Genomic DNA, 72,089 nt, shown 5'->3' with positions numbered 1-72,089 from the left:
TTTCTCTGTTTACTTCCCATTCAGCTGAATAGATTAAAATATTAATGCAGATTTATTTCTATTTTGAGGTCATTCATAGCTATAACTTTAGAAGGTAAAGTCAAAGGAATATGAAAAATTTATATAAATAATCACATCAGTATATACAATTTTTAGTGTTTAGTAAAATACACTCAAAAGAGTATTATGCTTGAATTATTTCTTTATACTTTTCTAGTTAATTAAATATCTGGAATAATTGTAGTTTTGAATCTCAGAAATGAGCCACACTTTTGCTTATATGACTTTTGTCATGTTTAACTTACAGGTATTTTTTTTTTACCACCTGTGGAAACTTTGTAATTCATTTTTCCTCACTGAAATATTAAGAATTATACCAAGTAAGTGGAAAGTACTGAAACTAATTTTATAACTGTTCATGTGGGAGCCAGGCATGGTGGTGTACACCTATAATCCCAGCACCTTGGGAGGCTGAGGCAGGAGGAAGGGGATTTCAAGGCCAGCTTGGGCAAGTTAGTGAGAACCTGTGTCAAAATAAAAAATGAAAAGGACTAGGTATTGCTCAATTGTAGAGTCCCCCTGGTTTTATCTCCAGTACCACAAAAACAGTTGATGGTAAATTAATCATACAATGGTTGCCACACCTTTTCTGACTCAGTAGAATAGCAAATGTGATTTTATCAATAAGTTAAGGATTTTTTTTTCTTAAAAATTATTTATATTCTGAGGTTCTATGTGATGCATATTTTTCTGGAAGCTGTGAGTCAATACAGAGGTGGTAACAATATATTTTTTAGTGTATCCACCTTTAGCTTGAAATCTGAATAAAAATATTCCCAATTGCAGGAAATGTGATTTGATAGCATAATGGGCTTTTTAAAATAAAAATTTTAAGCATAAGTTTTATTATAGTTATCCAATTCTTATCATTACAATATTTGAAAAAGAATTTCTCCATCTTAGTTAGAAAGAATGCAGAAATTAGTGTCCTGTCTCTAAGCTAAATAGGAAAAGTAATCCAAAATATAAACAGAGACATTGTATAGCATTTCTCGTACAAGATTTATTTTCATGTGGCACACACATTTCTTAGTTCAATTCTTTGGTTAGAAATAATTCTTATTACAACATTAACAATTATTTGTGATATTAAATGTTTTTACTTTTTAGATTGAAAAGATATGAATGAGTATCCTAAAAAAAGAAAAAGGAAGACTTTACACCCTTCTCGTTATTCAGGTTAGTGTATAAGTTAATTAATTTAAAGGTGAGTGTGTATATTTTCGAAGAAATTGTATTCTTATCCATTTTCTCAAATGATTAGATAAGACTTAAATATCTGATCAATTTTTAGGTCAGATAAATTTTAAATTCTCTGAATATATATTCCTTATTGTCTACCATGTGCTAGAGACAGACACGTTAGAACTTTAAAGACATTATTGTATTTAATTTTCATAATTCCATGGGTTATAGATATTTAAAATTTGTTAACCATCATTATGACTTATATAGCATAATTGAGCTTTGCCTGTCTGATTACCAAGCTGTGCTTAAGACACAATGATAATTTGAAAATATTTTGCATTACTGAGGGAACAAAACTTTATCCTATACATTCTTTTCAGAAATGTGAACTTTCAATTTGACTATGTGATTGAAGTTGGCTGTGTTGTATTGGCAATATGAAGAAGTTTTTATGGCCATTTCTGATATAGCTTACGCATACTTGAGACAGTCTCAGACATACCTGTTAGTTTACTCCATGCTCTTATTCTTCTTATCTGAGGAAATTAAGCCTGGTCTACTGCTTACTGGTGTTTCCCAGGCAAAACTTGGAAGTGATTATATTCAGAAGCTTTCATTGGACCCTTCAGGCCATTTCCCCTATGTATTATGCTTTCTTTGCCTGATGGCATACCTCTCACTGTTTTGTGCAGTTAACAAGGCATTCATTATATATTTGTATTTTTTCCCCCATTGTGCTGGGGATTGAACCCAGGGCCTTGCGCATGCAAGGCAAGCACTCTACCAACTGAGCTATATCCCAGCCCTATGTATTTGTATTTTGTGAGATTCTGATTGTAAGGAAAATTTTATCCTTATGTATTTCAAAGTTATTATATTTTAAAGTCTGTAATTTATGCTTTTCTTAAAGCTAAATGTCAGTATTAGATCTGAAATGTTAAAGTTTAAAACTGAGAAAAATACACTTTCATTATAGATGCTATATTTTTTTTTAATCATTAAAATTTGTGCCGAAGATATAGCTCAGTGGTAGAGTACTACTTACATTGTATTCACAAGGCCCTGGGTCTCGGGAGGGAGGGAGGGAGGGAGGGAGGGAGTTATCTTCGAAAATAATGTGAATTTGAATATGTTAAAGATATATGTATGTTTGAAACATTTTAAAAATTTTCTTTTATTGTTTTATATTCAGATTCCTCTGGAATAAGCAGAATTGCAGATGGATTCAATGGGATTTTTTCTGATCATTGTTACAGTGTCTGCTCTATGAGACAGCCAGACTTAAAATATTTTGACAACAAAGGTACATTTAATATTTTCCAAAATACTTATTTCTCTTTGAATTGATTTTACAGTGACTGAGTATATAAATAGCTCTATGGTACAGCCCATGCTTAGCATGAATGAGGCCCTGGGTTTGATCCTAACACTGCTAAAAGAAAAAATAAATGCTTTTACATTTTTTTTTTCTTATTTGAAATGGTAGGTGATCTGGGTGTTGTGACACATGCCTATAATCCCAGCAACTTGGAAGGCCAAGATAGGAGGATAGTAAATTTGAGACCAGCCTCAGCAATTTAGCAAAACCCTGTCTCAAAAAAATAAAGGACTATAGGTTTAGCTTAGTGGTAGAGTGCCCCTGGGTTCAATGCCTAGTATCTCCCTCCCACACACAAAAAAGGGGGGGGGGGATATAAAATATTGAGTTAATGATTTCAAAGCAGGCAAGAGTTTGAATTTGGTATAACTTAAGAAAATGTAGTGTTTGGTATTTTTCTTTTAAGAAAGCAAGTAAGTAATTTCATTTTTTAACTTTTTTCCAGACATATGAATAAAAAACACACCTTCCTAAATCCTTTTTAATTGTGTAGGAATTGGTGGCAAAGCAGGAGTGATGTGGAGTTGGGAGCATTTATGGTGGAAGGTTAAGAACAGTGTTTCCATAGCTCTTCCACTCAGCTATACCTCTCAGTCTGAAAGGCTAATGAACAGAGGGTGAGCAAGGTCAACCTCAACAGTTATGAATCTTGTATCTCCTATTGACTCTTATTTTCTAGGCATTGAGTAGAATGATAACAACCTTTTTTTTTTTTTAAAGAGAAAGAGAGAGAATTTTTTAATATTTATTAGTTCTCGGCGGACACAACATCTTTGTTTGTATGTGGTGCTGAGGATCTAACCCGGGCCGCACGCATGCCAGGCGAGCGCGCTACCACTTGAGCCACATCCCCAGCCCGAATGATAACAACTTATACTTACTGTCTTCTCTCTGAGAGATCACTGACACAACAAATTCCTTTGGGCTCCTATTATAATCACAGAAACATACGTTATAAAGCACACATGAACTCAGTGATCACTGACACAATGAATTCCTTGGACTCCTATTAGAATCACAGAAACATACATTATAAAGCACACATGGACTCAGGGCTATCATTGTGAACTTACGTTTAGCTTGATTTAGATTCAGATTGATATACGTTAGTGTTAATAGATGCGGTAGTATACACACACATTTTGTGCTCTGTTAAACTGAGAGGACCTATGAGCAGTGATACTTCAGGAGCAATGGTGACATTTTGTGTCCATATCATGGTTTCCAATACCATTCATAAGTAAAAGGAACTAAGTCCCCTGGAGAAATAGTTGACGTTAGGTCTGGGGCAAGAACAGAAAAGTCCTTTCAAAACAAAACAGGAGGCTGAAACAGAAAGATTATAAGTTCAAGGCCAGTCTGGGCAACTTAGCAAGACCTTATCTCAGTATTTTAAAAGAAAAATTATGTCATTTGCAGGAAAATGAATGGAACTTCAGAACCTTATGTTAAACAAAGTAAGCCAAACTCAGAAGGTTATGAGTTATATGTTATATATCTTTCATATGTAGAAGCTAGATAGGGAAAAGAAAGTGGGGTGCATCTCATGAAAATCAAAGGGAGTAAAGGGGAGGAAACCAGGGACAGTGGTGTATGTCTGTAATCCCAGTTGTCTCAGGAGGCTGAGACAAGAAAATTGCAAGTTCAAAGCACTCTTACTACCTAGAAACCACACAAATTCACACACACACTTATTAGGGGTATGCTTAAGGAGCATAAGAATCCATCTGAAAGAGCTCCCAATAACCAAAGCTGAAATAATTTGGGGGATTAAAAAAACCAAATTATAATCTAAAGAATCAATTAAATATCCAAAGTCTATACTGATGTAGATGACTGAATAAATAAATAAGGGCTATAAAACAAATCTCCTGTATAGAAGAAATTTATTTATGTAGAGGGGAGTTATGTTCTATCTCCTTTTTGTAAAGGAGATAGAACATAACTTCTCACTCTTTAATTGTGATAAAGTATGAAAGGAAAGAGTGACTTTATAATAGAGAAACCTAACTACTACTTTAGCCAGGTGATCAAGGTCAACATCAACAGTTACAAGTCATGTTGATATAGTATGCACTCTTACCAAGAGCGCATCACATTTACATCACAGTTTACTTCAGAATTGTGCTGCTCAATAACTCATGATTCCAATGTAACCATAAAAAAGAAACAGCAGATTCCATTATTGGGATATTCTACAAAATACCTGACCAGTAGTCCTCAAAATAGCCTAAAGAGACAGGATAATTAAATATAATATGGGATCCTGGAACAGAAAAAAGACATACTGGGTAAAGTAGGGATATTAATGTATCACTAGTAATATATCTGTCATTGGACTGGGATTATGGCTTGGTGGTAGAGTGCTTGCCTAGCATGCATGAGGTACTGGGTTCAATCCTCAGCACCACATAAATGTAAAATAAAGATATTGTGTCCACCTAAAACTAAAAAAAAAAAAAAGTAATAATTTTTTTTAAAAGTAATATATCCATCATTAATTATAACAAATGTACTATAAGATGTTAATAGTGGGGAAACAGCATGAGATACATAGGAACTCGATCTTCATAACTTTCTATAAATCTGAAACTTATATGAAGTCTATTTAAAAAAAAAAAAAACGTGGGCTGGGGATTTAACTCAGTGGTATAGCATCCCTATATTCAAGCCCCAGTACTGCAAAAATAAAACATGTTGAAACCCAGTTTTGTCTATTGACCTGCATTTCCATTTCCCCATGCTAACTTGGTAGAACCTGGGCTAAGGAAATAAAGGCGTATTCAAACTCAGAAGCTTAAAATTCCTAAGCAAGTTCAAAAAGTGTGTTTATTCTTGGGCTATGGTTGTAGCTCAGCGGTAGAGCACTAGCATGTGCAAGGCTCTGGGTTCGATTCTCAGCACCACATAAAAAATGTCTGTCTACAACTGAAAAAAAAATGTATTCTTGTCTAATTGGGGCATAACAGCATTTGCTTATTTGGGCAGGTTGTTTTATTTGTTTGTGGTATATAGATAACATCTCTCTTAATGGCTAAATCTAAGTCCTTAGTTCCTATTGGAATTCAAAATTATATCAAAAATAGTTATTGCTTTATTTTATAATAATGTTTAGTGCTTTGATATAAATAATAAAAATTTTTCCAAATTTTTTTTTTTTTTTTTTTTTTACAGATGATGATTCTGATACCGAGACAACAAATGACATGCCAAAATTTGCAGATGGAATCAAGGCCAGAAACAGAAATCAGAACTATCTGGTTCCCAGTCCTGTGCTTAGAATTATAGACCACACTGCCTTTTCTGCAGGTTAGGGAAACTAATCATATTGGCATATTTCTATAGACCTATGAGAAAAACTCAGTGCATACCATAAACTTCTTTTGGCACTGTGGTATCTATCTAATTGATCAATTGAATAACGGTAATATAATAATAGGATCATTTCATTTTTCAGAAAAATCTGCTGATGTAGAAATTTGTGATGAAGAGTGTGATTCACCCGAATCAATCAACCAGCAAACTCAAGAGGAGAGTCCTATAGAAGTTCACACCGCTGAAGATGTCCCCATTGCTGTAGAAGTGCATGCCATTTCTGAGGATTATGACATAGAGACAGAAAACAATTCCTCCGAGAGCCTCCAAGACCAAACTGATGAAGAACCACCAGCTAAGCTTTGTAAAATTCTTGACAAGAGCCAAGCTTTGAATGTGACTGCTCAGCAGAAATGGCCTTTACTGAGAGCTAATAGCAGTGGCCTCTATAAATGTGAACTTTGTGAATTCAATAGTAAATATTTTTCTGATTTAAAACAGCATATGATCCTAAAGCATAAACGTACCGATTCAAATGTGTGTCGAGTATGTAAGGAAAGCTTCTCTACCAATATGCTTCTGATTGAACATGCCAAACTACACGAAGAAGATCCCTACATTTGTAAATACTGCGATTACAGGACAGTAATTTTTGAGAACCTCAGCCAGCACATTGCAGACACCCACTTTAGCGATCACCTGTATTGGTGTGAGCAGTGTGACGTGCAGTTCTCCTCAAGCAGTGAACTCTACCTGCATTTCCAGGAGCACAGCTGTGATGAACAGTACTTGTGTCAGTTCTGTGAACATGAAACAAATGATCCAGAAGACTTGCATAGCCATGTTGTAAATGAGCATGCGTGTAAATTAATAGAACTAAGCGATAAGTATAACAATGGAGAACACGGACAATACAGCCTCTTAAGCAAAATTACCTTTGACAAATGTAAGAACTTCTTTGTGTGTCAAGTATGTGGTTTTCGGAGTAGACTTCATACAAATGTTAACAGGCATGTTGCTATTGAACATACTAAAATATTTCCTCATGTTTGTGATGACTGTGGGAAAGGCTTTTCAAGTATGCTAGAATATTGCAAGCATTTAAATTCACATCTATCTGAAGGGATTTATTTATGTCAATATTGCGAATATTCAACAGGACAGATCGAAGATCTTAAAATTCATCTAGATTTCAAGCATTCGGCTGACTTGCCTCATAAATGTAGTGACTGCTTGATGAGGTTTGGAAATGAAAGGGAATTAATAAGTCACCTTCCAGTCCATGAAGCAACTTGATTATTTTCTTTATTTTGATTTACATAATGTTTTTGTGAAATAATAAATTCAACCTTTTTTTTTGAGATGTTAAAATGGGTAATTTTAAAAACATGAGATTTGCCTTTTAACAAGTAACATTTTCCAGTATGTAATTATACCTTAATTGTGGTATTCAATTGCATGGTAGTATATAGTTTTAATCATTCTTGGTGACTGTAATTTGGTGTCTTGCATGTGGTTCAATTTTATGAATTGAGAAGAAACATGTACTGAAAAAACTATCTACAGTTTTCCTTCCTTAACCATGGTGCTATTAACCTTTTTAAACGCAAGATAGGCTTAGTTTTTTAGTGTATGAAGTTATTAAATTACTGCACTACCAGAACTAAAAGAACATAAAATACATTTAAGTTCATTCACACTCCATTAATAAGACCACCCCTCCTTTTTGTAATCCCCATCAGGAATTAACCCCTAAGCAATCTGTAGACTCTCTGTGATTAATAACAGTAGGAAGTCTTCGTTATAGTAGGGGAAAATGCCATTTTGGGGGGCAGTTTTTCATTTTTTAAATCCCCTATCTGTTGAATAATTTTGAGATTGGGGAGATGGTAAAGCAATAGACAAAAAAGGTAACCATTTCATAACTGATTGACATTTTATCTTCAATTATAGGACTATGAAGATATGCCCAACTTTTTTTTTTTTTTTGGTACCAGAAATTTAACCCCCAGGATACTTAACCACTGAGCCACATCTCCATAACTTTTTTATTTATCTAGAGACAGGGTCTCACTTAGTTCCTAAGGCTCACTTTGAATTTGGGCTTTTAACTTGGGATCCTTCTGCCTCAGCCTCCCAAGCCACTGGGATTGTAAGTGCCCAAACTTCTGATACCAAATTATACATTGAGAAAACTCATTTATTAAATTAGGAAGATCTGGGTGATAAGGAGTTGCTGGCATGATAATGATAAATTAGCTTTATTATTTTTATTAATTGACTATAGCTACCATAACAAATTATTACAAACTGGGTTGCCTAAATAGCAGAAATTTATTGAAATTCTGAAGGGCAGAAGTTAATAAAGGGATTGGCACAGTTTGTTCCTTCTGTAACCTGTGAGGGAAGAATCTGTTCCAGATCTCTCTCTTTGGCTTATACATGGTCATATTCATGTTCATAGGGTATTCTCTTTGTATTAAGTCTTGTTTCCACATTTCCTCTTTATAGACATACCAGTCATCCTGTATTAGGGACTATACTACTAGCTTCATTTTAATTTGATAAACATTCAAATAAGGGCTGGGTATGGTGGCGCATACCTGTAACCCCAGCAGCTCAGGAGGCAGGTGCTAGGCAACTCAGATTGTCTCTAAATAAAATACAAAATAGGGTTGGGGATGTGACTCAGTGGTCTAGTACCCCTGAGTTCAATCCCCAGGGACCAGGAAAAAAAAAAAAAAAAAGATTCAAATAAGGCCTGAAGTACTGAGGACTTCTAACATGAATTTGGGGAAACAATCACAGATCAATAAATATCTTCTAAAATAATATCAAGATAGAATTTTTTTTTTAGAGAATTTTTTTAATATTTATTTTTTAGTTTTTGGCGGACACAACATCTTTGTTTGTATGTGGTGCTCAGGATCGAACCCGGGCCGCACGCATGCCAGGCGAGCGCACTACCGCTTGAGCCACATCCCCAGCCCTTGAAGACAAAATTTTAAAAAATGTTTTTATTAGTGCATTGTAATTATACATACTAGTAGGGTTTATTGTGACATTTATACATGCACATAATTTTCTCCATTTCCTAGTACATTCCTTTATCCATACATTCTTTCCCCTCCTTCCTTCCCTAGTCCTCTTACTCTATTTTAATGATCTAAGAAGATAGAATTGTACATTTTTTTTTTCTTTTTTTAAGTACTGGGAATTGAATCCAGGGGCATTCTACATTGAGCTACATCTGCAGGCCTTTTTATTTTTTGAGACAGGGTCTGGCTAAATTGCTATAGCTGGACTCAAACTTGTGATAGTTCTGCATTAGCCTCCTGAGTCGCTGAGATTAAATAAATGTATGCCTCCATGCCTGATGTTGCTTTCAAATTTAATAAGCATTGCTGCAAACATTATTATTTCCCAAATATATTGATACAGTTGAAAAGACCAATTTACAACCCCGGAATTTGGTCTTATTTTGAGATGGGTGGCTACAACAAATATTCTCAAATTCATTCCATCATATTGCTGGTCTTAGTGTTTATTCCATAATCCCAGCCCCTCAGCAGGCTGAGGCAGGAGGATTGTAAATTCAAGGCCAGCCTGGACAATTTACCAAGATGTGGTCTCAATAATAAACCTTATTTCTGTTTTTGTCATATAAGCATACTTGCATTCCTAAAAACATTCCATCTGATTATAATATTCCTGGTAAGACTGTGCTGATACAAATGTTTCTCAGAAGACCTAATATTTTAGCACTTTAATTTTTTTTTTTTTTTGGTACTAGGGATTGAACCCAGACATGTGTTGCTACTGAGCTGCATCCCCAGCACTTTATTTATATTTTGAGATGGGTCTCACTGAATTGTTAAGGGTCTTATTAAATTACCAGGCTGGCCTCATACCTGTGATATTCCTGTCTCAACCTCCCAGATTGCTGGTATTACAGGTGAGTGCCACAACACCCACCTACAGTTTGCTACAGGTTCAGGTTGTTATGAGGCCAAGAGCACATACCCACTTAATATCTTGCAGGAGTGGAATCCTAGTCATTTGGCTTACAGCTTAGTGATGTCTCCATTACACCATGTTAGGTAAATCTAATTTTTGTCCTTGGGTTGTTTTGCATGACTACTTCACCTAGTCATTCACCTAACTTCTTGATAATTGTTTTTTATACTTTCTGATACACATCTAGCTTTGGGAATTTGAATTTTAGGAAGCAAACCTTAATGCCTTGGTGTTAAAAAAAAAAAAATAGTATGTTGGTGCAGGCATGTATTCCCCACTATGGGGGAGGCTGAGGCAGAAGGATCACATCTTACTGTCTCAAAGTAAAATTAAAAAATTTGGGATGTAGCTCAGTGCTAGAGTACTTTCCTAGCGCTTTTCCTAGCACTGAAAAGAAATCTGTACTTTATTGCTTCACTCTTGATTAGGTATTAGTAGCAAATGAAAGAGTTACAATGAAACTACTCAAGAGGCATAAATCCATATCATGCTGAGTGTGGTGGTGTGCACCTATAATCCTAGAGGCTCAGGAAACTGAGGCAGGAAGATCTTGAGTTCAAAGCCAACCTCAGCAATGATGAGGTGCTAATAAGCAACTCAGTGAGACCCTGTCTCTAAATAAAATACAAAATAGGGCTAGGGATGTGGCTCAGTGGTCCAATGCCTCTTGAGTTCAACCCCTGGTTCCAAAACCCAAAACAATATCGTTTCCTACTTTTATTTTTGGTACCAGGGACTGAAATAAGGGACATTTAATCCTGAACCATATCTCCAACCCTTTTTGTTCGTTTGTTGTTTTGGAGACATTGGTCCTAGGTAATGTAGTGAGAAGTTAAGTTCTCGCTGAGTTGCTGAGGCTGGCTTGAAACTTAAGATCCTCCTGAGTCACTGGGATTACAGGTGTACACCACTGAGCCTGGTTTATAATTTCCCACTTTTTGATAAATCTACAGCATGAGGTCATATTCCCACTGAGTTTGTCCAATAAAAACAGTTTTCAAATAAGACTATGATTGTCCATAAATTGCTAAAGTAATTGGGTTGTATTTTAGCTTAATAAGTTTGGGAAAAGAAAACCTATGTAAAAAGAAATTTTCTAACTACTTTTGGGCTTTTTCCCCTTTCAGGGACAAGACACTGCCACTGTACTCTTTTGTGACTTGATCCACAATTCAAGGCAGAATACATAATGATTTTTATGAACATTACACAACAGAATTTTTGGCAGCAGTGAACAAAGATGGGTCATTATTGTTTTTCTTGCCTTTGTTTTAATCATCACTTTGCAATGAATTATTACTTCTGAAATTTCAAAGTATTTCCCTGTACTCTAGAATTTGAAAATGGTTGTACACTATTCAAAAGCCTTTATCTGCTTATAAATTTGCTAGCTTTACCATTTTAAATCATCTTTCTTAAAGTTCCCTGAGAATGCACACATCACATATTAACCAATTTCTCAGTTTTACTGGGTCTATAACCTATTGTTAAGTGGTTTCAGAATTGTTGCAAGTAAGGCACAGAGGCTTTAAAGACTAACACCCTTCCTAATCTTTAAATCTAATTTACAAAGCATTGGATTAACTTAATTCCTAGCACTTTTCAATTAACTTTATAGCTTAAAGTAAAATATATTTTCCAAACTACTGTGTTTAATTTTTAATGTATTTTTAATGGCTAAAGAAAGCACTATGTGAGGCTGAGATTGTAGTTTATTCAATGGTAGAGCACTTGCCCAGCATGTGTGAGGCACTGGATTCAATCCTCAGCACTACATAAATATAAGAAAATAAAATAAAGATGTTATGCCATCTAGAACTAAAAAAATAAAGTACTATGTATTATATAAATTTGAAAAAGCTAATAAAAATCAAATGGCCACAGTCCTGTAAAGAAGTAGATGGCTTTACCAAAAAAAAAAAAAAAAAAAATGTTCATTAGGGATTTAAGTGAACAGAAGTAAATTAAGACCAAGTATTAATCCTAATAGAGACACAAATTTGGTTAGTCAGGTTTATCCTACAGCAACACAGTTTCATGCCTACAAATTAGGGACAAAGTTTTGAATATAAATCCCTTTGAAATGTAATTTTTCTGTGGGAGAAAGTGGGGATCAATCCCAGAACTTGCCCATGGTAGGCAAGTGCTTCACCACTGAGTTATACCTCCAGATATCCATTGTAACTTTTAACCTCAGTTCTGATGCTGATGAGAGTATTGCAAGAGAATTTTTTTTCACAACACTGAATTTATAGATTCATGTATATTCCTGATATTTAGTTTTCCATAAATTAATCTTTTAAGATAATATTTAAAGTCTAAGAAAAAAAATATTTACTTTTCTGGTATAAAATGTTAATTCACAAAGCTAAAATGTGTCACATAATTTTCCTGTTTTTATTTATTTTTTGTCCCCTTAGTGGTTCTAGGGATTGAAACAAAGCCTTGTGTATGGTAGCTGAGAGCTCTACCTCAGTCCTATAATTTTCATGTTTATATGCAATTATATGTTCAATTTGTAAGTTTAAAAACCAAGACTTTAGGGCTGGGGTGGTGGCTCAGCGCTAGAGTGCTTGCCTAGCACGAGCGAGGCCCTGGGTTCAATCCTCAGCACCACATAAAAATAAACAAAATAAAGATATTGTGTCCAACTACAACTAGAAAATAAATATATTTAAAAAACCCAAGACTTTAACAGTTGTTTGGAATTATTTCATAATTCCCCATAATAATCCCATTTCACTGGGTGTTAGGATTTCAATCTAAGAATTTTAGATGGGACACAAACATTTAGTCCACTATGATTCACTTTATTAGTTTGGAAAACTTTGATTTTTGTGAACTTTATGAAAACTCAAATTAGGTGAGGAAGAATTAAAAGATTATAAAACTCATCCATAGGATATAGTTTGAGGGCCAGGCATTGTGGACACATCTATAATCCCAGCAACTTGGGAGGCTGAGGCAAGAGGATGACAAATTTGATTTGATTTTTTTTTTTTAAATTTGGGATTAAACTCAGAGGCACTTAATTGCCACAGTCTGGCTGGGCACAAAATAACCGAGCCGCCACACCGCCTTGTAGATTCAAACAGCAACCTTTATTCCCGAACTCTACACACACGGGCACTCTACACACACACTTCCCGGGAACACACTGCCTCCACCGGGCTCCCAGCGCCAATTCTCTCAGAACCCCACGAGAATTCAACAGGAACTCCAAAGTAGCAGGCCCCCAGGCAGCAGGATCTGCCCTATTCCCAGCAGGATCCACCCTAATCCTGGAGCAGGGTCACCTTTCAACCATTCCCTCTGGCAAAAATGCCAGGCATCATTCTGACTAAACTGTGGCTCTCAACACCTTCCCCCTTCTGTTTAATTAAACAACAAGCATGTGGCTTAGGGACCGTGCCTGTCTTAGGTTGTCCAATACTACATATGGTCCTTACCCGTCATCGGATGAGCTGACCTCAAGGTGTCAGCCTCCTGTCTTAGGTTGGTACCACTGTAATCGGATCTTAACCGTCATTGACTACCAGTCCAGCATACAGCCATATTTGTGGATAGGCCTTTGCACCAGTGGGGGAGGGGGGGTGAGGTTCGTTGCCTCACCTCTGATGGCCCCCAAATTTTAGACCATCACAAGCAGAAAGGGAGGAGGATGCAAAATGCCATGGCACCAAGCCAAATGATGGCTCTCATTGGAAAAATTGTACTACTGATGACACCATCAGCAAAGATACCCCAGCAATACCACAGTTCACTGCACCAACAGATAGTTCACAATGCATGCAAGTGGTACATAGTCCATGCAAGTTCTGCAAGCAGTTCAAAGCAGAGGAATCCATTAATATGTCCATTTCCTCCCAAAGTAAATCGACTCCTTGATTGAGCATCACTTGCTGAGTTATTATTCATTGATGCATCAGTTTATACAGTTTACTGTGATAGCTATCGAAGAAGCTGTAGCTTAGTTTTATCTTTGTCTTCACCGGCACTGGGATGAAGATAGGAATTCTGGCAATGATGGCTAAAAAAAAAATTATGTAACATTCCAGCAGGCACTAAGAAAACAATTTTCTGAACAATTTACATTATCCTGAACAGAATTATTAAATATAATGAAAAGGAAAGGTAAAAGTAAACAAACAGATCTGTTAACCACCTTTTTTGTTCACATATTAAAACAATCCTCAACAGCTGTTTACCCAATTTAAATTAAACCATTTAAATCACGTGAATAAAAAAAAAATATTTGGATCCATTTTTTCATGAGCGCTCCTCATATATATGGACATACACACATACAGACATACAACACAAAACAGAAGTGTGCACACATAACATACAACACATAAGACAATAGTAAAGGCCTTGTAGCTTTACACAGGTGAAATCTCCATTGCAATGTTTAAAAACTCCACAGTCATAAAATAGAACTGATCAGAAAAACATTAACCTAGGCCTGTATGAGCTCAAAAAATAAACTAAAAGTTCATGAGGTGGGAAAAGGCAATAATAAAATAGATATTGAAAAAAAGCATTCTGGTTACCACCTGGGTTTGACTCTTCTTATGATATGCCATCCTTCTTCCTGTAACTTGCATAATGGGTCTGAAGGTATTCCCACAAGCAAGCCTCAAGGTTTCTTACATTTGAAATAGGCCTTAATGGTGTTCATTATTCATTAGCCTCCCAGGTGTGGGAGAATCACTGTCGCAGATGTAAGAATAGCCAAACTGGAGTTCTGAATATCAGCTGTTATGGATTTGAGCCAAATCATCTTCTTTTTGGTCTGTAGAAATCGCTTTAGTTAATCTCTCTGGAATCCAAATCGGCTGCTGTTCTCCCTGTGGAAACAGACAAACAGAACCCCGACTCCAGACAATCACTGGGTCAGGACCTTTCTATTGTCCTGTCAGAATATCCTTCCAAAGTACCTTAGGCTTATGTACATTTTTTGGACACATATGCCTTTCCGCAGCACTAAGCCCTGATGAAATCAAATTTAAAAAGTTTAGAGTAAAAAGGGTTATTTTAAGTTTATCTTTGGGGGATATATACCCCTTCCCAATTCTCTCTTTTTGCTTTAATAAGTACATTTTAATAGTTTGATGAACTCTTTCAACTATGCCTTGTCCCTGTGGATTGTATGGGATTCCTGTTATATGAGTAATGCCAAATGATGAGCAAAATTGTTTAAAAGAGGTAGAAGTATAACCAGGGGCATTATCTGTTTTTAACTGTTTTGAAACGCCCACAGTGGCAAAATTTTGTAAGCAATGAGCTATAATATCTTTAGTTTTTTCTCCTGCATGAAGAGAGCTCATCAAAAGTCTGGAAGAAGTATCAACTGTAACATGCAAATATTTTAATTTTCCAAATTCTGGCAAGTGTGTGACGTCCATCTGCCAAATATGATTAGGTATCAGTCCTCTAGGATTGACTCCAAGATTCACTTGTAGTAAAAAGGTCACACAATTTTGACATTGTTTTATTATTTGTCTAGCTTGTTCCTTAGTTATTTTAAAATGCTTTTGTAAAGTATTAGCATTGAAATGGAACCTTTTATGAAAATTTGTAGCTTCTTTTAGTGTAGAGAAAATATGTATGTCATGTGTAGTTTGATCTGCTAAATCATTGCCCAAACTAAGGGCTCCAGGCAATCCTGTATGTGCCCTGATATGTCCTATAAAGAATGGATCTTTTCTGTCCCAGATTAGACTTTGTATAGTGGAAAACAAAGAGAAAACAGTAGAGGAAGGGGAAATCCCACCATCATATTCAAGGGATAATATAGCATTAACTATATACTGACTATCAGAAAATAAATTAAATACAGAATCTTTAAACATCACAAAAGCTTGTAATACTGCATTAAGCTCTACCTTTTGAGCTGATTGTTTGGGTACTAAAAATATAAAAGTTTGATCAGGGGTAACTACTGCTGCTATACCATTATTTGATCCATCAGTGAATATATTTGGAGCATTCATGATAGGTGTTTTCCTTGTCATTTTTGGAAAAACTACAGGATGCGAAGACCAAAAAGACAACAAAGGATTAGATGGTAAGTGGTTATCAAATGAAACATTAGATTTACACATGATTATTGCCCAAGTATTTAACTCATTAGCTAACTCATCAATTTGATCCATAGTATATGGAGTAATAATTTTATTGGGAGAAATTCCAAACACTCCCTTTGCTGCTTTTATGTCAGGGGCTAGAAGAAAATTCTCCTTCAAAGAATAGCCTGACATTTACAAGAAACAGCCCCCTGGGAGACATACTGCCTGGGAGACATCCTGCAGCTACCTATCTTCCTGAAACATCCTGCGGTTATCAGGATCATCAGACATCCTGCAGTTGGCAGTTTTACCACCCACATCCTGCAACTGCTGATTAGAGAGCTTCCCCATCCCCAGCATTTAAGTACCCCTGTGTGAACAATAAAAATTTGCAGCTTGATCAGAACTCCTGTCTTGCTGTCATCCCTCGTGTCTCTTGTCCCTTCATTCCTCCCCACCTAGGTTTGCGGCCCTCATTGATGTGTCCTGCTGGTCGGGACACTTTTATTCCTTTGAGTATTAATTGTCCTACAGCCTCAGGATACCTAGTAAGAATAGTGTTAGGAGAATAAGATAAATGTACCCACAATAATGGACCTTCTTGCCAAAATACTCCTGTAGGAATATTTTTTGTTGGTAGTACAATAAATAATAAAGGTAAACTTATATCAATTCTATCCAAATGCATATTTTCCATATGTGTTTCAATGATTCTTAATGCCTTTCTTGCTTCAGGCGTTAACATTCGGGGTGAATCTGGATCTGATGGACCTTTTAGGATATCAAATAAAGGTCCTAACTCTCCTGTTGGTATGCCTAGATAAGGCCTTATCCAATTTATGTCTCCTAGTAACTTTTGAAAGTCATTAAGTGATTTGAGTTGATCTACTCGTATTTGAATTTTTGGTGGACGGACCATGGTTGAGGATAATAGAACTCCTAAATAATTAGTTGGAAAATTTAATTGTACTTTATCTATTGCTATCTCTAGATAATAATTTTTTAATAAGTTTTTAAGTATGGCATAACATTCTAGCAATATGTTTTTATCTTTGTGTGCTAATAATACATCATCCATATAGTGAAATATTTGTAGTTCAGAATTTTGATTTCTAAGTGGCTGGATTGCTTTGTTAACATAAATTTGACACATAGTTAGGCTGTTAGCCATCCCTTGAGGGAGTACTTTCCATTCATATCTCTGATCAGGACCTTCATGATTCAGTGCAGGGATAGTAAATGCAAAACGTGGACTATCCTCAGGATGAATTGGAATTGAGAAAAAACAATCTTTAATATTTATAGCTAAAACATACCAGGTTTTTGGCAAAGCAGACAATTGGGGAATCCCCAATTGAGCAGGTCCCATAATAACCATCTCATTATTAATGGCTCTTAAATCTTGCAATAATCTCCATTTACCAGATTTCTTTTTAATGACAAAAATGGGAGTATTATGGGGAGATACGGAAGGTTGTATATGTCCCTCCGCTAATTGTTGTTTGACCAGGTCATGGGCTACTTGTATCTTTTCTTTAGTCAGGGGCCACTGAGGAACCCATACTGGTCTTTCTGATTTCCAAGTAATTTTTGTTGTCTCATGACCCCTTCTGAAAACCCAATCCATGTCTATCTATTCCTTGATCTATTTGAATTGGTGCTGCTATACCTAGTTCTTGTTCTCCTAATCTTTTTTCTTTCCCAAAACCTTATCTAGCCCTAATAGTAGGCACATTTGGATTGATGTTATTTGTTAATTTCAAACCTAATTGATCTAGGACATCTTGTCCCCATAAATTTATAGGAAGATGATCCAATACATATGGCTGTATAGTTCCTTCACATCCTTCAGGATCCTTCCAATCTAATACCATTGCACTTCTATGGGGATTAGTTGCCACTCCTAGGCCTCGGAGCGTTTGAGTGGCTTGTTGTAACGGCCAATGTTTTGGCCATTCTTGATAAGAGATGATGCTAAGGTCTGCACCTGTATTGAGTAGCCCATTAAATTCATGTCCTTGAATATTTAGTTTTAGCATGGGGTGAGAATCTAAATTTAAAGAAAGCGTAGCCCAATCTACACCTGTGGAGCCTAATCCCCTGGAACCTCTTTCTATAGTACGGCTGGAAAATTTCTCATGCAGGCTGGGTATTATTAATAACTGTGCTATTCTATCTCCTGGTGAAATTACTGATATACCCCTTGGAGAACTGGCTATAATTTTTATTTCACCTTCATAATCGGGATCAATTACCCCAGGACTTATAATAAGTCCTTTTAGAGTGGAAGAACTCCGTCCCAATAATAAGCCTACTGCTCCTTGGGGAAGAGGTCCTTTTACCCCTGTGGGAATGATTTGAACTCCCATCTCTGGAGTTAGTACTGCTCTGGCGGAGGCGCAGATGTCCAACCCTGCGCTCCCTCTGGTTTGTCTGATGAGGGATCTAATGGATAATGTGTCCTGGGCACTCCCCTGATGGTGTTGCTGGGTTCCTCCATTGCCCCGTATATTTGTGGTCCTGGGCCCCCCTGTCCGTTTTTTGGCAATGGAGCCTGATGCTTTTCTCCACGATATTGTGGATAAACACTTGGTCCTTGTCTGTTTTTTGATAATGGAGTACCCTCTATGGTGGTTTGAGAACGGCATTCATTAGCCCAATGTCTCTCTCTACAGCATTGTGGGCAAATACCCGGTATTCTACCCCTTTGATACCTAGTTTTGTTAAACCCTCCTCCTATGGGGCAATTCCTTTTTTTTTTTTTTTTTTCCACCAGTCATTGTGTTCTTTATTTTTAAATTAATACCACATCAATTTGCAGTTTTACAGGAACCAAGATTCAAGCTCCTTGGGTGCTACTGTATTTTTATGTTGCACGCACAGACACGCACACAGTTTCATTAGTACTTTTTTGTCTATGTTTTCCTTAAAAAAAAAAAAATTCTGCATGGCACAAACATCTCTCCCATTATCATTAACACAGCAACAACAAAAGAAAAGAACCAGGTGTGGGGCTTCCAGTGCAGAAAGAGGTCCTTTGGAGGGGAAGCCTGAAAGTCCATCGGTGCAACGACTTCCTGGGAGGGTAAGGAATAGTGATGGAGAGGGAGTTTCTTAATATGACAAAAAATGTTAAAAATTGCAAAAGGAAAGGGGGCAAGAAAATAAGAAAAGGGAGTATGGGAAGAGTTCCTTTTACTCATCTAAATTCCCAATTAAAAAAAAAATCCTCCCAGTGCTTCCTGCAGAGCTGCAGTACTTTGGGACCAACAAATATTGTAGCCCTTACAGCTTGCTCCCTCTTGGAAGGGCAGGACTATGTAGGAGCTACAAGCTTAAGGAACTTAATGACTGCTTTCACACTGACTTGAGTCTCCATGTGGAAAAGGGAGGAAGAAACTTTGTCTCAAACAGGAATCAATGATTCCCAATCACCCTCCACCTGCTGTGCCTGTGCACTGCTCTGTTGTCTCCAACTGCAGAAAGCCCATCAATACACTCTGGCCCTGTCTGGTCATCTTAACTTAAAAGTTCACAGAAAGCACTCTCCAAAGGAGCATCGTGGGCCATGGTACAGGGGCTGAGCATTTTGTGTGTCTGAAAAAGGAAAGCACCCTCAAAGCAGATAGACTCCACATGAACCACAAAATGCGCGACCCCACACTGGCGTGCAGTCTCTTAGCCACAGACACACAAGATCTCCCCTCAAGCCAGCTTGGCTTTGGTCCTTACACTAAACTGATGAGCACACATTAAAGCAACAGCATGTGAGGAGAAAGCAGTGGTGGTGGTGGTGGTGGTAGATAAAGAAAAACGTTTTTCTTTTTCAGTAGTTCCATCTTTTGAGACTGTTCCCCCTCCACGGACTGAGACAGGATTACAATAACTCAATAACTAGGGAGCCCACATGCAGATTATTTTTCTCTAACAAGTTTACAGCAGTGTACAGCAGGTACAGACATTTATTTCATAATAATAAAAGTACAACCATATTTATTAAACTTGAGGTGAGGTGGGTGGGCAGGAAAGAGGGGAAAGCACATTCAGGAATGAGTTCTCAAATTAACTCCCAGAACTGGCATCCAAGAGATGATGTGGACACCATGCTCCCAGCTGGTGGAGCCCTTCCTTCCCTGTGGGTGAGTGGCAGAGGGAGGTGGCCATTGCTGTGCCCCTGCCACACCCTTTCCCACCATTTTCTGTTTCTACTCTTATTTCTCAGATGGCATTCTGGAGACAAGAATTATCACTACTACCTATAAGTTACTCAGAGCTGGAAGTTATATCATTAAGTCAAGAAGAGGAATATTAAGAGTAGCTGCTCACAGTGTGGGGCAGGAGGATGGGATTGGTGAGCTGCAAACAACCCAAGGAAGGCATCCCCCTCCTGTCCCCAAACCATTTCTTCATAAGTTAATCATTATTTCTTAACTTAAAAATAAGGGCAAAACTATAATGGGAGTTGTGTAAAAACTAGTCCTTGAAAACTGAATAGAAGGACCCAAGAAATTTTTCTACCATTCACTTTCTCTTTACCTCTAATCTTTCCCCTTTTCATGCTACAGGTAAAAAGCTCCACCACCACTAAGGTATAATTTATCCTATTAATTTGATTCTTTCTTTATTCTTTTGGGTTCTAAGATATCAGTTCTTTTTGTTCAGTCCACTGTTTCTTGTGCTTGATACTGAGGGTAAAGGGAAAGGAGGGGGAGAAAATACCAAATTAAAATAAAAATAAGCTTGGAATGCAGGCTCAAGCTGACACTGAGCATGTCCTCCATGGTACAAGTAACATCATTATAACTATTAAGTGGTGTTTTAGTAACGGTTGCATTTCTGGTTTCCATGTGTTTATTCTGCCTTTTTTTTTTTTGGCGATTCCAGGGAGTTTTGCTTGGATCTTTTCAACAATTGACTTGGTTTGATCCCGGACGATGCCAACATAGTGATCAATCTGGGTCTTGTACTTCTCATAGACAATTGGGACGCTGAAGATGAGCAGCTCCGCAAGAATCAGAAGGGTGATTCCATTAAAAACGTCACCAACATAGGTCATCAGCCACATGAAGACAGCCAGCTTCAAGGAGTCGACCAGATCTTCCACCAGAAAGAGACGAATGATGAGTTTTAGGGCCTTGTTGACATGCACCATGGCAGCATTCATGTAATTATGGAAAGCTTCTGAGGACAGTGTAATGTCCACATCCAGGTAGGCTTTGAATGGATGGCCTTCTTCTGATTTCTGTACAGCTTGGATGATGGACTTGTAGACTCTGAAGCTGATGGTGACAGAGAGAAGGGCCAGGATAAGGTAAGAAACCACACTGATGACACTGAAGGCTGCCAGGGACAGCAGCATGATCAGTGTGGTGCCAAAGACAAACCCAGTCTTCTTCACACCTCGCCAGAAAATCAGATCGTGCACCGCACAAGAGGAGCCGCAGCTTTTCGCCCCCAGGGCGGGTCTGGTTCCCGGGCTCCCGCCACCACCAGCAGCGGAGGGATCAGCCCGGAGGACGACGAGGAGATGGACGGGGACTGAGTGGCCGCTGTCGACTCCGCCATGGCTACACGAGCAAGGGCGGGAGAGGGGTGAAGAGAGACATGGGGCGGGAGAGAGGGAGGGGAAATAGAATAAGTAGGCAGCAGGCTCTCCAAAGTCCCTTCGCTCAGCCTGTTCCGAGGACAGACTCCGACAGACTGACTGACTGACTCAGTCCAGCGCAACGAGAGGGAGAGCAAGCACGCATGTGCACAAAGAACCGGGGGCAATTCCTTTTAAAAATGTCCTGTTTGTTCGCAATTGTAGCATGTTTTTGGCCTGGCATCTAAAGCCTGTTGTACTGCAGCTGCCAAGACTTGCCCTTGTTCATTAATGTCTCTACATAATTTAATATATGTGTTTAAATCTTCATGTTTCCATGGTCTAATGGCTTCCTTGCACCGACGATTTGCTTGCTCAAAGTCTAGCTGTTTAATTAATGGCATTGCTTGCTCTATATCCCCAAAACCTCTGGTAGCTGTTTGAATAAGCCTATCTACAAATTCAGCATAAGGTTCATTAGCTCCTTGTATAACCTTAGATAATTGTCCTTGTAAATCTCCATGTCCTTGTAAAGTCTTCCATGCCCTAACCGCATCTGCAGCAATTTGTGAATATATAGCAGGATCATATTCAATTTGTTGCCGCTGACCCTCATAAGGTCCCTGTCCTAACAACATATCTAGATTTCTCTGAGGATAACCAGCTGTTGCATTTCGCCTAGCCGTCTCCATGCAAAATTCCTGATTGGCAACCTTCCATAACAAATATTGCCCACCATTTAGCACAGCTTTACACATGCTAGCCCAATCTGCTGGCATCATGTCCAAGTTGGTAATGGATTCGATCATGCTTACAATGAAGAGTGCTTGGGGACCATAGGTTGTTACAGCCTCTTTTAGCTGCTTCACTGTTTTGAAATCTAAAGTATGGTGAATTCGCTGCCCTCCGTCTGCTCAAATATAGGGCATGCTAATCTTTGAGGTCCTGTCTATCAACTATGGGGGTTGGGGGCCTCACAGCATATGTTGTCTCTATAGGTGGAGCTATTGGTTGGACACTTACGCCCTCTGGTGATAGAAAGGTGTTAGTAGCAGCCTCCTGTTGTAACTTTTTTTCTGATAGCCCCTTTTCCTTTAAATTTTCTTCTTCTGTCTGACTAACTCGAGAGACCTTCTCTTTTACTTTATCTACCATAGTCTGAACCTCTAACAATTTACTTAACATTCTTTCGGTTTGTTTTTTACTAATTTCTGATCTACTATAAAGATAACGCAACCCCCCAAAAAAAAAAAAACACAAAACAAAACCAAAACAGAATGAAATAAAAATGGAACAAAAAATCGTTGTATCAGTTTTTCTATTTTCTTGACATGTGCATTTGTGGTCTATCTCTATCTGTTCCTCAGGGGCGAACAATTTCAAACTTTGAGCCAACCATTTTCCCCAGTTTGCCTAAGAAAGTTCTAGGGACAGGCAGCTTGAAATAAAAACAAAATAAATCAAAACAAGAACACATTGTTTTTTGAAATGGTCACCCATTCTTTTGCTCTACTTCAGGGGCGAGCAATTTCAATTACCTCCAAGCTTCAGGCGTTCCCCACACGGGCCACCAAATGCTGCAGTCTGGCTGGGCACAAAATAACCGAGCTGCCACACCGCCTTGTAGGTTCAAATAGCAACCTTTATTCCCGAACTCTCACGGGCACTCTACACACACTTCCTGGGAACACACTGCCTCCACCGGGCTCTGTGCGCCAATTCTCTCAGAACCCTGCGAGAACTCAATGGGAACTCCAAAGGAGCAGGCCCCCAGGCAGCAGGATCCGCCCTAATCCCAGCAGGACCTGCCCTAATCCCGGAGCAGGGTCACCTTTCAACCATTCCCTCTGACAAAAATGCCAGGCCTCATTCTGACTAAACTGTGGCTCTCAACACTTAATCACTTCTGATTTATTTGAGACAGGGTCATGCTAAATTACTAAGGCTAACCTTGAATTTGGGGATTCTCCTGCCTCAGACTTCAAAGTATTTGGGACTTCAAGTGTGTGCCACTATGCCAGACTCAGTTGCTGGGATTATCATACTAATGATTTGAAAAATAATTTTCTGAATAATGATTTTCCACATTAAAGCATTAGCCTCCATAACTTGCTGATTAAGGTCATCCTCCATAATAAACTTGGTGTTAAACTGGTAATTATCTCAATCCAAAAAAATTGTGAAAGATAATTTCTTCATTCTAAAAAGAAAGTTTTTTACACTGCTAAATAGGAATCCTATATTATCCACTAATCTTATTTACATACTTTAAGAGGGTGATTAGAGTTTTTAAAAAGGAATTTTCATTATACAACTTCTAAAAGTTGGTTGTTTGTTGTTTCATTTTTTTTTCCTGGATAATTGTTTTTCCTTGCTAATAATACTGAGGTGAATTATATCCTAAGAAATGTAATGAAAAGTAAGTTTTGAAAGAAAATTTAGTTATCTAGTTTTTAATACCTATGCAAATGTCCACTTCCAAAAAGTAGTGTAGTTGAAATAATTGCTTTTTCCTTTTTACAGTAAAGCTGAGATCAGGAATTGGAATCATACTCATCATATGTAATTTCTGGTGGGAAGTTTCTCTTTAAGCCCATTTACCATGTTGTTCTGAATTCTAGTTGGTGAAATTTGAAAATATTCAATTCTCTTTCTTCCTGTCTACCCTATTTATTTTATTTACAGGGTTACCTCTTCATGGCATTATTTGTCTGTTTCTAAAACATATTCCTCAAACTATATTCTTTCCTAACCCCCAGCATTGAGGATTGAACCCAGCAGTGCTCTACCACTGAGTCCTTTCTTTAAATTTTGAGACAGTGTCTAGCTAAATTGCTGATGCTGCCCTCAAATTTGCCATCCTCCTGCCTCAGCCTCCCAAGCTGCTGGGATTACAGATGTGTCCACAATGCTTGGCTCACAAACTATATCCTATGGCTGATTTTTATAATCTTTGTAATTCTTTCTCACCTAATTTGTGTTTTCATAAAGTTTCAAAAAATTAAAAGTTTTTCAAACTAATAAAGTGAATCACAGTGGACTAAATGTTTGTGTCCCATCTAAAATTCTGAGATTGAAATCCTAACCCCTAGTGAAATGATATTAGGATGCGGGGCCTTTGGGAAATTAATTAGGTCATGAGAGAGGAGTCCTCATCCAGGGAATTAGTGCCCTTATAAAAGGGACCCTAGAGAGCTCTCTCCTTTTTTTTTCATGAAGGTATAAAGTCAGCAGCCTGCACTGGAAGAGGGCCTCCACCAAAACCCAACCATGCTCATTCCCTAACCTCTGACTTCCAGCCTCCAGGACTGTAAGAAATAATTTCCCCTATTAATAAACTGCCAAGTCTATAGAATTTTATTATAGCAGCCCAGACTAAGACACAGTGGGTCTGTTTTTATTTATTCTTTTTTTCTCTCTAGTCTCTTTAAAAAATTAAAAAGTCACCCCATTTATGCCATATACCACACCAGTTACTTGTACACCCTATAAATATTTTATATGTAATGACCTAAGAGTAACTTGGCTATGATGAATTTGTACATTTCAAATGCATTTATTTTAGATTTTAAGCAGCAGAACATCATGGCACAGATTTTAATAAAAAAACTGTTATACTTACAAAAATTATGATTAAGTTACTTATAGTATTGATCCAATATGGGTTACTGAGCAACTAAAATGCTGAAGAAGAAACTAACCTAAAATGACAATATTACATCTGGGAGGAACTTCAGCGATCTAGTCCAGGCTCATAAAGTGCACAACATATAAAATAACTCTATATATAATAACTATGGTATTATAGTTTTGCTTTTCATGGTTGTAAATTATATGCTGTAAAATTTAGCATACCAAATCTTTGGTTCATGTATATTTTATGATAAGACTAATTTTAAAGAAAAACTTAAGGAAAAATATTGGTGCAGTGGACTACACCTGTAATCCCAATTGCTCAATAAGTCTGAGGCATGAGGATTTCAAGTTCAAAGCCATCCTTAGCAATTTAGCAAGGCTATAGACAACCTAGCAAGACCCTGTTTCAAAATAAAAAGGGCTGGGGATGTGGCTCAGTGGTTAAGTGCCCTTGGGTTCAATCTTTGGTATAAACAAAACAAAAAAAGTTTCTGGGCATGGTGGCACACAACTGTAATCCCCATGACTGGTGAGCCTGAGGCAGAAGGATTGCAAGTTCAAGGCCAGTCTCAGCAATTTAGGGAAACCCTGTCTCAAAATAAAAAATAAGCTCTCTGCTTTCCGATCATCATGTAAGCTGCTTCTCTCCACCACACTCTTCCACTGTGATGTTCTGCCCCACTTAGAGCCCAAAGGAATGGAGTTAGCCTGTAAAATCCATAAAGAACTGAGACTTCTGAAACCTGAACCACTGAACCACTGAATGTTAATGAACTACTCATTATATAATTCTTGGCTTTTTTTTCAACTGGCATTAAAATGTAACAGTCCTAATGAATAGGACATTATAGGATTTTAAGAAGCATCTGTGAAAATTGACAGAACGTGGATGGAGATAGATGGTTGGAAGGTACCAGGTCTTGAGCATCCTGCAATGATCTTTCAAACCTCTCCTGGGATCTGCACAGGCTAGACCTAGGAGGGAGCAGTGCAAAGTATGCTGTAAAGGGAATCAGAAAGCTTTCATCTCAATATTATGTCTCTAATTTATTTTTCAGCTTTATATTGTAGACAACTTATTAGCATTTCTCAAGAGTAGAAATGATATATAATATATTCTTAACTATAAGGGATGATGTTTGCTTTATGAATTTTGAATGGGGAGATGATAATAATTATGTTACTATCACCAGGTGGAGTACACATGCCTATAATCCTAGCCACTTGGGAAGCTGAGGCAAGAGGATTACAAATTCAAGGCCAGCTTCAGGAATTAAGTGAGGACCTAAGCAACTTAGCAATACTGTCTTAAAATTAAAAATAAAAAGGGCTGTGGATATCTCAGTGGTTAAGCATCCCTGGATTTAATCTCTAGTAACTGCCCCTGACCCCAAATTTTTATTACTAGTAATAGGTACCATGATTGAATCCTTATCATGCCTCTGCCATGGCAGTAAATATTTTACATAAATTATCTTATTTAAATTTCACAATGACTGTGTGTGTTTGGTGTCACTTTTACTTGCATGTTGTTGTAAGAAAACACACTCAGGAATTAATTACATCATCTTACATGACTGGTCTAGTAGGCATTAGACATAGAATTCTAACCTGCATTAACTTACTCAAAAGACCACACATGTAGTCAGTATTCACACATAATAAAAACTCACTGAAGCAATATAAAAATATGGGATCTTTATGAATATTGACCCATGATAACTATGGAGTCTGTTAGCTTGCTGTACACAAAATAAATGCACTATGCTTTTCTTGTAAAAATAATAAATAAATAAAAATAAAATTTTAAAAATGCGGGGGATGTTTCCTCTAAGTTCAATTCCCAGGAGAAAAAACTAAAACTAAAAAAAAACTTTTCTTAAATGAAGTAAATAATAGAAATATTGATACACGAGTACAGGAAGAACTGAATGGGTGATGCATAAATGATTTTTGAAATTTGAGAATATGGAATTCCATTTTTTTCCAGTACTGGGGATTGAACCCAGTGATGCTCTACCACTGAGGTACATCCCCAGCCCATTTTATTTTATTTTTTTAAAATTTTTAGACAGCATCTCACAAAGTTGCTGAGGCTAGCCTTGAACTTGTGATTCTCCCGCCTCAGCCTCCTGACCCACTGTGCCCAGCTAACATGGAATTCCAATCTAAACTTGTTTTTAGCTTAGAAAAATGATTCATTAATCATTAGTCAATGCTTTTTTAAGGTAACATAAACATAACTTCTAACCAATCTAATCATTCTAAGAATTTTCCTTAGAGAAAGTTAAAATGTGCCCTCCCCCCCCTTTTTTTTTGAACATTATATTTGACACCTGGAAAGAGAAAATAACAAAAGAATATGGACCAAAGCATGACTCTTGATTTCTAATCTGTGTTCCCTAAATATAAATTGTGATTATGACCATGAACAATGAATGCAATGTTATTAAATTTCTCTCAAATGGTCCATGGACTCTTTATAACTTCTTAAAAACTCACTTCTTTACTCTTCATTTTACAAACAGCTATGGAATATCCACCATCAAGCTACTTCACTACATCTTTTTTTGCTTTGTGTATAGTGCTACCATAACCATACTTGTGACTAAATACTCCAAAATATTTTCCAGAGTGGTGAAAGTTTACACAGTCATTGGTGGATCATGTTTCCTTACATCCTTATCAACAATATCATATGACTTTAAAATCTTTTGCATGTCTGAGGTGTATAAAGTAGTACATTGCTTAAATTTGTAAGGCTGACAATATCTTTATTTGCTTGATAGTCATTTTAAAAGTTTTTCTCATTTTGCGAACTCCTTCTCCTTATTTAATTTTCTTTTTCTATTTTTGAGACAGGGTTTTGCTATGTTGCCCAGGCTGGCCTTGAACTCAGGTGCCCAGGTGATCCTCTTGCCTCAGTCTCTGCAGTAACTTAGACTACAAACTTGTGTCACCATGACTAGTTTTGCTTCTCCATAATTTTTTGTCCACTTTTCTATTGGGTTTTTTCTGATCAATTTTCAGAAATTCTTTATACATTTTAAATACTGATTTTATTTTATTTCTTTATTTTGGGGTGGTATCAGTGCCTGAACTTAGGAGCACTTGGCCACTGAGACACATCCCTAGCCCTCTTCTGTATTTTATTTAGAGACAGGGTCTCGCTAAGTTGTTTAGTGCTCACTGTTGCTGAGGCTGGCTTTGAACTCATCATCCTCCTGCCTCAGCCTCCCAAGCTGCTGGAATTATAGGCATGCATCACTGTACTGGGCTTGATTTTATTTTTTACAGTACTGGGGATTGAACCCAGGGCCTCATTCAGGCTAGGGAAGTGCTCTACCTCTGAGACATAATTCCTGGCCCTGATTTTCTTGTTTGTTTTTGGTGCTGGAGATAACTAAGCATGCACTCCCCCACTGAACTATACCCCTAATTCTTATCATTTATTTTGCACTGGGGCTTTAACCTCAGGGATACTTTACCACTTAGCCATATCCCCAATCCTTTTTATTTTTTATTTTGAGACAGGATCTCACTAAATTGCTTACAGCCTGTTGCTAAAGCTGGCCTCAAACTTGCAATCCTCCTGCCTCAGCCTCTTGAGTACCTGGGATTGATTACAGGTATGCATCACCTTGCCCAGTAAATTTGATATTTATGGCCTATATTCCTAGAGCATATCATTTGTTACTGATGTCTTTTGTGGAAATCTTCATAGTTACTAGGGATAAATTGCATTTTCCCTTTGCAAGTTGTAAAATTCTCTCCAGCTCCTATGTTACAAAAACTACTTCACTACATCTTTTTATTGTTTTATTTTTCATGTTTAGGACTTATATACATCAGAATTTATTTCTGTATAGGTATGACTCAAGTTTAATTTGTATTCATTCAAGTTAACCTATTTCTAACCCAATACTATCAGTTTAAAATTCATCTTCTTCCATTGACTCATGCTACTAATTTTACAAAGTATCAACTTCTCATAGACATAATCAGAATTATGAGTCCATGCCTGTACTCATGATATTTCATTGTTTGTTATCCCAACAGAACCACATCCTTTAATAATAATAGCATGCTTTAAGTATTATGGCTCAGCAGTATGTGTTTATACCATGTTGTGTGAAATCATTATCTCTAGTCTGAGAACTGTTTGTTATTGGTAGAGTTTTTCTTCCTCCATGTAAATTAGAACTAGCTCCAATTCCACGACAGTCTTTTTAGTACTTTAACAATAATTGCATTAAAATTAAAGGAAATAATCCTGGGTGATCTGGGTGAGCCTGAACCAATTAGCTGAAAGGTCTTAAGAGCAGAACCAAGGCTTTCCTAGGTAGAAGAAATTCTGACTCTGGACTACAGTGTCATGGCCCGCTCAAGAGTTTCTGACCTTACTGAAGGACTGCTTGACATATTTTGCTGTTTACATCAATCTTGGTCTCTGGTGGTCTTTTGGGGGTCCCAAATTCGAGCATAACAGAATCACCTTGGTCTTGGTCTTGCAAAGCCAGTCCATGCACTCATATAAGGCACTTCATTACAATAAATCTCATCCTCCTACCATAACTGAAACACACAGTAATACAACAAAATATGAGACTGTCCTTGATCATTTGGAATAGTTTTCTTTTCTTTCTTTTTCTTTTTTTGTAACATGAATTGAACCCAGGGGCACTCAACTACTGAGACACATCCTCAGCCATTTCTAAAAAAGTATTTATTTATTTATCTTAGTTAGACACAATACCTTTATTTTATTTATTTATTCTTATGTGGTGCTGAGGATCGAACCCAGGGCCTTGCATGTGATAGGCGAGTGCTCTCTACCACTGAGCCACAGTCCCAATCCTTTTTTCTTTAGAGACAGGATATTGCTGGGTTGTTTAGGGCCTTGCTTAGTTGCTGAGGCTGGCTTTAAATTTGCAATCCTCCTGCCTCAGCCTCCAGAGTTGCTGGGATTACAGGCATATACCACTGCACCTGGCCTACTTTTAGATCTTTATTGGGTAAAAAGTATCTTTTTTCTTTGTTTCCTTTTTTTCTTTATTTAGGTGTGGTCTCACTATATTGTCTAGGCTGACTTTGAACTTCTGGGCTCAAGTACTCCTGCTGCCTCAGATTACACAGTAGCTGGCATTACAGCTGTGTGCCCATGTGTGCCATTGGGTGAGACTCTGGAAAAAATTTTTTGAACAAGACTGGGGATGCATCTCAGAAGGTAGAAAACTTGCCTAGCATGCACAGGGCCTTTGTTTGTTGCCTGCTAGAACAACAACAACAACAACAACAACAACAAAATTATTATTTTTTCTTTCTTTCTTTCTTTCTCTCCTTTTCTTTCTTTCTTTTTTTAACTCAGGGGTGCTTAACCACTGAGTCATATCACCAGCCGTTTTTCATTTTTTTTTTTTTAATTTTGAGACAGGGTCTAACTAAGTTGCTTAGGGCCTCACAAGTTGCTGAGACTGGCTTTGGATTTGAAATCCTCATGCCTCAGCCTCCTTAGCTGCTGGGATCACACACATGCATCACTGTGTCCAGCTCTTTTTCTTTTTCATTAACATTTCTAAAGATTTCTAGCAGAAATAATTAACATGTTCTGTGTGTGCATATGGTTTTGGTGTGGGGAGAGTGGACAGGGAGAGGAGAAAATGAGTAAATGTTGTAAAATACCATGAACCAAATGATTCCAGTTTATTTTAAAAATCATACCTAGGGTTTTACGATGTTACTACTAATTAAAACCACCTTTTACCATATCTCTGTAATTCTAGCCAATGGACTAGCCTGTTTAATAAACAGTATATAGGTCTGGGGATGTAACTCACTAGTATGTACAAGACCCTGGATTTGATCCTCAGCACTGCAAAAACAACCATAAGCTACAAAAGCCCTCAAATAGACTGTGTGGAATCTCTCCATGACTAGTGCCCACAGTGACTAAAATGACCTTCTAAAATGTAAATCAGACCTGGGCTCCAAATTTTCCAACAGCTTGCTGTTGCATTTACAAGAAAATGCAAAATTCTAATCTCAACCTCTATGATTCCACATCTGCCTACTTCCCTAAACTTATTTCCCTCACTTTCATTTTCCTTCCCTCTACCCCAACCATACTAGCCTCCTTTCTTTTCATCAGCCATACCACTGTCCTTCCTATGAGTCTTTGGACTTCCTGTTCCAACTATTTTGGGCATTCCTCCTTCAGATATTTCTAGGATTGGCTTCCTGGGGAAAAGTTCCTGGGAAATGTTACTTCCTTAGTAAGAATTCAGCCTCTTTCTCATTTTTCTTCAGAAAGTCAATCTCACTGCCCCTGGGGATTTTTTTTTCTTCAGAGTAGTAAGCATTATCTGAAATGATCTAATTTACTGTTATTTTGCTTATTGATAAATCTGTTCCAATAGAACAATATTTATCTAGTTCTTATTGTATGCCCATCAGTACTCTAATCTGAAAATCACAACACATGAAGTAGGTGTTATCAGTATTCTGATTTTATAGATGAAATACCTGTGATCCAGACAGATTAAGTGCCTTCACTTGCATCTCATTTGCGAACTCTGGAAAGAAATACCCACGACTCTCTGTTGAGTCACTGTATAGACCACCAGCAGCAGTCACTTTCTATGGATGTGAGAAATGCACTCTCAGGGTACACCTCTGACCCAGTGAATAAAAACCGGCAATTTAACAAGATTCCCAGGTGATTCTGTTATGCTCGAATTCGGGACCCCCAAAAGACCACCAGAGACCAAGATCGATGTAAACAGCAAAGAGGTGTTTATTGCGAGCTAGCTTTGCGAGCTAGCTCAGTCCTTCACGTGCACACAGCAACTGGTGACGTTGAGAGGCCCCGAGCCCAGGGTTTGCAGCAGTTTTATACATTCTTTGGAGAAGGCAGGGACCCCCACATACATCATAGCATCTCTTAGCAAATCATCACACACCACGTGAAAATCAAATAACAACTCTAAAATATGATTAGCACATTTACTGGTGGGAACAAGTTGGGTAGGGGTGATTGGTTACTACAAGAGGGGGATTCATTTGAACTGATTGGTTTAAGCCAAGAGGGGTGTTCGTGCTGAACTACATGGTTTCCCAACACCATAAACTACTGGGAGGGTCATCTGGCATCCAAGGTATTTCCCTGTTTCATGCTGATTGGTGGCTGCTAGGGGGTTGCTATGGGTCCCCACCTAGCCTGAGTCAAGGACACTCGATGCAACAGATCTCTCCTCTTATTTGTAGATAAATAACTTAGCAGGGTGGGAATGTGCCTAGGAGTGCTCTGTGGGTCTTTCCAAGGACAAAGGTCATGTCCCTTCCTTGGACAGGCTTGTTCTGAGGTAGAGGCTGGTTTTTCAATTCCTAATGTTTAAGAATCACTAGTCTAAAGAACGTTGAAGCCAGAATTAGACAGGTAGTCAGTGTAGATATGTAAATCGAGTCAGGTCAGGATCTAGGAGGCCAATTTTGAGTGAGTCTGGGAAGCTGGAGACTGTCCCCTGAGGGATTTCATCAAGAATCCACCCCTGCTCCAACCTGTTGCCAAGATAACCTGTCCCAGGAATTTCCCTTCCCCCACAGGGACCTATAAGCTTGTTAATGTGTCCTTGGCTACACCACCTGGCCCTTCCCCCTTCAGCCCACCTGTTTCCCACCTTTTGGCCATCCCACTGAGCATTCCTGGGCCTAGTCACATACACAGGAAGGAGAAAGATAAGGGGGGAAAGGCAGGAGAACAAAGGAATCCTAGGACATATAAAAAGGGCAGGACACCTGGCTTCTTGGGATACCAGGATACCAGCTATGCCCCCGCCTTCTTCCTCTAGGAGAAGATAAACATCTATTTCCCTTTGGAGAAGATGAAACTGTTTATTTAAAATAAACCCTTTTCAAATAAACCCTGCTTCATATGCTTGCCTCTGCATGCTTCTCTAACGTTCAAACTTCAACATATGGGGAAGCACGACTTGTCACCGATAATTGGCAGTATCAACGTCATATTCCTAAATCTCACCTTTAATATCTCTCTCTCTCTCTCTCTCTCTCTCTCTCTCACACACACACACACACACACACACACACACACACGGTCCCATTATTGGAAAAACAGGTAGCAAATCACACAAAAACAGTAGTGGAGAGGTCAAAAGGTTTTCCTTTTGTTGTTGGCCTGCCAAACATAAATCCCTCTGCTCACTCAGTTCAGACACCCACTTTTTTCAGTTATTTCTGAATAGTCACGGGAAGCTAGCCACATCTAGGCTGGGCAGAGCGTGGCAGACATTGAGGGAGGAGGAAGGAAAAGCACACTTCTGATAGAAGTCCCTGCCCACAACAACCCTTGTCTTCTGCCCTTAAGAAAAATGGCGCCCCATGTAGATACGTTTCCGGCCACGGATCCCAACATAATAGGAGAGGGCCAGAGACCGGAAGTAACCGCCCTTTTGCCACTCCTCCCGCCTCCCCTCGGCGTCCAGCCTCTGTAGGAAGGATGAGGCAGCCAGGGGTCTGTGGCAGAGCTGCGGTTGCCGGGTGACAAGTTTAAGAGCTGGAATGTGAGTGCCCGCTCTCTTGACCGCTGGTTGGTTCTCGACGCTTGGGGTGACCTTCGAGAGGCCAGGGACAAGGGGCGGAGAGTTAATTGTTGGCCGAGCTCTCTGTGACGGGGCTCGGCCGCCGCCGCCGCCGGTCCTTCGGGGAAAGAGCGAGGGAACTGGGGTCCGGCGGGGCACACGAGGCCGGAGCCCCGGGGCAGCTAGGGGTTCCGGGCCGCGTCCGGCGCGCGGGGCGTGCGGGGTCTGGCCCCGAACCTGCGAGCTGGGCACCCGCGCCCGCGGTGTCAGACATGGAAGGCCTTTCCCCAAGGTAGGTGTTCGCGCCGCGGAGCCCGTGGACGTCCCCGCCCTGGTTTCCCACTCAGCTCCGTGGTGCGCTCATTTCGTGACCCTCTGGAAGGATCCGGCTTCTTTGGGCCACCGTGGTCCATTCCACGCACACTCCACGAACAAAGTGAGCAGTGATTGGAGTTTTTTCGTAAGAAGCTTCCAGGGAGGAAATTAAAAAAAAAAAAAAGTACATTCCTTGAAGTTTTTTTGGTACTTCGGCTGGGAGCGCGAGACTCCTTTAAGACTTGTCTTCTTGTTTGTTCTGATCAAATACTTCTGAACGTCAGCACTGCATTGTGATCTTGGGATTTTATTTCCTCCCTCTCACCTAAAGCTCCTGGTTGGGAAACTTAATAACTTAGTTATTGTTGGGAACTTGGCTTCCTCTCACTATCCCAGTTCCCTGATATACTTGAGTCACATGCAGTCACGATTTAGCCACGGTTAGTTTCATCTCCAAAGGGAAATAAAGTAGAAATTGCAACCAAGACTTTGGCCAATAGAGTTCATCTGTTTTATCTATTTTAGTGAGATATGGCTCAAATGTAACCTGTAATTTCTGACTAAAACGCTTTCTGCTCAAAAAACAATTACCTAAAAGTATTTTGGCAGTTTTAATTTATTTCATCTGGGAGTTAAGGAATGATGTCAGAATGTGAATGTCATTATTATACAGTTTTGATCAGTGCTTTTTTTTTTTTGTCCCAGAGACAAGGTCTTTGTGTTGCCCAGGCTCCTGGGTGCAATTGATATATCTACCTCTGCCACCCAGGTAGCTGGGCCCATAGGCCAGTACCAGTGCTAAGTACCCGCTTTTATAACTTTATTTCTTCCTTTAGTAGCATAATGGCAGAATCGGCTTCTCCACTGAAGCACTTTGTGCTGGCTAAGAAGGCAATTACTGCAATATTTGCCCAGTTACTGGAGTTTGTTACTGAAGGATCACATTTTGTTGAAGGTTAGTTCCTCTTAAGTTCTTAAAATGATTACTGTTGAAAATATGTAAAGGTGCTTTATTATTTCAACTCTAGCTATTAAACTCATTTTGGACATTGTTCTGTATACTTTGAGAGAGTCCGTAATTAATAAAACCCATTTCTGCTCTCCAGAAAATTAAATGGTATTAACAGTTAAGGAATAAGTGCTTATATGTAAAGTACTATTTATTCTAGGCACTTTATTATATTAATAACTTCTTCAATCCTCATATCACCACTAAGGTGGTTATAGTCATACTCATTTTGAAGGTAAGGAAACCAAGGCACAGCAAAATTAAGCAGTTTGCCCAAGATTACACAGCCCTAAGTGCCTAGTGAAAAATAGGCAGTCCACAGTCATTCTTCCCCAACTTAATTAAACCAAGACCTCAGGCCCTAAATTTTCTTCTTACATAAGGCAAAGTTACAGTGCAGAAAGGGTAAAAGGAGTTTTCATAAAATTTTATTTTCTTCTCATTCCTTTCATGGTACTGGGAATTTGAACTCAGGGACAATTTACTACTGAGTTATAGTCCCAGCCCTTTTAATTTTTGAGATGGGGTCTTGCTAACTTGTTAAGGCTGGCTTCAAACTTGGAATCTTCCTGCCTCAGTCTTCCAGGTTGCTGGGATTATAAATGTAGATGTGCCCCACTGCCCTTGGCTAATTTTCATAAAATTCCGTGTAACTGTTCAGGCAAAGATGGTAAGGAATGTCTTCCCAGGATATACTAATTTAGAAATAACTATTGAAATTCTTCTAGCTTTTAAGATTGTGTGTCCATTAAGTATACAATGAAAGGGGGGAATTATTATATAAACTACTCTGGTGACATGGGGAAACATTTGTTAGGTTGATAGAATCATACTTTTCCCCCCTTGTTCTCCTAACCCTCCCTCACCAGATTTTGAGCTCAAATCTCTTCATCTTTGTCTCACTTTGTCACTAGCACCAAGTTGACACAGTTCAAGTTCTATTGTTGAATGAGGAGGAAAAAATTACTGGTATAGTATCTTTATGTTTCCAATTTGGAAGGAATTTGAGCTTTCACAGTGACTTCTTTTTTTGTTTTGCACAGTAACTTTAGGGGTTTTTTCCTAAAAATGTTGATAGAAAGTGACAATGAGGTTAAATGTAATCTGTGATGAGTCTAATAAATTGAGTTAGTGAAAAGGGCAAGTTTTGAATCTGAATTCATTTTTACTGGTTCTAGAACCTCAGAAAAAAGTGTTGCAAAAAAGATCAGGAACAACAAAAGTAAAATGAAAAAGTGTAGTAATACTTTAGCCAGTGCTATTTACCAAATTGCACATATTTTTATTAATGTATAGAAAGGTAAAATGAGATGGAAAATTTAAGTTTAATTAGACAAGCACTGGGTAAGTTTTAAGTGGCACTGTTGTCTCTAATTAGGATCATTTAGACAGGCAAATGTCTTTACTTTGGAAAAAGAGGTGATAAGATTGCAAATATCAGTTTATCTCTTACTCCTAAAATAAAACAGTAGAAAAGGTTGTTCTGCTTTTAAACCCAGGCTTTTCTAGCTCCTGGTGCTTGGAAGAGCAGAGGAAGAGGAAGGGTTGAGCTAGAGTGGGCAGGTATCATTAAAGCTATGAAGTGGGATTTAACTTGTAATTCTCTTTCCTCTGTCTTTTCATGTTGAGTGAATTGTGTTGCTCCATCCCTGTAGGAAGCAGAACAAGAAGTGATAAGGTTGCAAGGTCTTTTTTAGCCTGGAAACTGAACCATATCTTAATTTCTGAAGGGTTTTTGTTTAAACTTTATTTCTTAGCGTGTAGGCCCAGGTTCTCAGCTTTCAGTTAGTTGGAACAGTAACAGGTGGTTATTAGATTTTTGTTTTTTTCTTTGGAATTGGATTTTTATGTCAGGTAGATACTTTGTATTTTTGAAATCTAGATGAATAATAAATTCTTGCAATTTTTAATGTCTGAAATTCTTTTGGGCAGTATTCTTATGACCCATTGCAACAGAGCATGGATCTTTTACCAAATACTCATTAGACTATGAGCATTTTTATTTTTCAAATATTTTAATATAGAACAAAGCCAAAACATAGTTTTAGGTGTTCCACTGAATGGTATTTCTAATATCATTTCAATTTTGCAGCAACATACAGGAATCCAGAACTTGATCGAATAGCCACTGAAGATGATTTGGTGGAAATACAGGGGTGTAAAAATAAGCTTTCTGTCATTGGTGAGGTGCTGTCTCGGAGACACATGAAAGTGGCATTTTTTGGCAGGTAATCCTTTATTATTTCTTCTAAGGTAGGTTTCTAGAAATCAGCTCTTCTTGGTCATATCCCCAACTTTGTCTGATGTTTCAGCAAGTTATATTCACCCTCCCTCCCCACACATCCCAACAGTTTGTACCTGTGTTAGATATGAAAGCTATTAGAATGTAAAGGAATTTCTCAGTGTAATTGTCTGGAATGATAGAGTTATCTCTGCCATAGCCTACAGATTAATTTAATAATCAGTTAATGGGCTGGGTAGTAGAGCACTCACCTAGCACACTCAGGGCCCTGGGTTGATTTGTAACACCTTAAAAAGAAAATAAAATTAATTGTTAACTCCCTGTATATTATGTATTCTGTTAGGCATGAGAGGTGCAAAGACAAATGACTAACTAGCTCCATACTTTTTTTCACAAACATCATGCTTTATCCTGTCACAGGAGAAGAGATGTCTCCAGAGGAGGGTCCTGAGGAGTTTCTGGGAGAGAAGCAGGAACTCAGCTTAGAACTAGATAGGTCCAGAATGATGAAAAAGAATTTCAGCACACACCAGGCAGAGGCATACACAGATTTATTTAGGAATGCAGATACATGTTCAAGGGAGAATGTGGGCCATCTGAAGTATGAGAGATGCACTTTTGGGGTTCCTGGCTCTTTTATATGAAATTTTGTTAGTGGTGGGTATGGAAAGATATGTAGGGATGATAACAGTCTGGTGCTCGATGGCTTATGGTGTTTTGGTCATTCTTAGAATCCTTAGGCCAATGTGGTGTTCATTATCTGATCAATAGATAATGTTGGAAAGTTTCTCTAAATTATAAGTTTTTCAAAATATTGTGTCTCTTTGGCTAATCTGGTGGGCTGTTTAACAATGCACAAGGTAATTATCATAAGTGAATTTATGGTTAAGATTTACAAATTTAAGATTTATAGATTTCCCAGAAATTTGGGAATGGTAGGCCTGGGAGAGAGATTGGCTTGGTGAATGAGAGGCCTGGAAAAATATTTAGAACTTCTGAATTAAAATTTTATTTCCTTGCCCTTCCTTTCTGTTTCTCTTCTATTTCTTTTATTCTATCCTACCTCAGTACCAGTAGGAGCATTTATTTACTGAACTAACCTCATAGGTCTTCTGCTTTCCATCTTAGGGCTTTTGTACTTGCAATTTCCTCTGTCTAGATTACTCTGCAGATTTTATCCTAAATATTAATACTTCAGAAGCCTTCCCTTGTTACTCTGCCAAAGAAATTCCTACACAATTCTTCTTCTTCTTTTTTTTTTTTGTTTTGATAGTGGGGATTGAAATGAGGGATGCTTAATCACTGAGCCGCCTCTCCAGCCCTTTTTATTTATTTTTTTTATTTTGAGAGAAGGCCTTGCTAAGTTGCTGAGGCTGGTCTGGAACTTGGAATCTTCCTGTCTCAGCATTTCAAGTTGCTGAGATTACAGATGTATGCCACTATACCTGGCATTCAGTCATTCTTTCTTTTTCTTTCTTTTAAACATTTATTTTTTAGGTGTAGGTGGACGCAACACAGTGCCTTTATTTTTATGTGGTGCTGAGGATTGAACCCGGGTCCTGCCTGTGCTAGGCGAGCCCTCTATTGCTGAGCCACAATCCCAGCCCCTCAGTCATTCTTTCTTGAAGCACCCTGCTTATGTCCTTCAAAGCTTTTTACAAAGTTCCATTATTTTGTGTTTTCATTTTCTGCTTCTTACACTTGGCAACAAGAGTTTGATAGGAGATGGCTCCATAAAAGAGGTTGTACCTCAGATTAGGGTGGAGTAGGAGTGGGAAGAAGCCTCCTGAAGAGGCAGTGACTCAAGCTGTACTACTTGAGAAGGAGAAATAGGTAGGTCCAAGCAGCTGGTCCTTAATTTACCATGGTTCTATTAGTGATTTTTTTTTTTTCTGACTTCTCTGTGGTACAAAAGCAGTGTGTACTCAGCTGCAATTACCTTTTGAATTTTGATCTTTTCCTGGGCTAGTGATGTATGAAATAATACTCTCCAGACTCAGGATAGTGGCAGCAAGCCACAACTCCAAGTCAGCCCCATGATTACAAATAAAAACAACTGTAGTCTATATGATGGTAAACTGTAATGTTGAAGAGGTTACATGCATTAAGTGAATTTTCAGCAACATGGTATTTTCAATTTACTATGGGTTTATTCGTGTATAATCCCATCATAAGTTGAGGAACATCTGTATTAGCTTTCAATATGAAAAGGGTGGTGTCTTGAAAAGGAAAGACAACGAATTAGGGAGAGGATGAGAAACCTTTCAGGAACAGAGATTCTAGACAGGTAAAAGGAAAATTAGAATTGGTACACAATGTAAACAAATATATTTGCTCTATTTACCTCCTGGTACCAGGGATTGAACCCAGGGGCACTGTACTACGAAGCTATATCCCTAGACCTTTTCATTTTTAAAAATTTGAGACAGGGTTTCCCTAATTTGCTGAGGCGCGCCTCGAACTTGCAATCCTCCTGCCTCAACCTCCTGAGTAGTTGGGATGACAAGTGTGTGTTGCCTGGATATAGCCAGAAATATATTTGGTCTTTGAACCCTGGTCCTGTCACAGAGTTCCTAAAACCCTTGGAATTTGCTGAGTTATAAGAATAGCTTTTCTTATTTTGAATGAGCCTCTTATGAATAAACCTGAGTTTATGCTAATATAGTAGCTTAGGGTGGAGCCCCTGCCTACCTTAAGGATGGGATCAGTCATCAGAAAGACTAAGTAATAAGAAGTTTGGAACTTTTAGCCTCAACATACCAACTTCCAGGAAGGTGGGTGGCTGGGGGCTGGAGATTAAGCTCCCTAAAAACTCGGAATCCAGATTCATGAGGTTCCAGGTTGCTGAAAGTGTTGGCAGGGTTGAACATCCCAAGAGGGAATGGATATTTTCCCTCCTACTTTGCCCTGTCTAGTTCTTCATCTGACTATTCATCTGTCCTTTATTTTTTATTTATTTTTTTTTCAAAGACAGAGTGAGAAAGAGGAGAGAGAGGGAGAGAGAGAGAGAATTTTTAATATTTATTTTTTAGTATTTGGTGGACACAACATCTTTGTATGTGGTGCTGAGGATCGAACCCGGGCCGCACGCATACCAGGCGAGCGCGCTACCGCTTGAGCCACATCCCCAGCCCTCATCTGTCCTTTATAATATCCTTTTAATAAATGAAGTAAAGTGTTTCCTTGAGTTCCAGGAGCTGTCCTAGCAAATTATTGGACCCAGGAAGGGGGTTTAAGGGAACCCTAACTTAAACCTTTTTTGGTCAGAAGCACAGACCATAACCTAGAACTTTTCATTTGGTATCTAAATTGGGGGATGGACTTGGGAGACTAAGCTCTTGACCTGTAGGATCTGACACTATCTCTAGGCAGATAATGTCAGAAAAGAATTAAAGGACACAACATTGGTGTCTGCTATAGAATTGCATGGTGCCTTTGGGAAGGACCCCCACCCCCAACAATTGTTTTTTCTTTAATGTTTGGGAAGACAAGGTGACAGTGTCTCCAGTTTCAGTGCACATAAGAATCATTCAGGGAGCACTACCAGACTCTGATTCTGTAGGTTTACAGTGTATCTTAGGAATCTACATCATTAGTGGGCTTACCTGATGATTCTGATGGGGATGGGGGGACCCAGACTGTTCTTGAGGATCATTGCAGCAAAGCTTCATGCAGTCATTAAAAGGATTAATTTTGAGAGAGGTCATCTGTGTCATTGTAAGATGTGTGTAGTGGCAATGGGAGCACTGTTGAGATAATTAAGATGAAGTGGTTCCTTAGGGAGGAAGTGAGGAGCAATATCCATAACACAAGTAGAGTATGACTCAGACTGAGAGAAAGAGGTGAAGCATGTACCATAAAGATGCTGTTTTTGCAGTGAAGCAAAAGGCTCTGAATAATTTCTGGGTTTTGAGCTGATTGGAAAGCAAGCTCTTAAAGTGGTATGAGGTGTTCTTAGGGTTTCAGTGTCTTCAGAAGTATAAATGCATAACAGATTATCCCAAACTTAGCAAATTAAATATAACCATTTTATTATGTTCACTGATTCTGAGTCAAGAATTCAGACAGGGCACAGCAGGGATGTCTTGTCTTTCCTTGTTCCATGGTATTTGGAGCCTCATGAAGATTTGGAGGAGGTTTAACAACTGAGTTTTAGAATCATCTGAAATCTTTTTACTCACATGCCTGGTACTTGCCTGAGAAGAGTAGAAGAATAGGGCTTTCAATTAGAGCATTTAGCTGGACCTTTCTGTTTAGCTTGACTTTCTCGTAGTGCAGCAGATTCAGAGTAATTGGACTTCTTACATGGCAACGTTCCAAGTGCATGTGATCCAGTGAACAGTCCAGAAGCTTCATTGCCTTTTATGCCTTGCCTTGGAAGTCACCCAGTGTCACTTCTGACGTGTGTTATTTGTTGAAGCAGTCACAAATCAGCCCAGATTTAAGATGATGAGACATTAGACCCCATTTTTATAATGGGAGGAGCATTACAGAATTTTGACTTGTGATTTGAAATTTCCACAAGAACTGAGAAAGAAAAATTAAGGATAGATATATGAAAAAGGTGGGGTTTGTTTTCTGGTGTTCTCTGCTCCTACTTTAAATATACATTCTTAATATTTAAGTGAGGTTAACTTTTTTTTATTTTTTTAACAAAAAATACAATCTGATGAACTTCCAATGAAATTGGAATTTTGAAAAAGTTGGTTTGAAACCTAGTGAAAGAATTAACTTTTTTATTGTTAATGTTTTGTTTTTCATGATTTTGTATATTTAGAACAAGCAGTGGGAAGAGCTCTGTTATCAATGCAATGTTATGGGACAAAGTTCTCCCTAGTGGGATTGGCCATACAACCAATTGCTTCCTAAGTGTTGAAGGAACTGATGGAGATAAAGCTTATCTTATGACAGAAGGATCAGATGAAAAAAAGAGTGTGAAGGTATAGTATTTAACCTTTAGCAACATGGTATACCAGCATTAGTGTCCTTGAAGTTTTAAAATTTTATAAGATGGCTACATTGCAGAAGATGGAAGTATTGTTAATATTTTTATTTATAACTTTTAAAGGCATCATTGATATTTTAGTTCTTGTAAAAGTCTTTCACTTTCAGAGTGAAATTATTGAAAGAATAAAACCTGTCCTTAACTGTGTCTTACTTTAGGAGAAGTTATTAACCATATTTGTAAATAAATGTTATAGATTTATTAAATAAGGACTATTACAATTCCCTAGTTTCACAAATTGATTTGTTTCTCCTTCCCTCAGTCCCTTCCTTCCTTGACGTTGCACATGCTAGGCAAAGGTTCTACCATTGAGCTAATCCCTAGCCCTTTCACAAATTTCTTCCTTTTTTTTTTTTTTTTAATTTAGTTGTAGTTGGACACAATGCCTTTCACAAATTTCTAATTCAGTGTCACCATACTCCTTCAGCCAATAAAAGAATAAAATAGAAATTAGGTTGTAAGATGATAGCTCTGAGCTGAAAGGAATTGGTAAGGCAGTGTCTCATTATAGATACCCTTCCCCACCTTTGGGGATTAAACGTAGGGCCTTACACATGATATTTATGAAAGTACAAGTGCTATCCCAGTGAGCAGTACTCCCAGCCTAGTCACCTTATCTTGTGTCTATAGATCTCTCCCACAAACACAGAAGAAGTTCAATATTGAAGATTCTTGCCATTTTAGGTTTTGCTAAACTGAAGGTAAAGTCATATGTCTAGTTCTATGGGTTTGCTGTTTGACTTAGTATTAGATAATGGTCTATATTAGTTTACCTTCTTGGACTGATTGTACCCTTCACTTTTGTTATGAGAAAAAATTATGTTTATGAAAATACTTTTCAAACTTTTAACCTGTACAGGAATCACTAATATTTTGTAATTAGGATTTTTACCAAGCCATAATTCATACTTATTTGTAGCTTTAGATTCTCAAGGGCAAATATATTGTGAGATATTTTAAAGAAATTTTCTCTTTTTTCCTGATCTTCGTTTTCTACTTCCAATTTTGTTCCTTCATTGCTTTATTCCTCCTCTCCCCTACTCCCACATTTAAATTTGTTAACCTCAAGTAGAAGTTTGCTTTGCAATATAAATAAACTTTGATTCTTGTGTAGTTTAGAACTTAAGTTTAAGTTATTATAAGAGCTTATCTTAAGCACTTATAATAACTTAAACTTCATCACAATTCTGTTAGATAGGTACTTTTGCTATCATAATTTTATTAGCCTGTGCAACCTAGCTCAGTGATAATGCTCCCCTGGGTTTAATTTCCAGTACCGAGGGAAAAAAAAATATTTATTGACTTTTTATATTGCTTCCACTATTCCTATAGGAATTTTAAAACTATTTTAATAACAATATCTCTTCTCATGTTTCTCTTTTGATACTTATCAATACATATTGGTTTTAGAAGAGTCAGAGAATGCAAACAGGCCAAAAGAACAAAGATTACAAAATAATGATTTGTAAAACCAGTGTCACTTTCAGGAGTTGCATAGGATTCCATTGCTAGAGTTCAATTTGTTGGGTCACTTAGAATATTTCCAACCATGATGATTTTGTAAGATAGTATGAGTAAACTCTTTGAAGGAAACCATTTTTTCCCTACTGTATTATTTCAAAGCTGAGGTTTCTTAACATTGTTCAGATGTTTTTATTTCAAATTATTTGAAGTTCTGTCTTTTGCAAAAATGATATTGTGCCAAATCAGAATATTTAAATCTTTAAAAAGTTTTTATTACAAGTATAATTTTTTTGTTTCCTCTCCTGCTTTAGACAGTTAATCAGCTGGCCCATGCCCTCCATATGGACAAAGACTTGAAAGCTGGCTGTCTTGTGCATGTGTTTTGGCCAAAGGCAAAATGTGCCCTATTGAGAGATGACTTGGTTTTAGTAGACAGGTAAAATTACATATGAACTGTTTTTTCTCTGGGTATACGTTTATTTAATAAAATAATGCTGTTTATAGCATGTGCTACACAAAACTTCAAATGTTCAGTTGCTACTTGGTCTCATTTCAGAGTGTTGGTTTCTGTTTTCAAGTTGTATAGTCTAATTTTGTTAGAAGAAATTCTAAAAGATATTCATTTTGGAGGGTTCCTTAAGACAATTTTATAGTTTGGATAAATGGTTGGAAGTTACAAATTGTCTAACTCTCGATATCTAGAGTAATAACTAGATATATAGAGGTAATAACTTTAAATATTTTTCTTAGCCAATAGTGACTTGGTTCTTTTTGTATCATGCATGTGCCTTACTGGGGAATTGAACCCATGGCCTTGTGCATGCTAGGCAAGCATTCTACCCCTGAGCTACATCCTCAGCTCAAGACTTGGTTCTTTTTTTTTTCTTTGTACCAAGGATTGAACCCAAGGCCACTTAATCACTGAGCCACATTGCCAACCCTTTTTTCTTTTATTTTAAGATGGTCTCATTAAATTGCTAAGGCCTGCTTTGAATTTATGATTCTCCTGCCTCAGCCTCCCAAGCCACTGGGATTACAGGTGTGAGCCACCACACCCGGCCTATGACTTGGTTCTTCAGTTTCCCAAAATAACTTTATTGGAAAACTCATACAACTTTTTGTTTTTCAAGAGCTAATAGAATGCTTTTGGATTTTTTTTTCAGTGCTCTTTGATTAATTTACATTTATGACAGTTTTTTTTTTTTTTTTTAGAAAGAGAAAGAGAGAGAGAGGATTTTAATATTTATTTTTTAGTTCTTGGCAGACACAACATCTTTGTTTGTATGTGGTGCTGAGGATCGAACCCAGGCCACATGCATGCCAGACGAGCGCGCTACCGCTTGAGCCAAATCTCCAGCCCTTTAAATATTTAGTTTTTACTTATAGGTGGACACAATGTCTTTATTTTATTTTACCTGGTGCTGAGGATTGAACCCAGTGCCTCATGCATGCTAGGTGAACGCTCTACCTCTGAGCCACAACTCCAGCCCTCCAACAGTTTTTATTTTTTAAATTAATTTATTTTGTGGTATGGGATTTGAGACCAGGGCCTTATGCATGGAAGGCAAGTGGCAAGCGCTCTACCACTGAGCTATGTCTCAGTCCTTGTGATGTTTTAAAAATCATCCCACTATACTGATTCTTAATAAAATGATTATGCCTATCAGTTATCACTATCATTAGCTAAGAAAGGTATTTAATGTTTTTAAAAATTTTGGTGTGTTCTTTATTCAGTTAAAATTTTAGTGTTTTATATGAACCATTTGTTTTTGATGATGGGTTTTCCTTATTGGAAAAGTGTTTCATATTATAATCAGTGGGATAACTCAAAGGAGAGAGAAGATTCTTGTGAAATCAAAATATTTTAAATATAATATTAGTCAATTTTGCTTTATTTCATAGCTGAACTATATCCATAATCCCTCCAGTCAAGATATACAACAGGCAAATCCTTCACTGTAATTTTTATAGTATAGATGGTATATTAAATTTATATCTACCAGAGGGTATTTTATTTTTTATTATTTGTGCTTTTAAAAGCACTTAAATCTCTGAGCTGAACCAGATATACCTCGCAGAGCCTCATTTTTTAATTATCTATTAGCCTAGTTTGTTTTGTTTTTCAGTACTTATTTTATTTTTCAATCTTTTAGAACATAAAGATTAAGAAGATTTAAAAATTGATCATATTACTTGCTTTGTCAAAAATTACTATTAAAATTTCCTAGGAATCATAGTAATCATGGTCCTTTAGGCTTCAAATAATACATGAAAGTCTAAACAAAATTGTATAACCCAAATTTTCTTTTAAAAAAATTTCATATAATTCAATCTTTATTTCATTCCTATTAGTCCAGGCACAGATGTTACAACAGAACTGGATAGCTGGATTGATAAGTTTTGCCTAGATGCTGATGTCTTTGTTTTGGTTGCAAACTCGGAATCAACACTAATGAACACGGTAGGATATAATCATATTACTGTGTTTGGGGTCAGTCAACTAATTGATATTCATTTTAATTCCAAAAAGTGAGTGAAATCCAAATCATGTATTAGAAAGAAATCTAAAATTGGGTGAATGAAAGCATTTGTGTTTCCATAGGACCATAAAGCACAAACCACTCCCACTTTCTACCATTTATCAGGCAAAGCTTTTCATATTTTCAGTTTTGTTACCCTTTTTCAGCTTTACCTGTATATATTGTAGGTTCCAGTTTACCAGGATACACTTTAGACTGCTGTTAAATTTAGATTATCCAGGATATCTGTCTGGATTTTGGGGATTAAACGTAGGGCTTTACACATGATGTTTATGAAAGTACAAGTGCTATCCCAATGAGCCACACTCCCAGCCTAGTCACCTTATCTTGTGTCTATAGATCTCTTCCACAAACACAGAAGAAGTTAAATATTGAAGATTCTTGGTCCTTTGTTTATGGGTTTTTTTGTTTTGTTTTTGGTAGTACTGGGGACTGAAGGACTGAACGTAGGGTGTTGCAAATGCTAGATAAGCACTGAATTACATCTCTAGCCCTTTATTTTTTGGGTTTTTATGTTGAGACTGGTACTTATTAAGTTGCCCAAGGTAGCCTGGAACTTGTGATCCTCCTACCTCAATTCCCTGAGTAGTTGGAGTTACCGGGTACACTACTATATCTTACATTTATGCTGTCTTTTTTTGGGTTGTTTTTGTTTTTTGTTTTTGTTTTTTGGTATTAGGAATTGAACCCAGCAGTGCTTAACTACTGAGTCATCCCCAGCCTTTTTTATTTTTCATTTTGAGACAAGGTCTCTTTAAGTGACTTAGGGCCTCCCTAACTTCTTGAGGCTGGACTTGAACTTGTGATCCTTTTGCCTCAGCCTCCCAAGTTGCTGGGATTGTAGGTGTGTGCCACCATGCATGTAAGTAGTTTACATTATTATTAATAACTCGTAAAAAAGATTTTAGGGCAGCTCAGGAGGCTGAGACAGGAGGATCATGAGTTCAAAGCCAGCCTCAGCAAGGCAAGGCACTAGGCAACTCAGTGAGACCCTGTCTCTAAATAAAAAATACAAAATAGGGCTGGGGATGTGTCTCAGTGTTTGAGTGCCCTTGAGTTCAATCTCCAGTACCAAAAAAAAAAAAAAAATAGATTTTAGGTAGCTTTTGAGAGCATGGATTGTTGTATCCAACAGTTCCAATTATATCTTGCATGTAGTAGAGTCTGATAAATATTGGTTAAATTCAAAAGGACTCGTGGCAAGAGCAATAGCAGTTATCACTTTTGCCTTCTTACATGTTAATTTTCTCATCTTTGAAACATTTAATGTGCATATGGTGTTTTGGGATCCTTTATCAGTGGATGTTGATCATTATTGTATAAATGGTTCAAGTAAAAATTTCAAATATAAATAGAAAGTATCATTTAAAAGTGAATATACTGTTTTTTAAAAAATATTTTTATTTGTAGATGGACACAATACTTTTATTTTTATTTTACTTTTATATGGTGCTAAGGATCAAACCCAGTGCCTCACATGTACTACACAAGCACACTACCACTGACCTATAACTCCAGCCCTACTGTTTGTTTTTAATGTTTTACAGGAGAAACATTTTTTTCACAAAGTGAATGAACGACTTTCCAAGCCTAATATTTTCATACTGAATAATCGTTGGGATGCTTCTGCATCAGAGCCAGAATATATGGAAGATGTAAGTTATTTTTTTCCTGTAAATTTTTAAATACAGTCATGTCTGAGAATACTTTCAATACATACTTGTATGAGAAAAGTATGTCATAGAACATTATAAGAAGTATTCTCTTGTGAAAAGAATATGATTACAGAATACGTAAAGTTGATTAGTGATAGACACCAAAATATTAAACTATTTTGAAGAAAAATTGTTATAAAGTACTATCTAATCATTTCAGTACTTGAGAAACTTTTTTTCTTTTTAACTTTTTATTGAAGTATAAAGTAACAGAAAAATACATAGATAAATCATTTAAGTATCCAGCTCTTTGAATTTCATAAGTTTAAAACTCCTGTGTGAGAGTCCAAATAAAAAAACCACAAGATTCCTAATACCCAGAATCCCCCCTCATAGTCTCTCCTGTCCTCTGTCTTCTCTCCCAAGAATTAAATGCCTAAAATGACTTCTAACACATAGATTAATTTTTCTAGTTGTTCAACTTTATGTGATAGAATTGTATAGTATCTACCTTTGTGTCTGTTTTCTTTTGTTCAACATTGTGTTTGTCCTAGGCATCTGTATTATGTTTATTCTCATTGATATATGGTATTGTATCCTGTAATTATTTTGTTAATAATAAGAGAAAATAAACTGTTTATGTTCTGATTTCAAAATTAAGAGAGCCTCATTTTATACACTCTGATTGCATTTTCCATAGCTCATAAAAAGCAAAAAGCTATAACTGATTATTTTTCTTCTAATTGGGACTATAATGGGGGGGGGTGGTAACTGCGATTGAACTCAGGAGCACTTAACATCTGAGCCACATTTCCAGCCCTATTGTATTTTATTTAGAGACAGGGTCTCACTGAGTTGCTTAGCATCTTGCTTTTGCTGAGGCTGCCTTTGAACTCATCATCCTCCTGCCTCAGCCTCCCAAGTTATAATTTAATGATTTCCATTAAACCATATCAGTCTTTCTTATTTACACACACATACAAAACAGCTTAATTTTAGCCAATTTTTTGTAGCACTTATTTTCTGATTTCAAAGGTATTAATAGCTTCATTGTTGAAAATTTAGAAAATAAAAGAATAATAAGGGCTAGGTGTGGCACCATTTGAGGCAGGAGGCTCACAAGTTCAGGGCCAGCCTCAGCAATTTACCAAGACCCTCTCAGAATTAAGTTTGAAAAAATGATCAGGGGATATAGCTCAAAAGTAAAATATCCCTGGGTTCAGTGTCTAGTAGAAGAGAAGAAAAGGAAAACAAGGAATAAATTAAAATGCCACTGATTTTTATGGGCTTTGCTTCTCTGCTGCTATTATTAATTTTTTTGGAGGAGGGACTGGGAATTGAACTCAGGGGCACTCAACCAATATGCCACATTGACAGGGTCTCAATGAGTTGCTTAACACCTGGATTTTGGTGAGGCTGGCTTTGAACCCAGATCCTCCTGCCTCAGCCTCCCTAGCTGGTGGGACTGGGCATGCATCACTGGGCCCAGCTTGCCACTATTATTAATTATTATTAATTAATATACATCTATATACTCATTATTTTTTGTAATAAAATCATGTATATCCTTAATACAGATTTGACATTTCCATGCCATTAAATATTAACATTTGTCGGCAGTATGTTTTATAATGGTTGTATAATATTTGATGTTTGTATAATATTTGATGTTTTGTTAGAATTTTAAATATATGTTCAAAAGGAAGATCATTAAAAGAAAGATTTCTTGTCAAGTTTGTACTTTATTTATTAAAATATTCTGGATTTATTTAGGTATATGGGACTATTCCTATACTATCATTGTAAATGAAGTATAGTATAGATCTATGTTCATTGGTTATGTTTATTTAAATTATTAGAATTCTTTAATATTCTTTGTAGGTACGCAGACAACACATGGAAAGATGCCTGCATTTCTTGGTAGAGGAGCTCAAAGTAGTGGATCGTTTAGAAGCACAAAATCGTATCTTCTTTGTTTCAGCAAAGGAAGTTCTTAGTGCTAGAAAGCACAAAATACAGGGGATGCCAGAAGGTGGTATGTATTAATAATAGGTTTTCCTTTTAAATATATATATATATATATATATATATATATATATATAAACAATATTATGCTGGAAATCTAGCTGTATACAGTAGTCCTCCTCTTATTACTGTGGTTTCAGTATTCTATGGTCAGATATGGTCTGAAAGTTTTAAATGGAAAATTTTAGAAATAGACAGATCGTTAATTTTAAATTGTGCACTGAATAGTATTTTGAAGTCTGTCCATTCCAGACAACACGGAACATCCTTTTGTTCAAGGTTTCCATACACTACTCAGCCATCTTGGTTAACATGTTGATTGCTTAGTAATCACAGAGCTTATGTTCAAGCAACCCTTACTTAGTAATGACCTAAAGAGCAAAAATAGTTACTGATGCTCGCAATTGACATACACCAGAGAGATGCTATAAAGTGCTTATTTTAAGTGAAAAGTTGATTTAATAAAGAAAAAATATTGTATGCTGAGGTTGTTGTTGCTAAGATCTACATAAGAATTACTCTTCTAACTGAAATTGTGAAGAAGAAAAAGAAATTTGTACTTCCAGCTTCAAAAGTTTCAGCCACAGTGCATGATAAATGCTTGATTAAGGTGGAAAAGGCATCAAATTTGTATATATATGTGTAGATAAAGTTTATATGGGGTTCAGTACTACTTGCAGTTTCAGACATCCCCTAGGGGTCTTGGGACATATTTCTCATGGATAAAAGGGACTGATATATTAGATTTAAAAAAGTCTTTGCCTGTATATTACAGGTGGGGCACTTGCTGAAGGATTTCAGGCAAGATTACAGGAATTTCAGAATTTTGAACAAATTTTTGAGGTAGGAATTTTGTCAATGTATCAAATAATGCAAAACTCCTGAATTGACTGGAGAGTGATTATAACTTCATTTTCACTATCTATCTTTCAATAACCTCTGCTGTTATTTAGTGTAGTTACTGACACAGCAAGTGAAACAAGGAAAGTTGGAAGAAAGGAAGCCCAGCAAAATGGATGATCTGTAAGAATTGAGAATTAAAGATTATAATTTCTTCCTTATTCTTTTTCCTTATGTATCTATAAGTGAGAAAGTTTTTTCATTATTGCTTGTGTTGTGCAATGTATGAAATTCTTGGTGTTCAGTTATTTGAAGCAAGAGCAAACAAATGTAATTGCTGTTGGAAGGAGTAGAGAGCAAAGTGAAAATCATCCTCTCTCTCTTTTTTTTTTTTTTTGATACCATACTATTCATGGAGATATATAGGACATGTTTAATGTCATTTGATAAACTTTTACAACATTTCTAAAGTGTATTGCAACCTATTCATTCTCATTTTGTATCAAATGTTCTGAACAAGTGAGTTAATAGAAAATAATTAAGATACAGCTCCAACACTAGGAATCTGGTGGGAAACTACCAAAGTGTGTGAGTGACTGATGTGTGTATAGTATTGGGGAGAGAAGATAATTAATCTCTTATAGTGTAGGCACTTGAGTATTCAGAGACATTAAAAATCCTACATTTGACTAAAAAGTTCTTAAGATTAATCTTCTAAAAACCTTCCATAGCCCTATTTAATATAGTACTGCATAGATTCCATATCAACTTCTCACTTATGAATGAACACAAAGACTTTAGAATTAGAAATCTGGCATCTGTAATTATTCCTCTTTCTAAGTGGTAATTGCCTTAGTAGGACAGACTTGAAAATTGAATGTGCTTGGCAGAATTTTTAAAATTTTAAAAATTTGCTTATTTTTTCCTTATCTTTAAATTGATAAGAGGAGGAAAGACCTTTAGACATATGAAGACAAAGTGTTTAAGAAAGAAAACTCACTATATGCTACCTTAGTAAAAACTCTACTTTTTCAGAGGTTCCTGCAATATCAGTAGATGTCCTCTCAAGCCAAGCCGTAGGATATACATGGATTCCCAGTTACTCGTAGAATATTGTTTGTTTATTTTCTTTCTTTTTTTTTCCACAAGAGAATTGATACTTTCCTCATGCCTTCCACTTACTTCATCCATGTGGAAAATGTGTTGAGAAGCATGTATTGTTCTGTTTCCTTGTCTGTATTTATTGACAAGGGAAAAAAAAAAAAAAATATATATATATATATATATATATATATATAGTGAATGTTTATAATTCTTTTTTCTACCAAATCATACTATTTTGTCCATTTACATATCTTTCATATTGGTTCATGGTACACCTTTTGCTTTCCCAGAATATCTTGAAGGGGCAGGAAGGAGAGGAATAAAAGATGTGTGTTATAGAGCATTGGTTCCCAAACTAGCTGATTATTAAAATCACATGAGTTACTTTGGAGAACTGCAGGCACCTGAGGTTCCCAGAAATTTTGATCTAGTTGGGCTGGAATTTGCCTAGGAATCTATGTATAGTCAAAGTTCCCCAAGTGATTGCAGTAATCAGGTAGATTTGGGAACTAGTTTCTTATTCTCTCTCTCTCTCTCTCTCTTTCTCTCTGTGTGTGTGTGTATTTATATATTTTGCAGTGCTGGGGATTGAATCTGGGGCTTGAGCATGCTATGCAGGTGCTCCTGTTTTTAGAAGAAAAAAAACAGTTCATTAGAAGAAAAAAGCAGTTTATTTTTGTTGTTTTAGTTACATATTAATAACAAACTATACATATAATAGTATATGATCATCAACTTTTATGTTATTAGGACATCAGAAAATTAACTTAATTGGCATGATTACTATTTTGAATCTCAATCATTAAGTTTTTAAAGGAGCCTATAGGATATTCTGACATGAGGGAATTTAAATTGGTTTATAATAGTATTTTTAACTTTCTGGAAATTAGAGTTTCTAATAAATCTAGGAACTCTATAAGCTGTATATTTTCCCATGGAGATTCATTAGCATATTAGTCTGCCTTTTAATATCCTGCAGATAAATGGGAATAGCAGTTTAGGATACTTTTTAATTAGAAAAAGATTGTTTTTCTTTTTTATATTTATTCATTATTGTGTTTTTGAATCAAAAAATAACATATTTACCAAATAACTTTTCAAGATCTTTTCATTTCTGTCTAGTCTAGCTCTAACATTGTGCTGTTATCTACGAATTTGGATCTTCATTGCTGATATCTAGATTTACTTCATCGAGGAACATAAATTTTATTTTAACCTTTTTCTTTTAAAATTATTTTTATGTTATTATAATTTTGTGGAGCTTAGTTTGGCACATTTATGAGACAGCTATTTAAAATAAAATTCAAGTTGTGTTTTGGTTATTAAAAAATAAGTAGTTTACAATTCAGACATTTACTATTAGGTAATTATTGGTGGTTTTATAGAAGGAAACATTCTGGAATGTTTAACCTTTGTTTTAGATATATATGGGATAGGATACTTAAAATGCATACCACTAATATTTTGAAGATTAGTGAAAATGAATGATGTGTAAATGAGCTTCGCCGTGGGCAAAAGTGAAGGTAGACCAATCAAGAAATGAATGGGCTGAGTTGTCTTTATAAATGAATTTTATTCACGTGCCCTATCCCTAAAGAAGTGAATTGTTCTGTTTTTTATACCTCAAAATACTGGAGAGGGGAGAAAGATTAAAGGCTTTCTATTTGAATGAAATGCATACATAGTTTTAGAGACAGGGCTGAGTCTAAGTTATAAGTAGTACATTTATTTTTTTATTTTTTGTTTTTTTGAGGGTGGGTACTGGGGTTGAGCTCAGGGGCACTCCACTACTGAGCCACATCCCCAGCCCTATTTTGTATTTTTTATTTAGAGGCAGTGGGTTCATTAGCTCCTTGCCATTGCTGAAGCTGGCTTTGAACTTGTGTTCCTCTTGTCTCAGCCTCCCAAGCTGTTGGGATTATAGGCATGCACCACCCGGCCTGGCCAAGTAGTACATTTAATGAGCATGTAACATATTCATTTCAGAATAATAAACATAATACTTCAGTGCCAAGTGAATACCTTTTAAACCTTGAAAGCTATTTATTTTTACAAAGGAGGGACAATAATGAGCTTCAGGATGTAATTAACAATTTGTACTAGCTAAATATATAAACAACTAAATATAATACTTTTACAGAAGTATCCATCTTAGGGAATTGTGATATAACCATAATTCTAAAAAAATCATTGCTGGGTGCAGTGGCAAACACCTGTAATCCCAGCACCTCGGGGGGCTGAGGAAGGAGGATCACAAGTTCAGAACTAGCTTCAGCAATGGTGAGGCACTAAGCAACTCAGTGAGACCCTGTCTCTAAATAAAATACAAAATAGGGCTGGGGTTATGGCTCAGTGGTGGAGTGCCTCTGAGTTCAATCCCTGGCATTCTCCCCTCCAAAAAAAAAAAAATTGTCATAGAAGATAAACATGTCTCCTGTGAAGTATTGTTGTAGGTACTGATGTGGCTCAGGCTAGCATTTCTTAAATTGTTCAGACTGAATGTCTTTTCTACGTAAACCCCTATAGTTTTCAAATGTTGTCACTATAGAATTTGACTTTCTATGAAGTAAAAAAAATGAGTTCAATTGTAATATTATAGTTTGATAAACTTGATGAATCACAGTAAAAATAAATTTAGATCAGTAATATTGCATATATTGAAAATTCAAGCAAAAATTTCACAAATAATTGTGTCCATTACTAAATGTGATGCATTCTGATGTACTTTATTTTTAAAACACTAGTTAATTTGTACAGCTATTGATGGTTTATGAGCTGCAGTTAGCTTGAAGGTGAAACAAATAAGGTATAGGGCATCATTCAGACCAGTGTGCACCACACTGTCATCTAGTGATAATAGTCTTTGAAGTAGCTATAGATATTTTTCTGTAAATAACTTAAAATATTACCTAGGTTGTTAAATATTATTTTTCAAATTGTTGACATTTTACTCTGTAGAAGTCCTTTTTGGTAGCTTTTTGAATCACCATATTACTCAACTAATTTTTTTTTTTTAATGGTATTGGGGATTAAACCCAGGGCCCTGTGCATGCAAAGCAGGCACTCTTCCAACTGAGCTATATCCCCAGCCCTCATATCAACCAATTTTTTAAATTAGTATTCTAATTCAAAACTCATTTAAGAACTTTATAGGTTATATAAGTATGAGAAAAATAAGAGAGATGGATTAGAATTGTATAATATGATCCAAATAGGTAATTCTGATGGGGAAACCTTTTTTAACATTGAAAATATAGTACCATTTATTTTTAAAATGTTAGTCAAACCATGCCACATTACTGTGTAAAAATACACAAAGATAAGAACTTGCTGTTAAAATTCTTTTTACTTTTGAAGCTTTTAATTTTTTTAACCTTTGTAATTTTAAGTTGTGTTTATTGTGTGTTTGTTTTTTTTGTTTTATTTCTACCCTTGTTTCTGTTTTGGTTTAAGTTACAATCAGCAAGTTTTTGTGTTTAAATTCCTGAAAATGTTGTGATGGAATTACAGTAATGTGTTATGGCTTGGGCCCCTCGCAGGAGTGTATCTCGAAGTCAGCAGTGAAAACAAAGTTTGAACAGCACACTATCAGAGCTAAACAGATACTAGATACTGTGAAAAACATAATGGATTCAGTAAACGTGGCAGCAGCAGAGAAAAGGTATGAGTTCATTTTATTGCAACATAAAAATGTTAGTTTTTCTATATCAGACTTTTGTTAAGACTAAGTTTTTAAATTGTAAAATTGTACTATAGTTTTGTGCACTAAAATCAAGTCTTGTGAATTTTACTGATACCTACTTGTGTATATCTTTTTTTTTTTTTTTGATGCTGAGAATTGAAGCCAGGGGTCACTTGACTACTGAGCTATGTCCCTAGTCCTTTTTATTTTTTGAGACAGGGTCTCCCTGAGTTGCTTACAGCTTTCCTAAGTTGCTGAAACTGGCCTTGAACTTGTCATCCTCCTGCCTCACCTTACTGAGTTGCTGGGATTATAGGCATGCACCATCACACCTGGCTACTTGTGTGCTTTTTAAATGTTTGAAAATATGAATATTGATTAATTCTGTGACCTGTTTGAACACATTGTTTATATTTCCTGGATCACTACATTTATGTGTGTGAATTGCGATTTTAGAATGTTTAGTGGTTTTAAAATATCTTTAAAGCAGTGGAAGAACAAATTCTTCAAGCAGAATTTTCTGAAGGATTCCAAATCAGGTGATCCTCTTTTTGCATTCAACCCATGATTCATTCTTGTTTAAAGTTGAAAATGTAAACCTTTAAGTACTAACTGTATTGTTGAAAAGTATAATTCTCACTAACTTGGTATACTTGAAGCAAAGATTAGGATGTTATTAGATATGTTTTCAGAAGTAATGATGTTAAGCCTCAATTGTACTTTTAGTGGGCTTAAGCCAGCTCAAGGAAACATAACAAAGCATCAAAGATTAAAATCCAAGAGGAGGTAAAAAATTGAAATTTTATTCTTTCTGGAAACCCCCTGCCCCCATATCCTATCTAAGTCTATTGTTTGGTTTTAGTACTTTTTTCAGGAATACATGTGTCAAAAGGAGAAAGTGCCCAGTGTATAGAACACAAGGCTGTGAACCCCGAGTCTGATCTCATTCCTGGTGCTGTACCTCTATGTAGCCTTTTTATAATGAGATTGTGTTGTTATAGAAGCCCCTTCCAACTCAAATGCTTTATTATAGTACCCAAAATTTGGTTGCCAGATTGACCTTATTATTTATTTTTTAAAACTATGAGACATCGAACCAAATATAGCATAAAGATGTGATTTGAGGATACTTTGTGTAATATTAACTCTTGGCAACCCTTTAGCAAAGATCTTAAAAGGGTCTCATGCCTTTGGTCTTTGTGCCATGGAGGGATAAACAAACTTCTACGAAATTTCCTATGAAAGGCCAGATAGTAAAATATTGTAAGCTTTCTGAGCTGTACTATCTATCTTGCAGCTGCTCAGTTTTGCAGTTTTAGAGTAAAAGCTGTATATATATATATAAAATAGGCAACTGAGTGAATGTACTGGTATTCTAAGAAAACTTCAACATGAAACTGGCACATGACTGGATTTGTCTTGCCAGGGTACTGTTTGCTGACACTTGTTTATTAAAATCACAGTTGAGTTCTATTTTGACTGTTCATATCTGTGAAGTGTTTAGTGGCTTTGTAGAGTCTTTATCAATCCTTTGTAGGAGTTAGTTTCACATGGGCAGAGAGACAGTGTAGTTTATAGCAAATCCATCATTATAAAATATTTCATGAATGAATGTTAGTTGATGTGTTGAAGCACATGATTTCTTTTTTCCTTGGGTCATGCTTGAGTATCGTTGCTTAATTGCTTTGGGACTCTAGTGTGTCTTGAATGTTAATTGCTCTTCATAATATAATAGGGTTTATTCAATGGAAGAGAGGGAAGACCAAATTGACAGACTGGACTTTATTCGAAACCAGATGAACCTTTTAACTTTGGATGTTAAGAAAAAAATCAAGGAGGTCACTGAGGAGGTAGCGAACAAGGTAACAAAAATGTTACGATTAAAGCTGGTATGCAGAGTAACCTTCATGCATTGATCCCTTGCAAGAAATTTGACCTCAGTTATGACCTAAATTGCCACAAGTTATGTTCAGATTTTCAAGAGGATATTGTATTTCGTTTTTCCTTGGACATATTTTTTGATCATGGTAAAAATGTTAACCCTTACCTTAAAAACAGTATGATACTTTTTCTCATTTTTTTGAGTAGTTGGTAATCTCGTTTTAATTTTTTAACTCTAATTTTTTAATATTCTCAGGTTTCGTGTGCAATGACAGATGAAATTTGTCGACTGTCTGTTTTGGTTGATGAGTTTTGTTCTGAGTTTCATCCAACTCCAAGTGTATTGAAAGTATATAAAAATGTGAGTTAAAGTGTAATTAAAAAGTTGTTATGAGATGCTTTCATCATCATCTTTTGTATTCATTTATTTTATTGGTTTGGCCATTTCAATATCTTCTTGGCAGTTACTATACAAGCTATTATAACGCATGTGCACTGGTAATGAATGTAAACTATTTTGCACAGAAAACTGTACTGAGTGGGGCTGGGGCTGTAGCTCAGTAGTGGAGTGCTTGCCTGACATGCATGAGGCCTTGAGTTCGACCTCCAGCACCACATAAAAAATTGAAAAAAAATCTTAAAAGTTGTTTAATATTAAAAAAAAAAAATTTAAATGTGTTTTTAAAAAACTGTAACGAGGGGCTGGACTGGGATGTAGGTCAGTTGTAGAGCATATACTTAGCAAGTGTGAAGTCCTGGGTTCCATCCCCAGCATCAAATAAAAAACCCACAGAATTTATCCTCAAACATTTAAGTCTTTATAAAATCTATATACTTTCTGGAGAAAAAAATAACATGAACATCTACCATTGTTAACAGGAGTTAAATAAGCACATAGAAGATGGTATGGGAAGAAATTTGGCAGATCGGTGCACCAGTGAAGTCAATGCCTCAATGCTTCAATCCCAGCAAGAAATTATTGGTAATATTTATATCTACAATATCATGTGTGGTTTTGTTTTCTTTCTTTCTTGGTAAACGGTTTGTTTTCCTTTGTATATTCTTTGAAGGTCAAACATTACTGTTTCTTAAAATAAATGTAATAAAATTTTCTTCTTTCCAGAAAATTTGAAGCCATTACTTCCAGCTGGTATACAGAATAAACTTCATACATTGATCCCTTGCAAGAAATTTGACCTCAGTTATGACCTAAATTGCCACAAGTTATGTTCAGATTTTCAAGAGGATATTGTATTTCGTTTTTCCTTGGGCTGGTCTTCCCTTGTTCATCGATTCTTGGGCCCCACAAATGCTCAGAGGGTATTGCTTGGATTATCAGAGCCTATCTTTCAGGTATGTATCTTTGATTTTACCAATTGAGACTCCCTTTTCTTATTTTACTTGTGCAATTTTCTCTACTCAAACTATCTTCTGCAAATCTGCATGTTTATAAGCTAATATCTATCTCTAACAGCCGTTTGAGTATGCATTATAAGGGAAAGCCAATTCCAAAGTGTTTACCCAGTACTCTTTTATATATATATATATATATATATATTTATATATTGTTGTTGTCAATGGACATCCATCTATCTATCTATTCATTGTGCTGAGGATTGAACCCAGGGCCTCATACCACTGAACCACAACCCCAGCCCCTACCTAGTACTCTATTATAGATAGTTCTATGTTTACTTTTGAAACTTTTAAAGGATTTTTTAAAAAGATTTCGTTTTCAGACTTCACATGAATTGGAATAAATGCAAACACTTCAAAAGAAAAACTTACAAATTTAATAGTTTTAATAATTTTTAAGAAAATTTATGAAACTGTAAAACCATCACTGTTATCCCATTTTAGAACATTTCTGTCATCCCAAAAGGATCCCATATGCCAATTAGTCAGTCATCATTCCTACCTCAAGCCATACCCCAACTCCTCTGTATGGTTTTATATACAATACAATTTACATTTAATACCAGTGCACAAGAGATTTATCAGTTTGTTCAGCCAACAAAACACTGAAATAGCAAACTGCTAACTACTAAGAGGACAAAATAGGGCTGGGATGTGGCTCAAGCGGTAGCCTGGCATGCGTGCGGCCCGGCTTTGATCCTCAGCATCACATACAAACAAAGATGTTGTGTCCGCCAAAAACTAAAAAATAAGTATTAAAATTCTTTAAAAAAAAGGCGGGGGGGACAAAATAAAGTGAGGAAAATGCCTTAAACAATTTTTTTTTGGTTCTAGAGTTTGAACTCAGGGGCAATCTGCCACCGAATTATGTCCCCAATATTTTTTATTTTTTATTTGGAGATAGGGTCTCACTGAGTTGTTTAGGATAGCCTTGAACTTGAGATCTTTCCTTCCTGAACCTCCCAAGTTGCTGGGATTATAGGCATGCACCAACACATCCTGCTTTCAGAATAATTTTTTAACTATAATATATATATACACACACACACACATTTATATACACTTGGAGGGGGATGTAGCTTGAAACAAAATTCAGTCATTATTCCTATCTCTAGCCCTACCATTAATCACCTAATTATATATCAAGGGATACGGATTTGCCCTGTCTGGGTATTTCCTGTGAATGGAATCATGTAACACATGGCCTCGTATGACTGGTTTATTTCATTTAGTATAATATTTTCAAGGTTTTTCATTATTATATTGTTATAGTATGTATCACTATTTCATTCCTTCAAACGGCCAAGTTATATTCTGTTTTAGATAAAACATTTATCCATTCATCAGTTGAACATCAGGATAGGTAGTGCTTTAGGCCCATTAGGAAAAATGCTGCTATGAACAAGCATGTATCTGTTTTTAGGTGGACATGTGTTTTCACCTTTCTCGAGTATATATCTAGGTGTAAAATTGCTGGACCACCATGCAAATTTGTGTTTGACTTTCTGAGGAATTGCCACACGGCTTTCCAAAATGGTTCCACCATTCCCACCAGCAGTGTATGATGGTTCTAGTTTCTCAGAATATTTGTCAACACTTGTTATTGTCTTGTCTTTTTTAATTCTGGTGGATGTGAAGTGGTACCTCATAATGCTTTTGATTTGTATTTCCTTTAATGATTAACTTATAAACTATTCATATACCTTCTTTTGTGACATGTCTATTCAAATCTTTTATTCTTTTTTAAATTTTTTTTTTTTTTAGTTGTCAATGGATCTTTATTTATATGTGGTGCTGAGAATTGAGCCCTATGCCTCTCACATGCCAGGCAAGTGCTCTACCACTGAGCCATGACCCCAGCATCTCCACCCCCTTTTTTTTTTTTTTTTTTGGTATATACTGGGGATTAGACCTTGGAGTGCTTAACTACTGAGCTACATCCCCAACACTTTTTATTGTTTATTTTGAGACAGGGTCTAGCTAAGTTGCTGAGGCTGACTTTGAACTTGGGATCTTCTTGCCTCAGCCTCCTGAGTCACTGGGATTACAGGCAAGCACCACATGCCCAGCTTTTATTCATTTTTTAATTGTATTGATTTGTATTGAGTTTTAGGAATTCTTTATATATTTTGGATAAAAAGTGCTTTAATCACATACGTAATTTCCAAATGTATTTTTCCAGTCTCTGGTTTGTCTTTTAATTTTCTTTGGTTTATTTTGTTTTGAAGTCCAACTTTTTTTTTTTTTTTTTCTTTTTTGAGGATTGTTTTATGATGTGAGAGATTTGGGGGGTTTTTTTGGTTCTAGGAATTGACCTGGGGCTGTGTGCATACTGTGAACATGCTCTATCCTACTGAGTTACATTCCAGCCCTTTTTTTACAAAAAGGTTTTAATTTCTATTGAGAATTATTGTTATAGGTAGACTCCATTGTATATTATGAAAATTTATTGTTGTTTACTATATCATTTGGTCCATGTTATAGAAAATAATTTTTAGTCAGTTTTAATTTTTTTTTCATGTTTATAGTATACTCATTATTTGGGGTCATTTTTTAAAATTGTTTCGCTACTATGATTTTAAAATAAATTTTAAAATCTTATAAATGTGACTATTTCATTTATACTTACTTCTTTAACTATAATAATCTCTTTTTTCCTCCTAAATTTATCAGCTTCCTAGATCATTAGCTTCAACTCCCACTGCTCCCACCAATCCAGCAACACCAGATAATGCATCACAGGAAGAACTCATGGTTACCTTAATAACAGGATTAGCTTCTCTTACATCTAGAACTTCTATGGGCATCATAGTTGTTGGAGGAGTGGTAAGAAATGTTATTTTTAGTATAATTAAAATTGAATTCGTGCAAAGTTGCCTATTAGATCATGAAAAGAAAGATTTTTTGTATTTTCAGGTCCATAAAGCAATAAGAAAATAAATAGGCTAAAAGTAATAAATGAAGAGTTTCACAAGTCTAATCTTAAATTTTAAAAATACATAAATGCTTAGGAAAGAACTGTTATCATCTGGGCAGCTCCATCTACTTGTCTGTCTCTCTGTCTGTCTGTTTATCTGACATTGGTGGGGATTAACCCCTGGACCTTACACACGTACTAACCGGGTGCTCTACTACTGAGTTGCATACATTCCCACCATGTCCGATGTTTTAAAACAATGCTTCTTTATTACTTTCATACCACAGCAGACAAAAAAATGATATTTGTGTGATGAGGTAACAATAAAAGATTGTAGATCAGTGGAGAACAAAAAAAGAAAAAAGGGAAGATCAGGTGCTTTGTTTAGTCTCCTCTGAATACCAAGGGAATCTTGTTTTAAAGTATTAAACATTATTATAGTAGTAGTTCTTACATGTTAAAAATTTATATATATCATTAACAGACATATATGTGGTTGTTTTGGTTTTTAAATCTCTGACCTAAATTTAAAAATTTATATAATTTTTTATTGCATCAACTTAAAATATTACAGGTTTTGAATGCTCTTCCTGATATATATGTGTTGATCCCTTTTCCACCTGATTGTCTTTTGGTAACTTCAGATTTTCTTATAGAAAAGGAATATGCATTTTTAGAAACTAGGTACAATTCAGGGATCTTTAGGGACCCCACAGGCATTTTAATATTTTCTCCCAACTGGCATTTTTTATTTTTAGAGTAAGCTGTAACTTTATCTTACAGATATGGAAAACTGTAGGCTGGAAACTCATATCTGTTTCATTGAGTATGTATGGAGCTTTGTATCTTTATGAAAGGCTAACCTGGACTACACATGCCAAGGAGAGAGCCTTTAAACAGCAGTTTGTGAACTATGCAACTGAAAAACTGCAGATGATTGTTAGTTTCACAAGTGCAAACTGTAGCCACCAAGTACAACAGTAAGTGGAAATATGCATCTTTCTTTTTTTTTTTTAATTAATTTATTTTTTATTCTAGTTTGTTATATATGACAGCAGAATGCATTACAATTCACATTACACATATAGAGCACAATTTTTCATATTTCTGGTTGTATATAAAGTATATTCACACCACTTGTGTCTTTAATGCATCTTTCTTTTTTAAAAAACATTCTTTGAAATATGACATATATGCAAAGAATGAACATCTTGAAATCACCAACAAGGTGGAAAGATAGAATGATACTAAACCTCACTTCTGCCCATTCCCCTTCCAATCACTATTCTCACCATTCTTCTGATAGATTAGATTTGAACATTTGGAAATTGGTATATAGGAAATCCCAAGAACTCTGCTGGGCTTTCAAAAGATAGTTCTTTAGCAGATTTATTCTGAATTTATATTCCTGTGCTTCAAATATTTGTGGTTTCTTAATTATGAAAACTGAATGAATTATTAGCATTTAACAAGTGGGCTTAATGATGAGCAGATTCCTGATTTTATAATAGACATAATATTGTGTTTATTCTTATAATTCAAACTTGTTAGTCTAAATGTATTATTTTTTAGATCTCAAGAAAATTTTATTACAACATAATAAACAAATATCTAGGTCTATCCAGTTTCTGTTTTTCTACATCTTGAATATTTATTTCATTGATTTAAAGTATATGGAACTCCCCTTAGGTCAAGGCACAATATTATGTATTTGGATGTAATTGAGAGCAAAATTAAAAGCTCAATATAGTTGCAGTTTAATGAAAGAGAACATGCACATAATTATAATACAAGTGAAAGTGATAGGTAGTGTGAGAAAGAAAAAGCATTCTTGAAATGTGGGGCTCAAGCATTTACTTAAAGCATGAAAGATAGTGGATCAGTATCTTTACTAAAGGATTGATAGCAAATGAGATTTGAACATTCACAAAAGTAAGATCAGACAGAAAATAATGCAAGTCAGAAGTAAAAAGAGAGAAAAAGGGGCTGGGATGTAGCTCAGTGGCAGAACACTTGCCCCTTACATGTGAGGTACTGGTTCAATCCTCAGCACCATATAAAAATAAATAAATAAATAAAGTTTCATCTACAACTAAAAATATATATAAAAAAAATAGAGGAAAGGGATGTTATCAGGAACATGAAAAGAAAATGTCAGTGTGGCAGATGTATAAGGAAGATACAGGTGAAGGTAACAACCCTAGGACAGGGCCCTGCTAGTACAGGGCTTGGGATTTGGATAATTAAGAATCCTGGGAGTGGGCTGGAGTTGTGGCTCAGTGCTAGAGCGCTTGCCTGGCATGTGTAAAGCCCTGAGATCAATCCTCAGCACCACAATATAAATTTAAAAAATTTAAAAAGATCCATTAACAACTAAAAAAAAAAAAAAAAGAATCCTGGGAGTGATACTGATAACTTAGCTCTACAACAAATAATTTTGCAGTGATATGATATGGTATATGAAATGGTTTAGACTATGGAAACAAGAATTACAACAAAGTTATATCTGTTTCAGACATAAAATTAAAGTCTTAACATAATTAAAGCTGTAGAAAATAGAACATGGAGACCGCATAGTTCAAGGAACTTGTTCATCCATCCATTCATTCATCAAATATTTTTTTGAGGTCTTATTTTATATGATAGCTTTAATTTTAATTTATTTTTATTAGAAGATCTTTTCTCTAATGAAGATACCTGGACCTAAAAAGGAAATTTTATTCATAAAAATAATGTTAATGTAGCTTTCTATTCTCATTTTTTTTCTTATTACTGAATATTAAACCCATGGAGCTACATCTCAAGCCTTTTTTTGTAATACAAAGGCTAGCTTTGAACTTTCAAAGCTGGGTAGCTGGTATTACAGGCATGTGCCACCATGCCTTGCTTTTTTTTTTTGAATTATCAGGCATTGATTTATTTCCTACCATTTTGATAATTATGCAGTTATGGATAATAAAGCTGAGGATAACTTGATCTTTCTTTTTTAGAAGACTTTACATTACAATGGAGGCAATCTCAAATAATTAGTTAAAATATACTAGGTGAATATTAATATTTATAGTAGTAAAAGAATGAAACATGCTCTATTTGTCTGATACTGGGATTTGGTGGAGTGGAGAAAATGGGGATAAAAAAGACCAGGGAAAGGATGAAGATGCACAGGAGAATAGTTGCACAGAAAAATGAGTAAGTTAGTTAACTGTGTTCTGTAGGTGCACACACATCAGAAATACTCCTGATTGGAAAAATATAAACACTGTGTTTACTAAAGCTAATGTATTAACCAGCATTCAAATTAGATTTAACCCTTTAGTTTTGGAAGCATGATTAAGTTTAAAATATGATTTACAGTATTTTCACTTAACTTCGTAATAGTTCATAGAAATTTTTTCTTTCTCAGTCTCAATTTTTTTTTTTTTAACTGGGCAAGAGAATAGGTTTATTGTGCTTCTGAAGAAGTACAGCCTTCTTTTGCCTGTTGATAGCTCATTTGAATTCACAGCCATATAGCAGAGGTAATATTATGTCTTTGAGCATTTATTTGTCTAGAGGCCAGATAAAATTAAGCTTACAGTTATAGTAAGTTTACAGGTGCCATATCTTCCCTCATATCATTTGTAGCGCAGTATTCTTTGATTCTTTTTTTAAATTTTTTTTTAGATATACATAAAAGTAGATTTTTTTAGATATACATCAAAGTGGAGTGTATTTTTATATAAATACATGGAGTATAACTTCCCATTTTTGTGGTTGTACATGATGTGGAGTTACACTGGTCATGTGTTCATATATTAACATAGGAAAGTTATGTCCGATACATTCTACTGTCTTTCCTATTCCCATTCCCCTCCCTTCCCTTTATTCCCTTTTGTCTAGTTCAGTAAACTTCTATTCTCCCCGCCCCCTTATTGTGTGTTAGCATTTGCGTATCAGAGAGTATAAGGCCTTTGGTTTTTTGGGATTGGCTTATTTTATTTGGCATGATATTCTCCAGTTCCATCCATTTATTGGCAAATGCCATAATTTTATTCTTTATGGCTGAGTTATAGTCCATTGTGTATATGTGCCACATTTTCTTTATTCATCTATTGAAGGGCACCTAGTCTTTGTTCCATAGTTTAGCTATTGTGAATTGAGCTACTATAAACATTGGTGTGGCTATGTCACTGTAGAATGCTAATTTTAAGTCCTTTGGGTATAACCAAAGAATGAGATAGCTGGGTCAAATGGTGGTTCTATTCCAAGTTTCCTGAGGAATTTCCATACTGCTTTCCATAGTGATTGCACCAATTTGCAGTCCCACCAGCAATATATGAGTGTACCTTTTCCCCCACATCCTCTCTAATACTTATTATTGCTTGTATTGTTGATAATTGCCATTCTGATTGGAGTGAGTTGAAATCTCAGTGTAGTTTTTTTTTTTAATACCTTTATTTTGTTTGTTTATTTTTATGTGATGCTGAGGGTTTAACCCATGGCCCCACACGTGCTAGGCAAGTGCTCTACCACTTAGCCACAACCTCAGTGTAATTTTAATTTGCACTTCTCTAATTAGTAGTGATGTTGAACATTTTTTCATATATTTGTTAATCATTTGTATTTCTTCTGTGAAGTGTGCGTTCACTTCCTTTGCCCATTTATTGATTGGGTTATTTGTGGTTTTGGTGTTAAGTTTTTTGAATTCTTTATATATCCTAGAGGTTAATGCTTTGAGGTGTAGGTGGCAAAGATTTTCTCCCATTCTATAGGCTCTCTCTTTGCATTCTTGATTCTTAATGATTTAGATGTTGTTTTATAACTTTTCTTCTGATTATGAAAACTTTACATTGAAGCTCCCTCATTTTAGAAGATGTTCATGGTTACTAATTTATTTTTTAATTTTAAGAGAAATGGCTACGACTTTTGCTCGCCTGTGCCAACAAGTTGATATTACACAAAGACATCTGGAAGAAGAAATTGCTAGATTAACCAAAGAAATAGATCAGTTGGAGAAAATACAAAACAATTCGAAGTTCTTAAGGTATTTAAACTTTTATTCTCAAAAATGTGAATATTTAGTGGTCTCATTACCAAAATGTAATTATATAAAATCATGAATGATTTATAAAATTTTGAACTTTCTGTGTTTAAATTAAGATCTTCTATATTTAATTTCATGTTTAGTAATTTCAATATAAGTTTTTTTCAACAAGAGAGAATATCTGAATTAAAAGGAATTTTATAGATCCAAATTTACTCTGTGTTAGGCCAAATTAGTCCCCTTTTAGAACAGAAGTTCTGTAATTTAAAGTGAATTTTTAGTCCATTATGGTCAAGACCATAAATTCTGTTCTCATTGGGGATTATTGGGTATATTTAAATCTGAAGCAACAAAAATAAACTAGTTTTCTGATAAAATGTATGTTTCTGGTTTGATGTTTTAATTATGGATTGTTTGAGATCTAATATAACTTCCTTTTGGGGCAAGACTGGAAGTGTCACTGTCGGGTTTATACTTAGAAGTTTGTACTTTTAGCTTTCTTATTTATTAGCTAACCTGCCAGCGTGTCTGGGAAAATTGTTAAGCACCATCTAAAAATGCTATCACTACTTCCAGGGAACATACAGTTGCCTATGCTTAGAGTAGCTTAGTAGCCCCTATTTACAAATTGCAGGAACTCTCTTTGTAACCAGAATTGTGGGAACATATATTTGTCATAGACCACATAATAATGTTTTAGTCAATGACAATGTACATATGTAGTGGTAGTCCCATGATTTCATAATGCAACTGAAAATTTCTATCCCTGATATCATAGCCATCCTAAGGTCATAATATATAACACATTACTCATGTGTTTGTTTATACAAATATTAATCCTTATGTTATAATTGTCTACTGTATTCAGTACAGATTTTTAGCCTAGAAGCTGCAGTAGGCCATGCCCTATAGCCTAAATGTGTGGTAGGCCATTGCCCAATCTGGGGTTGTATAAATAAGCTCTGATGTTCACACACAAAAAAATCAAGTATTGATAAATGATGTACTTCTTAGAGAGTATCCCAGTTATGCAAGGCATGCTTCTATGCAGAGTCTCCATTGTTAATAGATGAGGCTCAACCATTTAGGTAGAATTTAATTTAACTTGCCTAATGCTTCAGCACAGTGGCCTGAAGAAGTATATTCAATGGCGTTTATGGCGTATTTACATTTACTCAGTGTGATCTCAGTCATGGTGGGCAGAAACAAAACAAGACCCCCTTCCTCTCTAAAGTAGAGAATAAGCAGGCACCCACCCAGTGAATTCGTGCTCTGGCATAGCTTGTGAATGGGAGGTATAAGTCTATTTCTCTGATAGTTTTAGTTACAGTTTTCCTCTATTACTATAGGTGATTTTATTGCATCAAGTGTGATACTAGTGTTGAGAAAATATTTTTGGTCTATCACGGCCCAGGAACATATACCAGCTTCTCTGCATGTACATAGAATGACTTATTCAGTATTTTGTGCCTTACTTACAAGGAGATTTCAAAGACAGTCATAACTGTATGTGACTTAAGATGTAATTCCTATGTAAGATGATATAACTCCATTGTCTTCTTATATTCCAAATCTCTTTCTTTATAAGTTTTTCTCTTTTATCTCAGTAAAGCTGTTTTTAGGTCCTAGACATTGAATTCTGCATTCATTGTGAAGTTTCAGTGGCATATAACAATGAATATTCTGAAAAGGGTGGGTAACAGTCAAGGAGTTCCAAGGAACCTAATAATAGCTGATTAGCAAGTTTTTCTTTTTAAGATTGGCTAGAATGAGGCATTTTTCTCATTGACCTTTATGATAATTAAAGTGTTTTTTTTTTTTTTTTTTTAACTAGAAATAAAGCTGTTCAGCTTGAAAATGAGTTGGAGAATTTTACTAAGCAATTTCTACATTCAAGCAATGAGGAATCTTAAACAATAGAGGTTGCTTTGGTGAACGTCATGGGAGGAAATGGAACCTGGAAGATTGGGAGAGTTGTTATTTTTATGAAATGACTTCAATATGAATTATACTATAACTAAGTGGCAAATCCCTGTGTAGATTCTGGTAATGATCTATCCCAGGGTGTTTGCATTTCAGAAAAGTGTTAGGATATGTTCTTTGTTTTAATTTGGGATAAAGACTAAGTTTTTTGTGTTAAATAATGAATTAGTTAAAAACAACAGAATCAACTTTGTGACCCCTGAGGGGTGGGTCCTTGAGCTCTTTAATTGGGGCTTTCTTTGTTTTTGATTCTGAAAAACTCTGCTTCCTGGTATCCAGGAGTTAGAGAGTGATCCTTTCATCTTCTTTCTCAAAACTAATTTTTTGATGCCTTCTTTAATGGGAATAGTCAACTTTTTGTTTTGTTTTGTTTTATAAGCTCCATTGCTCTAACCTCCAAGGAGTGTGGAATGTTCTTGAGTGTCCTATTTATGCAGGTTACAATCATTCTTGCCATCATGGCAAGTATGTAAACCACTAATAAATATGCTGTTTTTACCCCTTCTTTTATTCCCATTAAAACTGATGTTATAAATTTGTTATTATAGTCACTTATAAAAGTATCTGAGTCTAAATAGTTTCTTTATGTTTTCTAAGAAATATTTTCAACTTTGCTCCAGTTAGGAGTCCAGTAAGGAAAGCTTTTCTATCTTAGTTGGAGGAATAGAGTTTGATGTGATGAAAATAGCCAAAGATATAGGAGGTCTGCATTTTGGCTGATAACAGTAATGTTTAAAAGCTATTCTTCAGAAGGCACTTGCCTAAGGTAACTGCTGGATTATCCCCCACTGGAAGCTTTTACTTGTATTTAAGATATGAATTTGCTATGGCTCCATTAAAAATTAATACTGTAATTTTTTTACCTTAATGAAATGTTCATGGATTCAAGTATTATATCTGCTTCTGTATGAAAAACTGATTGAAACTTATATGGGAATATTTTTAAATGACATCATTCTGGGATCTTGCTGTAAAAAATAAAGATCAGCATCACCTAGACGCTTGTTAAAATACAAATCCCTGGGAACATAGTGCATTTGGCCAGGTATGGTTTGATTCTTTTTTGTGGGAGGGTAACATTTCAGCTTTTTTTTCTTACATTAATACTCGATACTTCTTTCCTGTGCCTTTTAAGGCTCCTGAATACTAGTTGGTCTTTTCACAACACATAACTCTATTTTTCAAGATATTTGAAGGAAACAATAACATAATTTAGGCCATAGAAGCCTTTCCAAAACATTTGTTATGCAAGTCAGATATTAGGATGCATTATTCAAATTTAAATACAAGTGACTATTAGTTTTTACCATTTTTTGCTGATTTATAACCCCAGAAATGGTACAGGCAACCAAGTGGAATTAGGTGACAACTATAACAATTAGGTTTCTAAGATCGGGTACTTACTGCTAATTTAGATTACAAGTTATATGAAAGTACTTGAATTGTTGGTATTACTTCATTAATACAATACAGTGGTTCTTAAAGTTTGGTCCCTGGATCATCAATATCACTTCTGAGCTTATTATAAATATAGATTCTCAGGTCTCAATCCAGACTATAAAATCAGATACACTACATTTGGGGCCCTAGCAATTTTTTTCCTCTGTTACTGTATTATAGTTGTACATAATAGCTGAGCTCATTTTGACATCATTCAGGCATGGAATTTACTCCATTTTAGTCCTTGGTTTCCCTACTTTTCCTCCCTCCTCCTGTTAACCTTCCTTTACTCTACTGGGCTACCTTTCACTCATTTACTTTTAATTGGTGCTTTATAGATATAAATAAGGTGGCGTTCACTGTGGTCTGTACATGAACAGTGTAATTTTGTTCCACATTTCCTTCTCTTTGTTGTCCTTCCTCCCACTCAATTGCCTCCTACTCTGCTGAGCTGCTCTCTATGGTATCCTAGCCCTTACCCCCACTTTTCCCTTACTTTACTATAGCTTCCATATAGGAAAGAAAACATTAGACATGTGATTTTCTTCAGTCTGGCTTATTTCATGTAGCATGTTGTTCTTCAGTTACATCCATTTACTGACAAATGCCATAATTTTATTCTTCATGGCTGAGTAAAACTCCATTGTGTGTATATATACCTCATTTTCTTTTAACCATTTCATCTATCGAAGAGCACCTGGGCTGATTCCCTATCTTGCCTGTTGTGAATTGTGATGGTATAAACTGATGGCTGTATCACTCTAGTAACCCAGCAATTATTTTAACAAGCCCTCCAGGTGATACTGATGTTTACAATAAAGTTTGGGAGCCGCTAGTATATTGTTCTGGTATAGTAAGTTTTCCCATCACTAGTTTGAATGTAGTTTCACCTAATCAAGTTTGAAAATGTATGACTTGGAAATGAAACACTAAAATAAAGAAAACAACTCTTATGCTTAGATATAAGTGCATTGATGACAAGACCGTGAATTAAGTTATGTAATTATGACTGGTATAGTTCAGTTATTACACATATACTTGATTATTTGTGTGTTTGCAGGATTATTTATTAAACTTTGTATAATCTTAAACTTCTTACAAAACATTTTTATGAGTATGCAATCTTGTAAGGTGAAAATAAAACCTGTTTGCCAGATAGCTGATAAGTGTAGCATTTATACTAGTATTTAGTGAGAGTTAATCTTTCATTCTTAATCATTTTTAATCATGATAGACATACAAGATTATCTTGCAGTGACGGGCACTTATGATTGCATTACTGTTTAGTTCCCCTGGCCAGATATTGAAAAGGTAAGTAAGATGCCATAGACCACCACTGGGGGCATATTTTGAGGGTTTTTTCCATATGGGATGTGCAATTTACAGGTACTTAGTATTATTCCCTGGACAAATAGAACTAACATTCTCAATTTTCTCAGTAATCTTCCCTTAAAGCTGTGATGAGATAAAAGAAAGTAAAAAACATGTTTTAATCAGTACTATAAGTAGACTTGGTTATATAAAAATTATACAAAATGGAATTAAATTATCATGGAAGGAGTTCTAGGGGAAACAATTACTTTTGCTCTTTAATGATAATCTGTGGCCTTTGAACAATAAGCTAGAAGTTTACAATGCTAAAGGATACGTGAGCGGCACTCTTCCTTGCTTCTGCAGCCTGTTCATTTTTTTAAAGTTGGCTATG

General features: G+C 36.2%; 2 protein-coding genes and 1 pseudogene across 6 annotated transcripts in view; 2 read left to right on the top strand and 1 right to left on the bottom strand.

Moving 5' to 3' along the window:
- Window positions 1-10,965, top strand: part of Znf639 (zinc finger protein 639) — a 13,996-nt gene extending 3,031 nt beyond the window's left edge. For 2 of the 3 annotated variants that reach the window (XM_027942218.3, XM_027942217.3), the window contains exons 3-7: window positions 308-380; window positions 1,171-1,239; window positions 2,441-2,551; window positions 5,801-5,935; window positions 6,084-10,965. In XM_027942218.3, coding sequence (XP_027798019.1) covers window positions 1,182-1,239; window positions 2,441-2,551; window positions 5,801-5,935; window positions 6,084-7,237 — 1,458 coding nt within the window. In that variant the 5' untranslated portion in view covers window positions 308-380; window positions 1,171-1,181 and the 3' untranslated portion in view covers window positions 7,238-10,965. Of the gene's footprint in view, window positions 1-307; window positions 381-1,170; window positions 1,240-2,440; window positions 2,552-3,158; window positions 3,244-5,800; window positions 5,936-6,083 lie in introns of those variants that run through there. The other variant, XM_071615453.1, reaches the window with a different exon arrangement.
- Window positions 10,966-20,665: 9,700 nt separating this feature from the next.
- Window positions 20,666-21,609, bottom strand: LOC114098067 (reticulon-3 pseudogene; annotated as a pseudogene).
- Window positions 21,610-33,724: 12,115 nt separating this feature from the next.
- Window positions 33,725-71,350, top strand: Mfn1 (mitofusin 1). 3 transcript variants are annotated; one of them, XM_071615451.1, is made up of 18 exons: window positions 33,725-33,825; window positions 34,998-35,113; window positions 37,260-37,395; window positions 42,187-42,349; window positions 44,190-44,314; window positions 46,231-46,339; window positions 47,966-48,073; window positions 49,955-50,108; window positions 50,874-50,941; window positions 55,582-55,703; window positions 57,460-57,586; window positions 57,862-57,966; window positions 58,485-58,587; window positions 58,729-58,958; window positions 61,695-61,847; window positions 62,722-62,918; window positions 66,827-66,961; window positions 68,796-71,350. In XM_071615451.1, exons 2-18 carry the CDS (start codon window positions 35,002-35,004, stop codon window positions 68,872-68,874), a joined length of 2,226 nt encoding a protein of 741 aa, XP_071471552.1. In that variant the 5' UTR covers window positions 33,725-33,825; window positions 34,998-35,001; the 3' UTR covers window positions 68,875-71,350. The 3 variants fall into 3 exon arrangements, with proteins under 3 accessions (XP_071471552.1, XP_027798014.1, XP_071471551.1); XM_027942213.2 differs by having other exon boundaries at window positions 34,995-35,113; XM_071615450.1 differs by lacking the exon at window positions 33,725-33,825 and adding an exon at window positions 33,933-34,135 and having other exon boundaries at window positions 34,995-35,113.
- The last annotated feature ends 739 nt before the right edge of the window (window positions 71,351-72,089 follow it).

Source organism: Marmota flaviventris, chromosome 8 (genome assembly GCF_047511675.1).
Source record: "Marmota flaviventris isolate mMarFla1 chromosome 8, mMarFla1.hap1, whole genome shotgun sequence".
Taxonomy (NCBI): domain Eukaryota; kingdom Metazoa; phylum Chordata; class Mammalia; order Rodentia; family Sciuridae; genus Marmota; species Marmota flaviventris.
Note: the sequence above shows the minus strand (reverse complement) of the source record. Positions and strands in the feature narration are given on the sequence as shown.

What these genes read in the sequence shown, in the direction of transcription:
- Mfn1 (XM_071615450.1), top strand. Translation starts at nt 34,116, where the DNA reads ATGGAAGGCCTTTCCCCAAG. An exon ending in AGCCAGAATATATGGAAGAT is followed by an intron (nt 48,074 to 49,954) that starts GTAAGTTATTTT and finishes TATTCTTTGTAG; the next exon opens with GTACGCAGACAACACATGGA. An exon ending in ACAGGGGATGCCAGAAGGTG is followed by an intron (nt 50,109 to 50,873) that starts GTATGTATTAAT and finishes TGTATATTACAG; the next exon opens with GTGGGGCACTTGCTGAAGGA.